This window comes from Hibiscus syriacus, unplaced genomic scaffold, assembly GCF_006381635.1.
Source record: "Hibiscus syriacus cultivar Baekdansim isolate YM2019G1 unplaced genomic scaffold, ASM638163v2 tig00005406_pilon, whole genome shotgun sequence".
Lineage (NCBI taxonomy): Eukaryota > Viridiplantae > Streptophyta > Magnoliopsida > Malvales > Malvaceae > Hibiscus > Hibiscus syriacus.
The window spans coordinates 1,740,491-1,812,579 of record NW_024062056.1 but is presented as its reverse complement, the minus strand read 5'-3'; the positions used below and the strand labels follow the sequence as shown (position 1 = coordinate 1,812,579).

Here is a 72,089-nt window from a genome sequence, read left to right as displayed (position 1 = left end):
ATATAGTATATATGAACCCCTAAAGCTACTTGCTATGCCTGACATGGAGAATAAATTCTCACGAAGACATAGTATAAATGAACCCCTAAAGCTACTTGTTAGGTCTGACATGGAGAATAAATTCTCACGAAGACGTCGCTTTCACTCCCACTTAAAAGGGAAAAGAGCTCGAGTATAGAGCTTATATTATGCAATGCAAGTGTTGTGTGTGAGGAGAAATTTTCACACAAAAATGAATATCTAAAAAGTAATTAAATACAAACAAAGATATACAACGGTATAAAATAAATTGAAAGAAATCAAAAGAATTATAAATTAAATAAAATTGAATTATTAAATAATTATATAGATAACATATAATCGATTTAAGTTTGACCAGGTTCCCCAGCGGAGTCGCCAAGCTGTCCTAACTGGTTTTCGCCCGGGCACGAAATTTCCTTGGTGGAAAAAGTAATGAGAATGAATAAATGGTTTTAAGGAAATGTTTTGGAGTCACCATCGACCTTTTTGGATAAGGTAGGTCGAATACCTAAAAACCATCTTTTAAAAGAGTTTTTAAGAAAACATCAATTAAAAGATAAATTGATCTGTGTGTAACCAAAAATTTGTTCTTTTTAATAATAAAAAAGGATTCGTGGTCGGTTACATTTGGGGAAGGATTAGCACCCCCCACAACGCCCAGAATTGGTACCTATTGATTATAAATTGTCATAGATAATATAAATTTAAGAATTCGAATATAAATTTAATTTATAATCCTATTATTCTAGATTTAATTGCATAATTAAAAAAACATATATAAAATGATTTTTATAAAAAAAGTATTTATTTATTTAAAATATTAAAAAAGGTCATCTAGTTGCTTTAAGATAGCCCATTTCTTTAATATTAAAAATAAATAAATATTAAAAATATGAAAATAAATTAAATATAATATTTTATTTATTTAAAATATCAGAAAATGACATATAATTACTTTAAGACAGTCCATTTCTTAATATTAAAAAAATAGACATATATTATTATTTAATTATATATATTTATATGCAATAAAATAATAATTAAATACTATATTTAAAATATTAAAACATAAGGATAATAATAAAATAAAATTGCAATTAATATTGATCAAAATAAAATAAATTAAAAGCTATAGGATTAAAATGCAAAGTATATAAAATTTATAGTAAAAAATGAAAATTATAAAAATTAGTGATTAAAATGTAAAATATCAAAATTAAAGGCTCTAATTCGAATAAAAAATCTAAGTACTAATAGTGTAATTTAACCCTAATTATTAATCGGTGATTAAAACATAAATTAATAAAATTACAAGGACTAAATAAGGTATTTACCCTAAATATATATATAAGCAGTAAGTAAATTATAATAAAACAAAATTAAAGTAACGAATTAAAACAATGAGAAATTGATTTTAGTGACCAAAATGAAAAGATACAAACATAGATGGATTGCGGGTACAGTTCACCCATGTGTGAAAATTTATACCCCTCCCTAAAACGACGCCATTTGGGTAGGGGTATATAAACCCCCAAATGGCCGGCCCTAAGGCCATTTTTCTCATTTCTTCCTTTCTTTTTCTCTCTCTAGAAAGAGAGATTTATATCTCTCTCTCACTTCTCTCTCGCTTCCCTCATAGGAGGAAATTCCGACAGCCGCCAACCACCGTGCTCTGGTGGCGATCGCCGTCGCCGACCACCGTCGATGGTGGCCGAAATGTATCAAAACCTTTAAATGAGAGATTCGAACGCCCTAAGGTCGATTCTGGTCTCCGTTTCCCCTAAAAAGTCCTGAAATTACCTAGATATACAGAAATACCCACGGTATTTCGGTTTATTTGGCGGCGAGTGGAGGTTCTAACGACGGTGTAGCTTCCTCGGTGGTAAGTTTTCTCACTCTCTTGGTTATTTTTTGTCGATCGTTGCTTGATTTTTCGTGTTCTCCGTTCTTATCCTGCTGTGTTTGTCTCTATTTTGCAGGCTCGGTGGCCTTATTTATAGGCCACCACGAAGCTGCCTTCGGACTGGGTATAAAGGGACATCTTGGTGAGTCACTGAACTATGGTGGTGACTCACCCTATAGTTGCGACGTGGGCGGCCATCTGGCCTTCTAGCCTTCTAGAGGCTTTGGCGAGGCGGCGGTGGCGTGTTCTCGTCGGAGTGGAGCAACTGGCGTCATAGGCAGCGACTGTTCATCATTGATAAGGCGACGACGTGGAACTAAGGTTTAGAAACCCTAGCAGTAACCCTAAACGAGTTTTGAGTCATGTTGGGCCATCTGGGCTTCGGGCTATTAGGCTCTGGGTTTTATATTTTTGGGCTTGTAACAATATTTGTAATTATATTTATTTAATAATAATAATAAATAATATTAATATTAATAATAATAGTAATAATTATAATAATTATAATAATAATAATAATAATAATTTTAAAATTGAAAAATTAGTGTCTATAACATTGTTAGAAGTTCTGTCCTCGAGTCCTTCTGATCTCTTGGATTATTTGCTTTTAAGAAATGCTTCATTGTTCTGGCATCATTTTTCTTTGATAGAGACAGAATTAGCCTCACCAGCCTCAAGGACTTTTTTCACTCGAGATTATCCTGTTTGAAAATATTTTCCTCTTTTCTTTTATTTTAGAAATGTAAAAAAATGTTAAATTAAATTCAAAAGTGTTGTCATTTTCTTCCGGCTCATAATCAAAACAAATTGTAAAAAAAGAGTTCACTGAATATCAAATAAGTCAAATTTTCTTTTAATCCTTTAAAAGTTATATACATTTGAAAGGTGTAAAGATTAATGTTGATACAAGGCTTAGGCTGACTTGGGGAGGTAATTTGTTTCAGGTTAATTTGGGGAGGTAATTTGTTTCAGGTTAATTTGGGGAGGTAATGTGTTTCAGGTTGGCTTCTTGCGTTCTTGATTCTGGTGTTCATTGATCTGATAAAGTTGTCGTCATGCTTCTCTTCTGGAAATGTTCACTGGTTCCCGACCCTCGTGAGCGCCTTTGAGCTGTGTAGTACTTTATCAAGAGATTTAAAAGCTCGCCATTTGTGCAGTGGTTGACAATCTTTATGTTCGAGCTGCCTTTTCAGGTTTGTAACTAGAAATCTCCCTAAAATTTTACTTCATGAACTCTCATTTTATTATTTTTCCTATCATGCATTAAAAATTTTAGAAAACTAATTTTGCAAATAAAATTAACCCTGAGGGGCGGTATGAAATTTGAAGATAGTCTCTCCACTTAGAAATCCATGTATGATTAGAAGGGACTTTTTAGGCATGTAATGTAGGTCGGGCTCATGGTTATGAAAGAAAGGGATAAATAGGCCCAAACAAGTGTTTAAGGGTTAACGAACCAATGATCAATTCGTCTTGTTGTCTTTAATCTTGTCTTGCTTGGCTTGAATCTGTTCGTGTGTCTTTTATTCTCTTTTTATTTTCCTTTAGTGTTTCATGATCCTCGAGAGAATTGATTTGAGATCTTTGAACTGCTCGTCTTGAAGTGTTGGATCTGTCTATTTTCTTCTTTCTTCTTTTTCTTTGATCTCTTTTTTCTTTTTTTTTCTTTCTTTTTTCTTTTACTTTTCTCTCTTTCTCTCTTCTTTTTTCCTTTTTTCTATTTTTTCCTCTTTTTTACTCTTTTTTCTATCTTTCTTTATTTTTCTTTTTGCTTTCTTTTTTGTGTGTTTTCTATACCTCTTCTTTTTCTCTTTGTGTTGTCAACTCGATTTAATCTTTGAGCGATTCGTATTTGGCCCACCTTGTGATATCTTGTTATTTCTTCCTATGACTTATCTCTGTAGCGAAATCTGGATTGATGATATTCACTCATGCGAGCAGATGTCCTTCATCTTTGCCCCCAATGTGGAGGGTGATCCTTGGTTAGGGTTGAATCAGAAGAAAAATAATATAGGCTCAGAAGGGGACAACAATGGATATATATATATATATACATATATTTGAAAGGATAAATGAAACAAAGTCGTTCATCATCTCATATGTGGAAGTCTTTATAAAAGAGGTATCCCCAGGGGGACGAGTATTCAAGATTAATCTTATTTAAATGAAAAAAATGTAATTAATGCATGATAGAATTATTTCAATGATTCTCTTTATTTCTTCTTCTTCCATTTGCTCATAGTATGCCTCAATTATTCGAATTCTATTGCAAAAAACTTGATCCGCAACACTCCCTCTTATCTTTCTTGCAAGAATGGCTCTTGTTATGCCCCATGATTTATCGAGGTTGGTAAATGAATGTTGTTTCTGTGTCTAGGAAGGGAAATGTGTTACTTTAAAGTCGTTATTCGAAAAAAGGTAATGTCATGGAAAAGTTATTTATGTCTGGGAAGGTAAAAATACGAATTTTGGTGCCTCAGAAAGGATAGGGGCATGACTTAATGGTTTTAGGGGAAGTGATGTCAAAGTTTGATCTTTTGGGAGTAATTGTGGGTTATTTCGGGTAAGAAACCCAACAATGGTTATTTTGGCTTTTGATGGGGTATGGAAGGTTCAATCTTGCCCCTTGTCAATGATCTATAATTAACGAAGTTGCAAAAGAACCTTTAATTCATTTGATATTCAAAGAACTATATGATTAAAATTTGATTTATTGCTCATAACCTAAAAAATGTCATAAGTTCAATCAATAAAATATTTATGGAGTAAACAAATAAAGAAAAAAAAACACGTTCAAACAGGATAAAGCTAGTACCATAAGGTTTCACAGTGGTTGAAGGAATATATATATATATATATATATATTGATTCGTACCAGGATGTCTCATTATTAAAGGTTTATGCTCTTGGGTCAAACAAATTATGGGCCTTGCTTCTTAGTGCCCCACGGATCTCGATGATGTCCATCAAACTTCATACGGTGCTAACATCACGTCCATAGCTCTCAATCCTTTTTGGTACGAATGGGGTGACTTCATTTTACCTCAAAACTTTTATCACAAGATTCTCCGTAATTTACTCCCCCGGTCCGTGATTAATGCATGTTGAGACACAACGTATACCATGTAATGTACAATGTATATATGCTAATGAAAGGATGAAAAGATGCACATGCAAATGCAAAGATGCAAAAATGGGAGAGCAAAATGTGAGCTACAAATGCAACAAGGAATTGATTCAAAAAAAAATATTCCTTGAACAATTCTTGAAAAACTGACAATGTCTCGGTACATAGGGAAAGTGAAGATCTGGGCCATCTATAAGTCGCCTAACTCTAGCGAGAGTCTGAGTACTGCATCATCTTCAAAGCTTCTACTTTGTCTCCTACTTCCATAAATCTTTCGAGCTGGTTCATGATCTGCAACTGTTGGCTTCAGCGTCAAATCGTCTCAAGTCCAACTTGTTACCTCAGCAGGCAGATATCTTGCTCGTCTCCTTGGTAGATAGACTCCCTCTTGATGCTACTCGATCTACGTAGAGCATATTCAAAATCCTACCGATCCCATCGAAAGGTATTGTTGTTTTTCAAGAACCTTCTAAACGATCAATTATTTAGAGATCAATACCTTTGAATGATATGTCATGTTCATGCAAAAATGAAATAAAACCAAACAAAAGAAAATTAATGTTAGTAGAAACAAGACAAAAAGAATCAAGTTAGTTGAAATGATTAATGGAAAAATGTAATCTTAGCAGATATAATTAAATTCGACTCAAAGTTGAGACTGAAAAATAAAGCATACAAAGGAAATTAATAATCCTAACTGTAAGCGTTCTAGTTCTCCTAGGCTATCCACATGGCTCTAGTGGGGTAAGATTACTAAATTCTCTATATGAGGTTGGTTCTAGAAAAGGTTCTCGAGTAATTTTTACAACCTACTAAAGTTGACCCATGTTCTAGCCTATTACAGACTTGCGAATCAGGTTCATCTCAAGGGATCACACCACTAAAAGTGTACCTCAGATCTGATATCCGGATATGCAACTTAGGATGCTTTCCAGAGATACTTTGTCAGACCCATACAAGGAAGCCCAATGCTCCTTATGAGGTGTGACGTTTCTCCCTACATAGGTAAACTGGGTTTGAGCTCGGGTTTAGAGCTATGATATACAACAATCCTAAATATTCACAGAAGTGTACAGAAAGAAAATATTTTTTCTTTTAAAATAACTTAATGAACTGTAAATTAAAACAAGATTGAACTCGTAATTTCCTAAAATCCTAAATATAGGGTAACCAACTCGTGGCTCGACTCTCAATTTGTTTTAAAAACAAAAGTCCCCAGTGGAGTCGTCAAGCTGTCGGCATCGATTTTCGCCCGGGTGGGGAAAATACAGATATCAACTCGGGGGTTTTCTCTTTGAAAAGGGTATTGAAATGTGAGGAGTCGCCACCAATCATTTAAGGTGCGATTGGGACACCTTGAAAATCGGGTGATTTTAATAAAACATTTTATTTTTTTCAAAATATCGAGTTTTGAGGTCTGCGAAAATCCAAAAATTAGGCTCGGGATTCGGTTACGTGTGGGGAATGATTATCATCCCCACAAGCGCCCAAAAATTGGTACCTAGTTGATTACCCTATATTTAAAATTAGAAATTATAAGTTCGATCTTTGTTTAATTTGAAAATCATTACGGATGCAAAGTTAAAAAGGGTATTCATTTATTGAGACCGATAGCATTCGCTCCTAAGCGTAAATGCGGGAGATCAACTATTGTGCCTAATAACCGAACATTGCCTTAATTTTAGAAAATTATGATGCGGTCTTTGAAAATGATGTTGACCTATTTCGGGAATCACTAGTAATCACCCCCTGAGCATATTTGTGAGAGATATACCATTAATTCCCTAATAGGTGAACATTGCCTTAGGTTTAAAAATAAAATACAATCAAACAAGTTTTATTCATCCTAATTAAGCTAAGGTAAATTAAAGGCTTTTTTTAGCTTAAGGTGTCAAATTATGAAAATTAAATGACCTAAAGGCATATCTAAAAACGTGACTCTAATATTAATCATATTTGATTTTAATTAATTATTGAATCGAATAACCAAGATGGCCCCTCGAGCATTTACGCGAGGGCCAACTCGAATTATACCCTAAATTAAAAGACTAATTTTAAATCTAATCTAAAATAGAGGCTCTATTTAATCTATTTAATTATGTCAATATTAAAACATTAATAAAAGTTTGGGGACTAAATGTTAAAGTTCTAAAAATATTGTTTTCTAAAAGATCTAAAAGCTTATGACCTAAGTTGATAAATTCTAAAATTGAGGACTAAATAACAAGCTAAAATTCTAAATATTATCTAATTTATTAAACCTAAAGTACTTTTAGAAAAATATTAATAAATTTTAAAAGTCGTACAATTGATTCGAGTAATCGGGCATGTTATGCAAAAACTCGAATTGAATCATTCCCTAATCAAAACTAAGGTGAAATCCTAATTACTAAACATGATTTGAATATTAATCTAATTTAAAACTAAATCTAAGAAAATAAATCATGAAATAAAACAATTATTAATAAACTTAATTAAAATAAAATAAAAAAGTACAATAATAAAAAAATAGTAAAAAAATAAATAAAAAACTTAAAATAAACATAAATTAAAGGTGAATAAAATTAAATAACATAAATAAAATGCAAAAAAATAAAATGTTCATATCAAATTTTATTATGTATCTCGTACTGTAAATGATGCGAGTCATACCCCGGGGTGAATTGTCGCAAGGTTGTACATAGTTCGAACATGAAATAAAACAAACACATAAATAAAAGGTTAACAATTAGTAATTAGCGGTTTGTAGAGTCTGAACCATAATAATACGGATCATACCAGGAGTAGGTCACCACAAGATCGAATCAAATATTAGAAATAATAAATAAATAACTAAATAAATAAACAATGGTTAGAATGCAATAAAATAAAAGTCAATATTTCGCAGAGTCCGAACCATAATAATGCAGATCATACCCCGGATCGGGTTACCACAAGGTCGAATCGAATATTAGAAACAATAAATACATAAATAAATAAATAACAATGATTAATGTGTAATAAAATAAAAGTTAATAGTTAGAAGAGTCTGAACCATAATAATGAGGATCATACCCTGGATCGAATCACCACAAGGCCAAATCGAATATTAGAATCAATAAATACATAAATAAATAAATAACAATGATTAAAGTGCAATAAAATAAAAGTTAGTAATTAGCAGAGTCCGAACCATAATAATACGGATCATACCCTAGATCGGATCACCACAAGGCCAAATCGAATATTAGAAACAATAAATAAATAAATAAATAAATAATACTGATTAAAGTCCAAATTACATGTAAATATGATGTTATTTATATCCATTGTAGTTCTTAAATTTATTAGGGCATTTGTCATAATTCTACTAATTGATATTTTTTTTTCATTTATAATATATCAAATTATTCTTCATTTTAAAAAATAAAAATTAAAAGATTTATATAGTATTTTAGTCTTATAAAATTCACATCATTATCACTTTGGTATTTAAAGATTTTTTTATTTAATTTTGACCTTTAGTTTTTTCATGAAGTATGTTATCCATTTCGTTCTTTAATTATAAAAAGTCACATGATATTCTAATAATATATCACATGACACGTAATATATGGATTAAAAATAAGAAAGAAAAGTAAAAGAAAAAATTGAAAACATACTTTTCAACTTTTAAAGGCTTTTACAAAAGAAAATTTGTTATATTTGTATAATGTTTGACTTTGTTGAATTTTTCTGTTTGAATTTCTGCTTGCAGACACTTGTGTGTCTTCATATTATAGCATTGAATAATCGTGTTTTATAAATGTATTATGTGGTTATTGATTTATTTGTTTTTCAATTTGGTGATATAAGTTAATATTATTTTTTTTTAATTTGAGTTTAAGTAATTATATCGTTATATATATATATTAATGATTAAAAAAATTAAAAACATATTATTTGATAATCATTTCCGGCTATTTAAAATAAAAAATTTTTTTTTTTACGGTGCTACCTTCCTTTTCAAGTTACTGGATCATTTTTAAAGGTGTAGCAAGTTAGAACATTATTTTTTATTGCATTTAAGGCATTTAAAATTATTTTTATTTAACGGACAGTGAGTAAGCCCGTTTAACCCGCGAGTTAAATGAACGGACCGCGGAATTTAGAATTCAAAACCGTTTATAATAGCGGGCTTTTTAAACCACTCCGTTTAAGCCCGCACCGTCAAAACCCACGGGCTAAACGGACGGGTAGCCCGTGTACCCACCTCTAGGGGGTGCTACAAAAACCTGGGGTTTCCTCAAAGGGAGGGTCCCCTTGTACAAGTTATCGGTTGGGTATTAATAACCCCAATAATTATAAATTATTATTATTATTATTATTTTACAAAATATAATAAAAATTGTGTTTACAATAAACATTATCAAAGTTTAAAATAATTGTTCTAGATGGTCTCCCTCGATGAATGAATAAACATAATAATAATAATCATCTACCAAGCAGATGTTAACGTTTGCAAAATTCCAAGAGGAAAAGAAGTCCAACAAATTGACAAATTAATGAAGATGAAATTCCTCTAGCATGATTCTTGTATTTCTGTTGTTTTATGAAGATTTCAACAACTTCCTTGTCAATTACTTCTAGAGGGTCTCTCAGCCTTGTGCCACGTAACAAAGTCGCCACGTAATATTATATAAATCACAAGAACACAATTTACTCAATAATCAATAATCTACTGCCCCTGCGTATCCACCCCAATAAGTTGAGATATGGGTAAAATCTTCATTGGTTAATATTACATCAATCATAAAAACACTATTCACTCAATACCTCGTGCTAAATTTATGAGATGTAATCTACAAAGAATTTATTTTATTTAAATTTTATTATCTACAAAGAATTTATTTTATTTAAATTTTATTATATAAATCCTTTGTAATCTCACCAGCCAACATAGTTGTTCAACTCAACAAGCTAAGTGGGTTAAAAAATACAAGCTTTCAGATATTTTCTTCTTTGACCGACGACTATGGACAACTGTATGAACTGAAGATTCATTCCTCGAAATGGTTTTGTTAGGACCAGGAGGGATCTACTCAAAAGCCCAATTACAGAAGGAGCTTGAAACTTTAGCCACTTGTCTACGTTTGAAAAAGTTGACATGGAAGGCAAAACAAATCCGGATAGAATTTTGGGATTATCCATTTCATTTACCGAAAGTACTTGTGATGTAAGGTACTCCTACCTTAAATTGATTGTGGATATAGGAAGGAAGCAAAACAACCTACATAAGTGAATGACTCAAAGAGATGGTTTGGTGGTAGATGTAAAGGTAAAATGGAGGGCTATTTATGTTATGAAGTTGGTAGCGGAAGTATGTTGATAAGGCCAAGGTATGGGCGATGAAACAAAGGATGGTTGGTGAGGATAGTATCTTAGAAAGACCAAGGAAGAACCAATGCTACAATGAGCAAAGGCCCAGCCTTACAAATCTCTCTAAGGGGTGGTAACAAAGGACTTGGACCCATTATCTATAAGGATATATGAACCACAAGTATCAATGAATAAGAGTTGAAGCCACAAGTAATTAACTTACTTGATAAGTCGATAAAAGTCACAAGGACTTGAGAAAAGAGAATAATCTAACATATTAAATAAAAGGTGTGATTACAAATGAATAGGACTAGCCTATTTATAGTTTTCAAAGGGTTTATGCCGAATAGATACATGATGGTTCGACTAAGGTTGAAACCCCTTTGAAAATACATGATTTTTAATAAAAATACATGATTTTAATGAAAGTGCATGCTTTTGGCCGAATGGTAAGGTGTTGGTTCGGCCCTAATGATGTTTTGAATGCATTTGGATTTTACTTGGCGCCAAAAATGAAGAGGAATGAGCCTTTGGCTGAATATGAAGCTTTTCTTGGTGTTTTGGCGCCTATTTGATGTCACATGGAGTGCACATGCTTGAATGATGCACATGGCAACCTACTTCAATGCACATGGGTCTTCTTGCAATGCTTTGGTGAGGTTGCAACCATAGGATGATGTCTTGAAGTCCATGGGCTGCCTAGAGATGAACTAGCTTCAATGGTAAGCTAGGTTAGTGTCTTGGTAGCTAACTAGGTGAGCTATAGCTTGATGAACTCAAGCTAGTTAGCTTTGGTCTTTTCAGCTCCTCAGCTCCTCTCCCAGCTACTTTCAGCTACCTCTACTCCATTTTTTAGCAATTTGGTCCAAAGCTCTCCTCCAGCTAAGTTCAGCTACATGCTAGCCTCTCTAGCTAAGTTGAAGCTCCTTAAGTGATGAGATGAGTTGTCATAACGTTCATGAGCTAGTGTGTACTTTATCACACCATGTATGTTATTCAAAGCTGATTCTAAGGGAGTTATTCCTTACTTTATCCTTTATTATCTTCTATATGCATCACTTAATGTTATAAGCATGCTTTTGCTCCATAAACTATTCTTGAATAATCATATGTTATTATTCACTTGCATACTATATGATTTTCATGCATAACATATGTTTCCACATCTTTACTTAGCTTTATATTATGTTTTACATATGTTTTAGACTCATTTATTATGTTTGCATATCATTTACACTTCACGGCAACATGCATTTTACCTTAAATGAACTCACACATTGCTTACTTTATTTGTTTGTTGATTCCTATATGTAAAACACAAAGTAAGGTATATTATAGTAGCTTGGTTAGCTAAAAAGACAAGCATAGCAGCACACACTAGCTCATGAACGTTATGGCAGCTCATTTCATCACTTAATGAGCTTCAACTTAGCTGGAGTAGCTAGCATGTAGCTGAACTTAGCTAGAGGAGAGCTTTGGACAAAATTGCTAAAAAGTGGACTAGAGGTAGTTGAGGAGATGAGAAGACCAAAGCTAACTAGCTTGAGTTCATCAAGTTATAGCTCAACTAGTTAGCTACCAAGACACTCACCTAGCTTACCATTAAAGCTAGTTCATCTCTAGGCTGCCCATGGACTTCAAGCATCATCCTATGTTTGCAACCTCACCAAAGAATTGCAAGAAGACCCATGTTAGGCTACCATGTGCATCCTTCAAGCATGTGCACTCCATGTGACATCAAATAGGCGCCAAAAACACTAAGAAAATCTTCCTATTCGGCCAAAGGCTCATTCCTCTTTATTTTTGGCGCCAAGTAAAATCCAAATGCATTCAAAACATCCTTAGGGTCGAACCAACACCTTACCATTAAGCCACAATCAATTTAAGGTAGGAGTACCTTACATCAAGCGGTATTCAGAGCTTTGATGGAATAAGCAACATGCAACAACAACAACAAAAATAAAAGAAGAAGTGCAAGTGAAGTGCAAGTGAAAGAATAAAAAAATAGCAAAGAAATTGCAAGCACTCAAAGAAGAAAACAAAAAAGTAAAGAAAAGAAAATTGCAAAGAAAAGTTGAAAGAACAAACAACAAGCCATCAAGTAAGAGTCTAAAATTGATTGTGTTGATAGAAGGTTGTGAAGAGACTTTGTGTAAGTAACCCCTTTATTCTTTTTTTTCTTATTTCTAAGCCACTCTTTTCAATATATTTTGCTTTCCATTCCTCATAACCCTTTGCAGCCAATGCACAACAAGTAAACCTTACTTGGTATAGTTTTGAGTGGAGTTACTTAGAACTCGAGACAAAGAGATTGAGAGGAAAAAGGCTTGAGCGTGGGAGACTAGAAGAGGACGAGTAAAAGCCTTGAAGTCCTAGAGTGCAAACACGAGCAGATTGAGTGACATTCAAGTTTCATTGGAGTAAACTCGTAAGGCTTTGTGAGAGTATTATTTGGTATGGTCATATACACATTTCCTTTTCTTATTTTTCTAACATGTCTCATACATCCAACATATTTGTAGTTAAAAGGACTTTGAACATTCAAAGTCAAGAAGATAAACAAAGAGGGAATATCTTTCATACAAAATGTCATGTGGGAGATAAAGTTTGTGTAGTGATTATTGATGGAGGAAGTTGTACAATTGTAGCAAGCACTCACATGGTGGAAAAGTTGGGCCTAAAGACTTCCAAACATCCTCATCCTTATAAACTGTAGTGGCTCAATGATGTGGGGGAAGCAAATGTAACCAAACAAGTCGTTGTTCCTTTCTCTATTGGAAGATACAAAGATGAAGTTCTTTATGATGTGATGCCAATGAGTGCAAGCAATATTATCCTAGGACGCCCTTGGCAATTTGACAAAAAGGCTACACAAGATGGATTTTCCAATGAGTATTCCTTCCAACATCAAGGAAGGAAAATCATATTGGCACATATGCTTCCAAGTCAAGTCCATGAATGCCAAGTGACCCTTAAGTCACGTATAGAGGAATGGGAGAAAAATAAAGCCATGAAGAAAGTTGAAAATGAAGTTTTGCAAGAGAAACAAGTAGAACAAGTGGAAAATCAAATTGATATGAAAAAAATTGAAATTTATAAGTGTAGAGAAGAAAAGAAGAATGAAGAGCAAGACTCACCTAACAACTTTTTCCCTCCAATTCTTTCTTTTGTTTTGCATGATAATCCAAGAGACATGTCACTTCAAGTTAAAGATTCAAGAAACATGTCTTTTGAAGAACTAATAGTCATAACCTTTGGTAATCCACAAGACATGTCTTTTGAAGATCCAACAGTTATGTCCCTTGACGTTCCAAATGATATACCACTTGAAGTGCCAAGGAATGGGTTCATTGATAATCCAAGTACGTTGCACATATTGAATGAAATTCAATAACCAATGGAGTTTCCCATCATTAAGCAACCAACACGCATTAAACATCCACCCTGGTTTACTATTTCCATTCATTTTGTTAATAGTTTTTCATTTACTAACTTTGATTTGTTTTGCAGCAACTTGTTTCATCCTTATGGTGAAATCCTACAAACCTTAAAGGCAATCATTTGGAGAGGCACAAAGGTGAAAGGACATGATCATTTAAATCATCACCAAGGAGTCATTCAAAGAACAATTATTTTCACCAAGCGACGTGATGACGCAAACCAAGAAACAAACCTTTTCACCAACAAGCATGGTGAATTAAAAGGAGGAATTGAAGAGATATAGGTCCTTTCCAAGCATTGTGATGATACAAGTTGGTTCGTGAAGGTATATGTCTCTCCCATTCAAAGGACATGTGTTGTTTCCCAAACATTGTGTCCTCCCATCAAAGGACATGAAGTTACCAGATTTGAATCCAAGAGGTTGAACATTTTGTGTGAAGCATATATTGCAGGAAAACATAAGAATTCAATCCTTCCTACATCAAGAAGGTCTTCAATGAGAAACTACTTCGATTTGAGGACAAATTGCCTAAAAGAAGGGGAGGATGATACGATCCAAACTAGCTCCAACTTTCTCCATGACTTGATCACACCATGGATGTTATTCAAAGATGATTCTAAGGGAGTTATTCCTTACTTTATTCTTTAAGTAAGTCTATCAAGTTTTCTTTTGCTTCAGCCGAAAGAATTGTGCCAATTTTAACCTCTTTCCTTTCCTCTTCTGTGCCTAAATTCAAAACTTCGATTTTCTCTTCATGTGGCAATATTTGTTTATCTTCTCTTTCTACCATCCTTAATAATTCGGAAGGTAAGTTGCACTCTTCTTCATTGTCACATACATCAATTTCCCCTAGACAATTGAGTTGTTCAAAATCCACTTCCGGTTTAGAATAATCATTGCCTTCATCATTAGTATATTGGGACCTGAAAGGGGAAGGAGAAAAGAAATATGTATATGCGAGAGAAAAATATCCCACACAGAATAAAGAAAAATTAAATACAAAATAAAATGAAATGAAGAAGGAAAAAATGTTTGTCGGGAAAGAAACTACATATTTTATTGAATATTAATAAAAACCATTTACTAAACCTTACAAAAGATCACTTATTGCTCCGAGTATAGGCAAATAGGGAGAGTTTGAGTATTACTCTGAAAGAAATTTGAAAACTACATGTAGCTCTTCATCCTTCCAATTGTTAAGCACGAACCCAGGTGGCAATGGACGGATCCCAGATTTATCCGCATCTTCAGCATTCTCTGTGATTATCGCGTTGATACTCAAGTCTTTCAAAGTAACCTCCAAATCTGGTAAGGTGGTCTCAAACACATAGCCATCCGATCTAAATGTATCATGAAGATGAGGGAATACCATTGGTTCCCACTGAAATTCATTCCCTGTCAATCTTCTTTCTCGACACTTCTGAATTTTCTTCCTCTTCTATTAGTGATTGGGTTGGAAATAAAGCCCAAATTGATCTAACTTCGTGATAGGAAAAATGGGGTCAATCCTTCCTTGCAAAATACTTCTAAATCCTCTTTCAATCTTGGCACCTCTTTCCAAAGCCTGCTTGATTTCCATCTTAGTGCATTCGGAGAGCCTGGGTTTGGAAATCTTACCTCCTTCAGCCATAAATATGGTATTCACAAGAGAGCATAATGAACACTCTACATCATCCTCATTCACTTATATGTAAGAGGCATAAGTGGTCACACTGGTCACTATATATGCTTTGGCATTAATGATTACAAGAGCCCCGTCAATGCCAAAATTGACTTTTTGGTGAAGTATTGATGGTACTACTCCAGCTTGATGGATCCAAGGTATTCCTAAAAGGCAGTTGTACAAAGGCATAATGTCCATCACCAATAAATTTATGTTATAAGTGGCGGGTCCAATGGTTAGGGGTACCTCAATCTTGTTGATTACCTCCCTCTTTGTCTCGTCAAATGCTCGGACCATACTCTGGCATGTTCGCATGTGGAAGGTATCCATTGGTAGTCTTTTTAGAGTGACTAAAGGCATCACATTTAGAGTCGACCCGTTGTCGATTAACACCCTTGGCAAGGCATGCCCCTTGCAGTGAGTTGTAATGTGCAATGCTTTAGCCCGACCTCTTCTTCCATATGGGATCTCATCATCAGAAAATGAAATAAGATTGTCATACTGAATGTTGTTGACCAGTCTGTCCAGCATGTTGACTGATATGTCTTGTGGTACGAAGGTTTGATTTAAGACCTTCAACAGTGCATCCCTATGTGCCTCTAAATTCAGTAGTAGTACCAGCATCGAAATACTTGCTGGAAAATTGTGTAGTTTTTTCACAACAATATACTCACTATGCTTCAGGAATTTCAGAAATTCCACTGTTTCCTCTTCTTTAATAGGTTTATTTACCACTGTTTGTCTCCCTTAAATGGCTCCAGTGGTCTCTATGATGGATGAATTTCCTAGGAATACCACTTCCTCCTTCTAACGGTGTGCCCCACTTCATGATCACCTTCTGTTATGGAGCTTACTTGGCAATCGTATTTCCAAGGCACTTGTCGATCGTCCTTATAAGGAAAAGGTATGGGTACAGTGATCACCACCTTTGTTGGTGTCTTTTATATCGAATGCATCTTAAGGGTGATTAATAAAGGACATCTCATGTCGTATCATTTTTCGAATGAATCTCCAGACGCTCAAATATCAACTTCTGGAGTGTCCTGGACTTTCTTGTAGAATTTCAGCTCCTTCCTATCCATCATGAGCTGGATCAAAGCTTTAAACTCCGAGCAATCCTACACATCATGTCCTTCTTCATTGTGGTAACAGAAACTGCTACCATCTTCACATCTAGGTGTGTCGAAATGTGGTACAAGAAATCTTGCTTTCACCATCTGTCTTCATACCCAGGCTAGGGGAGATGTTATTTCAGAAACACTTGTTTCGACCCTATTGTTCCTCTCCTCACCAATTACATTAACCCCGCTTTCTTGGTGGTTACGTAAAGGGTTTTGTGCAACATTTGGTGCTCTTGAGTTTTTGAAATGGATCCAATTCTTGTTACGTATTCTTTTTACGATCCTCTTGAATGCGAGGCAGTTCTCAATAGTGTACCCTGCAACACCGCCATGATATTCGTAATGAGCATTCTCATTATACCACCTGGCGTATAGGGGTTTCATAGGTTACATCGGATATGGTGACACTATATGAGTGCCAAAGAGTTGCTGATAAATTTCATTGTAAGTCATGGGAATATGATCGAAATTTTCCTTTTCTCTTTCTTTCATGGGTTCCCTTGAATCTTGTCTAGAAGTACCTGACGGTACAGCTACAGTTGATTTTGGGTTAGAGATTGTAACATCTTTGTTAGCGTTATAGGTGTTGATGTTGTTGACCTCTCCATCCCTCTTCTTAATAGGGGTTTCTTACTGGCCTCCATTCCTTTTTATGGTCATTTCTATCATCTCCCCGGCTATAACCAAGTCAAAAAAATTTCCAGATGTGATTGCAACCAGGTGCCTAAAGGAGCCTTCAGTGTTTGCACAAAGAACTTCCTGGTTTCTTTCTCATCCAAAGGTGGATGAACTTGCACAGCTAAATCCCTCTATCGCTGTGCATATTTTCTGAAACTTTTGTTATGCTTCTTCTCCATACTTTGTAGCATAACTCGATCTGCTCTCATATCGTTTACATGTTTATATTGTTACAAGAATGCCTTGGCTAGATCCTTCCAAGCCTTGATATGAGATTGGTTCAACTGGTTGTACCACTAGATAGCAAAACCATACATACTCTCCTGGAAGCAGTGAATCAGTAGTTGGTCATTTCCTACGTATCATGTCATCTTTCGACATAACATGGTAATGTGAGCTGATGGGCAGCTGCTCCCATCGAACTTTTCAAAATCTAAGACTTTAAACTTTGGAGGAATAATCAGATCAGGGACTAGGCTTAACTCCAGGATATCAACTCCATAATAGTCATTGTCCCCTTTTACTGTTTTCATCTAATCTTCCAGCTGCTTATTTTTTCTTCTATTTTCTTCTCCTTGTCGTCTTCGTCAAAATATGGTATGTGGTAGTCATCCAGATTATTCTAAGGATTGGATATAACATTATATACTTTTACAGTAGACGAGGCTTGTACTTTTATAGTGGATGAGTCCCCGTGAAGTCTTGGTAGGATTCCCGGTGAGATAACCACCTGCGGGGTAGGTGGCACAGTTACCCCTTCAGATGCCCCTGCCCCAGGAGTAGTTGCTTGATTCAAGCAAGATAACTTTGCGATGATTTGATCAACCAAAGACTCTTTGTTTTTAGTGATAGATTCCAAAGTGCTTTGATTATTCTGACTTATTTTCTCTTCCAACTCCTTTTGTAACCTCAGCATGTTCTCTTCGAGTTGAGCAATCTTTGCTTTCATCTTTTTCTTTTTTGAATGGGTATTATAAAGATGAGGTATGTCCAATGCTTGGGGTGGTATGTCCAATGTTTGTTCCTTTTTTTTATGAGACATTTTCTGTTAGTTAATGTGAATGTAAAGAAATAAAGAGAAAAAGAAATAACAAATGCAAAGTATGTAAAAATGCAAGATGCGTGAAATTTTTGAGGCATTGATCCGAAAATGCGTATGTTATTATAAATAATATTTATTAAAAAATGTTATTTCTTAAGAGACAAAAACATCTTAAAGGTACATTCTGACTAAGTCCTCTAGATCCCGAATGGCTTCTAATAGGTTGACAAGTCTTCTTCTTTCATCTGTCACAGGCTGAATACCTTGTCGGACCACTCCGACTTCTCTCGCTAAACCGTGCAAGTGATGTTCCGCTTTCTGTACTTTCTCTAAGAAGTCTTGAATGACCATATTTATGGCTTTCATCCTTTATTGAGCTTGTTCCCAACGAAACCACCATTGAAATCCTCCATCAAAGGGAACTATCTGAAGCTCACTTGCTTGTTTTTTAAACCCTTCCATAATGGCCTCTAGCTCAGCTATGATCTTACCGTCCTGTTCTTGCTATCTTTGAAGAGACTTCTCCAAGTCAACTACCTTAGTCTTTAGACGTTTGTTCTGGTGTTTGTTGTCTAACAAACGTCTTTGGGAAGCTTTTAGTTGTTCTTTCAGTGTCTCTTTTTCATCTTATCATTCGAATTTCCTTTTTAGGTTGTTGGCTTGACTTTTCTAGTATTCATAAGATCTTTTCAGACTGGAATTGTTATGGACTTGCTCTTGATACCCCTTTCTCAAATCTTCCAAATGAAGCAGATTTTGTTCTGTTCTTTTTCTAATATGGCTGCTCGATCCTTCAAAGTATCAGCATCTGACTTCCATTGGAATCTTTCAGTCTCGAGTTCCCTTAGCCTTTGTTTCATCTCTTCCTTTTCAATTTTTTCTTTGTTATCTCCAATTCGGAAAGAACTGGTTTAAGATTTTCTTCTATGGTCCGAGTATCTTCATGATCTGGCACGAGAATGGTGTCATTTTTCTTAAATTCCTCCATTCCAAATAATCTAAAGTAAGCAAGTCTTTAGCAGCCACAATATCCATACGGAATATCTTCTTCCATGATTCAACTACATCTTTGACCCTCTTCTTATAGTTGTCCTCATGGTATGTAAATTCTGATCCAAATTTTCCATGTGTAGTTTGGACAAACTGTCATGCCCCGCACTACTGAAGTGACAAAAGTTGAGAATATCTACTCCACCCTATAATCCAAGTAATGTTATAATCTCTGAGTCTCCACATCGATAAAGGATGTCACTATGGGTTAACTAAGGGGATCTCCAAGTAATGTCCTTATCCTGAAGGTGCATGAAAGTTTTACCCATTTCTCTTTTGGGATTCCTTCTTGCCACTTTAGTGTAAGGAATTCCCCCAAATGAGAGTAAGTGGTACTAAATCGGCAGTAAGAAATCCTGTCAGTTTTCCAGAAGTGACTATGGATCCAGACCTGAAGGAGCTATGTACACCCTATAAATCTTCCTCCACAATCTTTCTGCAATGGTTAACTGAACGAAAAGTTTCAGCTAATATTATCGGTGCCGGGTTCACTTTCTTATGGAGCTGTTCGAATAGTTCCACCATAGCTTCCTCGATGTATCCTAAAGTTTTTGGGAAGATAACCAAGCCATAGAGACCAAGTGAAAACAGGTCTATTACCTTCCATTCATCTGGATGATTCTTCATTAATTGCTTGATATGGGTCCAAGCAATTCCTTCTCCTTTGCCTTTGCGCTGAATTTGGTCGGTTACCCACTTTTCATCTACCCTGCAACCTTTGCCAACCCATTCTTGAAAAGTTGACTTTTGGTGTACTTGGTGTAGACTCGGTTCATTCTGATTCCTTCACAATGTAGTAAAGTGGTATACTCTTCAATTGTAGGCACCATGTCTTCTTGATTGAACGTGAAACAGTTGTACCCCGGATTCCAAAATTTCACTAAGGCTATAATTAAGGGCTCATCAATCTTGACATGGTGTAGGAGCGCAATATCACCATACCGATGGCAGAATCTCTGTTTCTGATCACTTTTCCAACTATCCTAAATGTTTCGCAGTTCCTGAACATCATTCTGCTTAAGGCTGACAGAAGCATAACCAATCAGATCTTACACATAGTTGCCTTGTAAACTGTCTACCTTTTCTTTCTGAGTCTTTTGTGACCAACCTCTGCATTTTTCATCTCTTGCATTACAACCCCTTTGTCTATTAATGCGAATTATTTTTGTTTAACAAACACTCTTTGTGGATCAACACATCTTTAAATGATGCAAATGATAAAAAAAAGAAAACAAAAATGAAGCGGAAACAAGTTAATAAGATAAAAATAATAATCAAAATAATAATGAAAAGATTCTTACCTCACATGATATCTACACCACATGATTTCTATCTCGCATGTTAATTTTTTTTAGCAAGTCCTAACATCATATTTTTTCTAGTTCGCATGCTTTGAATAGAAAATAAAATAAGGATTTCACATAGCCTAGGTTTTGAAATGAAATTTTGGGGTGGACTCTAATTCCTTATAATCTCTCAATTTAGGTTCTAAAAAAAGGGTACCCGAGTTCTCCTTGCTAGTGCCCTCTTGGGCTTGTCATTCCCTCAGCCCTAAGTCCATTACAAGCTTATGTGGACTGAGTTAAACTCGAGAGGACACACTCCCTTATGTCTGTACAGAGAATAAATTCACACGAAGACATAAGATATATGAATCCCGAAGGTTACTTGCTAGGCCTATACAGAGAATAAATTCTCACGAATGCGTCACTTTCACATCTACTTATAAAAGGGTTTAGAGCTCAAGTATAGAGCTTTAGATGAATTTTCAAAAGCTGAAATCATTGAAAAAATGTCAATACAACTATTTATTTGAAAAATAATCAAAGATAAATAATAAGGATCAAATAAATAAATTAAAATTTAAACTTACAATTTTTGCTTAAGAAGACAACCGAAATTAATTTTAGTCTGACTTACTTAACAATCCCCAGTGGAGTCACCAAGTTGTTGTAATTGTCCCTCAGGTGGGCCTGAAATCGGGCTTCGACTTAAATAAAAATATGCAAGAGCCGCCACTGATCATTTATATGTTTTTTTTAAAAAATTAGGTTGATCGGACACCTCAATTTATCATCTTACCAGATCTGCGATTTACTAGAAATATATCGGGTTCGGGAGTCGGTTACAATCAAGGAATGATTAGTACCCTTGTATTGCCCTCTCGGTACTAATTTAAATTCTCGGTTGTCTTAGTTGTAAAAATTAAAAGTTATATTGAAATTTAAAGATTTGATTTGAACTAAATACCTTTAATCGATTAAAATTACCCACTAAAAAATCAGAAAAACATTAGATTGTGAAATAAATATATAAATAATTTACAAAATTTAAAAAAAAAAGTTAAAAAAGAAATAAAATGTTTTTAAAAATGGTAAAAGAGGAACATATTAAGATTTTTTTTAAAAAGTAAGAAAAATTATAATAAAAAATAACAAGAAAATTTAAAGGATTAAATTAAAACAAATTAAAATTGAGGGATCAAATTAATGCTAAAGATGTGCTGCAAGGAAATATATAAAGAGTTAGAGGGGTTAAATTCCAAGAATATAATTTATAAATAGGGGTTAAATTGAATTAATTAAAAATTCAGAAGCAAAATTGTAATAGGTAACTAAAATGAATTATGTATCAAAAGTACAGGGACTGCGGAAATAATTTAACTATTTCATAATTGCACAATGGCCATCCCTATAAATACTCCCTAAAACAAAACAAAAAATAATAGTTCATCATTTCTCCCAAAACCGAGCCCTCTCCCTTCTCTCTAAATTCTCTCTATCCCCTCCCTAATCGGCCTATGGTCGAACAGCACTCCAGCTAAGCCTCCAGAAAACTTAAGAACCTACCCAAAATGTTCTCCACACCACCCAACGCCAAAATTGAACCACAAATCCACCAAAAAAACCCACTAAACGGCGTAAATCTAAGGTGAAAAGTTTGATTTTTTTACCTATTTTCGTCGAAGACCCTTTGTTCTTGATGATTGTTCTTCCTTCGAGCCTATTTCGATACTGGCTGGGTATTTTTACTCGATTGTTTCTGCCGAGTATTGTATATTGTGTGGTGATTTTGTGTTGTTTCGAAACTATTTTCGATGATATTTTCTGTGTTTTTTTTTGTTGGTTCTCCTTGTATTTTTGCTATTGTTTGTTGGGTTTTTCCGTGGCTATTTTTGTTGTTGTTGACATATTAGGTGGGGGTATTTATACCCCCACCGTTGTGCTTATTGTTTCCTCTCCCAACGGGCTATTTCTCTCGTTCCCGTTATTTTTGGGTCGTTCGTGTGACCGGTTATCACGGGATGGTTCAGTCCCAAATCATTTGGTCGGGAATCTCAGCCGGTTGGTAACCACGTTAGCGCGTGACCTTCACGTGTTGCTCTTGATACTTCCTGGCATTGGATTAAAAGGCCAGATCCAACAGCTCTTGGTCGTGTGGCGCTGGTGCTAAACACGGAACCCTAGCTTTTGTTGGGTTCGACAAATGGGTTCGAATTATGGGTCGGATCAGGCCTGCTTCAGTTGGGCCTTGTTGGGTCAAGCACCCAGTTGGGCTCTCTTACCCCCTTGCTAGACTTGATTTCACTTTAGACCTAAAAATGAAAAAAAAATAAAATGTTATGATTTTTGAAAGCTCGAATCGACAATTGTAATGGTTTACAAAGAGGAGTCAGAACAGTTTTTGTGTTTATGGGGTAAAAAGATTGAAAGATAGAGAATTGCACAGCGGTTTAAAGCGGTTTGACTTCTCAACTAAGTCTACATCCACTACCTTAGCTCCTCACCAATGATTTTCCAACAAATTCACTAATTTATTCTTTCTTTTTAAAGGACAAAGAGATAACTTATACAACTCTCTAGTTTTTCACGGGATAAACTATAACCTTTCCCTAGCTTTTACACGAGCTTAGCTAGAACCTTTTTCCCTTTACAAAGGATAAGAAACGTAAACAAGAAAACCTCTCTAAGGTAGGTGTTTACAAGATTGAGCTCACAAGAACAAAATATTTACAAGAGAAATATGAAATAAGAATGAAAAACTCTTCTCTTGTGTTTAATTGCTTGGATAGTTGTTCTCTTGCTTCTTCAAGTGTCCTTAGCTTGTATTTATAGCTTGGAATGTGTTTGAAGTCATATATAACCGTTGGGGGTGTTTTGGAGCCGTTTGGGAATGATTTTTCTACTCAAAAAGGGCTGCCCATGATAGGGTGCATCGGTACACCATTAAGGTGCATCGGTACCCCTTCATTAAATTCAAATAAACTAGCCGTTACTAGTCGTTGCAGCCAGGGTGCATGGATGCACAACAGGGTGCATCGATGCACTAATTGCATTCGAAATGAAGTGCATTGATGCACTCAGGGTTATGATGAATCCCTAGGGTTTATACTTCTCATCTGGACCATTGGATCAAGGTAAGATCCAACGGCTGTGAAGGAACGACGATGTATAGCTTAGCTGAAAACCCTAAATAAGTTTTGAGCTTTGGGTTAAAATTCTGGGTCTGATTCGAGTTCTGGACGAATCTGTGGAGGCTTGTAAATAGGGCTCCAGATTGTGATGGGTTTTGGGTTTTTCCTTTACTGGGCCTGGACCGGATGATCTAGTGTTTTGTAACCAAGTTTCAGATTTGCTTTGTAACTGAGCCTCTGATTTATTTTGTATTTGGGCTCCTGTTTGTAATTATTATTTATTAATAATAATAATATTTGTGGGACGAAAATGACTCCCTACACTACAATCTTAAGCTTTCTCTCTTCAACGTAAAAACCGGAAAAAGAATAAAAATAAATTACTATGAACAGTTCAATTTCGGACAAAAAGTAAGAGAGCGCGTAATCGAAAGGGAGAGAATTTGATCGCGTTCTCTCTTCTTTCTCTTTTTTTATTTTCTCTGGAAATTGCTCGCTTTATGCAATTCAATGGACGGCCATTTGATCGACTGATCTTTGTTTTCCATGTGTAAGTTTTTTTTCCGCTGTGTGTGGGTTTTTTTTATTATTGATTTCTGTTTGTTTGCTGAGAAAACGGAGGAAATATTGAGATTTTTCTTTTTCTTTTTCTTTTTCCCCCTTCCGATTGCACATAAGCGAAACAAGACCTGGAAAGCCGATTTTTGGTCCCCCTAATATTTTGATTCATACAGGGCAATTTAGGTTACGGTAATAATGTCTTTTTTAAAAAAAACCGTTTTGCTAGATTAAGCGCTTGCTTCATCTTTACGTTTGATTGTTTTAACAATATTCACGTTATTGACAGAGGAAGGATTTTAAATCATAAATTTTGAATCTTTGCTTCCGAGATTCTGGAAATTTAGGTTGATTAGCATATTATGTGTTACTATACAATTGACAAGGCAAATAGCATTGCAGTTCATAAACGGTTCGATGCATTTGTTTTCTGTGTTATTTCTATGGGAACTGTGATATAGATAGATATGGTGGTGTAAACTATTAACACATTTTCGATTGGGTTTCATTAGTGGGTCAAATTTGTTAAGCTTTAATGGCATTTGGATGCATCTTGTATCTATAAATTTGTTGGTTAGTTATCGAATGTTTTAATCTGCAGTCAGATTTCTATGATTCTGTTTCCACTGAAAATTTTTATGTTTTTATTTTTTCCCATGTTGGATTCCAACTGTTAAGTTGCTCTATCTTTGGAGCTTGGAGAAGTTAATATTTATATAGTAACGAATTCTAATCATGATTCTTGGCCCTTTGAAATGATATAGGATTTGAAGGTTTTAAGAGAAGAAGTTATTTGCCTAGCATCATCATCTTTTAGACAAGCAAAATTTCTGAGTTTTTGCAACAATGAGTTTTGTTTTCAGAGGGAGTAGAGGAGATATTGAGAGTGGGTTTTCAGGATTTATTAATGAGCGACCTGCCGTGGTATGTTTTCTTATCCACATCTGTACACTTGGTTTGCAAGATCGTCTAATACTGTATAATGGGTCTTGATCTTTTATTGTGCTATTCTTTTTCCAGCGTATACATTCATCTCGACCAGTTAACTCCAATTCACTGGCGTTCTTTGTTACTGGTAATATTTCTAGTTTCATATATTTTCTTCCATTGCATCTGTTGTTTTTGTCTCTAAATGATTCCTTAGTTTCCTTTTAGTTTGCATTTCTATGCAGTTCTTACTCATTTGTTTTTGGCAGTTCTTTTGCTATTCATGATTTTAAACTCTCACCAAATGTCTCCAAACTTTCTGGTGCGCACACGATATACGTTCGCTTAATTACTGGGAGCAATACTGGTTATTAATACATCATGTTTGTACTCTCCCTGTCTGTGCATGCAGCTTTGGTTAGTAGTGGGCATCTTTCTAATGGCTACTAGCCTTAGGATGTATGCAACTTGTCAGCAACTTCAAGTGCAGGCTCTAGCTCATGCTGCAGCTGCTAGTGGCTTGCTTGGCCATACTGAGATGCGTTTGCACATGCCACCATCAATAGCTTTTGCTACAAGAGGACGCTTGCAAGGACTAAGACTCCAACTTGCCCTTCTTGATCGTGAATTTGATGCCCTAGGAATGATGCATTTTCAAAATTCTCTAATATGATTCTGTGGTTTAGTTTTAACATGCACTGATTAATATGAAAAGAGCTTTCGTTGCTATTTGTTTGGTGTTTTGAAGATTAATACTTTCTTTCTTCTACAGATTATGACACCCTGAGAGCATTAGATTCTGATAACACTTCCACAAGTCATTCAATGAGTGAGGAAGATATACATGCTTTACCCGTGCACAAGTACAAGGTACATGGTCAAGACAGGTATGCACACATGCTTCTGTTTACATACTCAAGATTTCACTACCTAAAGCTTGTTTTGTTGTGAACTAGCGTCTGGTTTGGGTTTTTTTCTTGCCACCAAATTCATATTTGCTTTAATTGATCTTGTTATTTTTACAGTACTGGGTCATCAATGCAACAGGCATCATCTTCGTCAGTTCCAGTTGAGGTATCGGTAAATATAAATTCGTTCTGCAGTTGCTCATTCTATTTCTTAGTTGCATGTTTTAAATAAGATCTTGGCAGCATAACTAGTTATCATGTACATCACCTATACAAAATTGACATGATCAGAGAGGAATTAAAATGTTTAAGACAAACTTGCCTGTACCTCTGCATTCTTCTGATTCATTTCATATTAACTACTTCATGGATGGTTTTTGTAGTCTAAGTCCCAATTATATGTTGCAGCAAAAGCAGGATTGTAAGAAGGCTGATGGGAATATGAAAGCTTCAGAGGATGAACTAACTTGCTCTATTTGCTTGGATCAAGTGAAAGAAGGGGAGCTTGTTCGGAGCTTGCCATGTTTGCATCAGGTTCTATTTTTACAGTCTACTCGTGTTCTCTTTTGTCATCTAATAATTTTATGGTTTACTCTGCAATTGTCAAATTTTACACTCTTTCTCCAAATTTCTTCTGTTATAATCTTTTATGCAATGAATTGCGCCAACCAACCAACATCTTCTGTTATAATGGGGGTGCATGTGAGAATGTTTCAGTTTTACATGCAGCTACCAATTGCTGACTTGTGGAAATGGATGTTGTACCGTTGTTAGTTGAAATCTGCCCTTGACATATAATTTTACATATTTGAATTCTTCATGCTTGGTCCTTGGTGGAGATGCTTACAGTTAAATCCTAAACCCAATTGTCCCATATAATTCCAGGTTGTAAATGGTGGTCATCGTAATGCCATTTTGATGCATGAATATCATTTTCTTCTTGCAGTTCCATACCATCTGTATTGATCCATGGCTGCGGCAACAAGGCACGTGTCCGGTATGTAAGTTTAGAATGGGGTCAGGATGGCTGGAAAACAGGGAGAGTGAATCAGATGATTCAGACATGGTTTAACTGAACTCTGCCTCATAAAACAATCCGCGTATTATGTATGCATCAAAGTAAATATATACAGTTACATTAAAATAACATTTTCCGGGATCTGACTCTACTCTAGGATCGGTATCTTATCTATCGTTGGCTCCATGAAAGAAACTCCGCGTAGAGTTTCGTCATGCATAGCCTTGTACATTTTACATTGGATCAGTTGTCGGATGTGTTATCTTTGCAAATTTTAAAAAGTTTGTTTTTTGTATTTTGAAGACTTCATAAATGTTAAATTCAGATGATGACGATGATTATGACTTGGCATACGAATGATTATTTTGTCGTATTTTAGGCATCCAACACGTGCTTTTTCAATATGTCAGCACCTGAATAGTTGTACGCTCCAGTCTCCAGTCATGATCAACACTGGAAAAAGGAACATAAACACGAAAAAATCTCCATTTATTAATACTATACGCATTCTCTGGAGCATGTAAAGTAGAGATAGCTCACACATATCATACGCACGATTCGATCGAAAATGCATCCTTGTATAGAAAAAATTGAGTTTTGGAAGACGAGACTTCTTGATTAAAATTAAATCATGAAAGTTAGTTGTATTACATGCTCAATATTTTCAACTACATCTGTTTTTAGGTTTAGAAGTGGGGTAATTTGTGTATAAAGATAAGTTCAACGGATTTAACAAGAGCAACCACATTGATTAACAGACAATAGTTATACTAGACAGTGATGAAAACTGGGCCCAACGTTTGGTAATCTTCTGCTTTCAGATCAAACATCGTATTACCTAATCAACCAAACAAGAACATGCAGATACAGACACTGTACTCCTGTTCCTAGCTATTTACTAATACACGTTTCTCCTTGTTTTTCCATGAACAGAAAATACTCCAAACCCTAAACATCAAAAGATTACCGAACATAACAAGAACTTGGATTTCAACATGGGGTTTCCAGGTTTGATATCAACCGCGGTAATGCATACCTTCTGGCTTCGCTGGCTGTTTCATAGCGGTTCCTGAGGTTGCCACCGCAAATCATTGCGGCTTTACCAGACACAAGAAGTTCAGCGTATGCTGCTGCAATTGGCCAATTGCATTTTTTTCTTCTTTGCATTGTCTAAGATTACTAGTCGTGAACTGAAAGTGAATAATTAACACAGTTCTCAAGATAATCTCTTTTTTTTCGGGTGTTTTTCTTTTTGGCATATATGGATGAAGAATATCACTAGTTGTGCCGTACTAAAAGCATTGTTGCAGTTTACGGGAAGTTCCCTGGGCCTCGTGTCGTTGCCAGGGAGGGAGACTGATTGGTCGTTATTAGGGGTGTAAACGAGCCAAGTCGAGCTCGAGTATTGCTAAGTTCGACTCGACTCGAAAACTCTGAAATGAAGCTCGACTCGACTCGAAAACTCGCGAGCTTAAAATTTTCAAGCTCGACTCGAACTCGAAATCCTGAACTGAAGCTCGTGAGCAGCTCGAAAAGGCTCGAAATGAAAAAAAGTTCTTAAACTTAACTCGATTGAAGCCTCAAATTCAAACTCGAACATGAACCTTAAATACATGAAATCTTACTGTATTTTTTTTTTAAAAAATCAATACATAAATATTAATATTATTATTAATTTTTTTTAAAAATAAAATCTTAATATATTATATTTTCGAGCTGCTCACGAGCTTTTCGAGTCAAATATCGAGTAGCTCGTTTCAGCTCGTTAAGAACTCGAGTCGAGCTCGAGCTCGAGTCAAGTCCATTCGATCCGAGTATTATCGAGCCTTGATCGAGTCGATCTCGAATAGCTCGCGATCTGTCTCGTCTCATTTACAGCCCTAGTCGTTATAGTTAACCATGTTCCTAACAATATCACCAATGTTCCAGGTAGTTTAACGATTGGTCAGTAAACCCTGGGAAAACATATTTAATGATTTGGGAGTTCGGCTGAAGCATTGTTACTTTGATGTTCATTTGAGCTGGGGCTTAAGGATGGCATGGATAGTCTTGGACGGAAAACTCCCTAACCAAAAGTTGCCACCTCCGCCGTCCGATCTTCCCAAGTGTTAACTTTTGTCCCTTTAAGTGGGACTTGAAGCCTTTCCAATCTTGCCACCATACACAACCTTTTAAATTTATCTATTTTTTATTCCATTTTACTTCAAACTTCATTGCTTGGAGGGTTTTCATGTAACTTATACATACATACATACATATATAATCGCTTTGTTTTGTTATTTATTATTGTCTAAAGAGTAGCCTAAAGCTAACATTGGCATTGAACATTTGTTGTCAGGGTATTCATATATAAAAGATTTATTGAATAAAAAATTAAATACAGTTGTCTCCGTTTACACCCCATCAGTTATACCTGATACTGTAGGTTAGAGTCGATTCTAAGATCTGCTCTGATCACTGAAAGAAGAAAAAAATCATAGAAAAAAACTCTTGCTTTTTTTTCAGGAATCAGAAATCAGATTCTGAAAGATTTAGATGAAACTTATAGCTCTCTGGTTTTTAATTACTAACTATAAAATCCATCAGTTGAAGACAAACAAAAAAATGCCAACAAATGGAGAAAACAGAAAAGAAGAAACCTTCAAGAATCTCCATATTTATGCCAGCACATAAGCATGGCAATACAATGCCTCATGATGTAGAATCTCGCTTTATTCTCTTTGGCTAAGTTGCAGCATCTACGCGAAATAGACTGAGTTCTTTTGCGAACGCCTTCTTGGTAATGAACATTTAGACGATGCATAATGGGCCTTCTATGAATAACTTTTAAGAAGATGGGAGCTGTTGAAAGCAATGGTCGTCGTCGTATTTGCTGAAAAACTCCTTGGCAGTGATGAAAGCTTTGAAGAACTTGAACAAAGGTTACTACTATCATTATTATATAACGAAGCTTCCTTCTTTGATATTCTATGCTTCTGGTCCATGGTAAATAAGCTTCGACGCCAAGCTATAATGGCCTCACACTATTGGTGTATGAACTGGAGCTGTTTGCTTAACCAATCTCTCACGTGCATTAATAGCAGTTAGGTTGTTAAGAGTTAGTTGAGGTGGTTAAAAGTTGTTAAAGCTTCTTGGATTATCCTAAACAATTGTATAAATACACCTCTCTATGATTGAGAGAGATGAGATGAAATGAATGAGTTTTCAGCATCCTAGTTTCTTTCTTTCCTTAGTCTTGTTTCTTTACAACAATCGTTGGTCACTATAACAAAATTATAACATGGTATCATTTGCCAAATCCTGGAGCCTTTTTCATTATCCGCTGCTTGTTATTGCTTTAGTTTTCTCTTTCGCGATACATGGAAGATCGTTCTTTGACAATAACTGTAGTTGTTGAAGGTGGTTACAAGTCTTGAAGTTTTGGTAGTAAGGAAGATTCTACTCATCTTCTTGTTGGTGTGCTTGCTTAACTGGTTTCTATGGCATCTTCTCTTGTTAGTTTTACTGTTTAACATATTCCTAAGCATGACATTGTGAAATTGTCTGAGAGCACTTATCTTTTGTGGAAACATCAAGTAATGTTGATTATTGATGGATATGATTTGTTGAAATATGTGTCTACTGATACTTCTACTCCTAGTGAGTTTGTCACAAATGATTCAGGGTAAGAAGAAGAGAATCCTACCTTTGTGGTTTATAGACAACAAGATAAACTATTGGCATCTTGGCTCTTAACCATTGTGAGTACAAAAGTTCTCCCTTATCTCACTGGTCTCACGACAACTCTCGCCATTTGGAGTGCTATTTCACGAATCTTTGGTACAAGATCTAGTGCAAATATATCCGCTCTTAGGCATAGTCTTCACTCACAAAGAAAGGCTGGCTTAACAGTAAGTGAATATTTGACAAAAGTTAAGTCTATTTGTGATATGTTGAATGCAGTAGGAAGTTTAGTAACTGAACAGGAACATTTTAGTGTTCTTTTGGTTGGATTGTCTATGGAGTTTGAGTCTATAATTGTTATAGACTGTCGTGATTCCCTGTCATTGGATGTTTTAACTGAAATGTTTCTTGATTGTGAAGCTCGACAGAATCTTTTATTGAATGAAAGTGCTTCAGGTAATATGGCAGTTAATTCTGGTGATAAAGATTGTCAAGAGTTGAAGTCTATTGCTAGTAATCCTGCATCTCAGTCACAACCAAACTCAGAAAGAAATCAAAAAGGTGACAGTTTTCGAGGTAGAGGTCGTGTCCTTTTAATATTTCCAATCGACCTCAGTGTCAGCTATGTGAAAAGTTTGGCCACAATGTACAGAAGTGCTATCACAGATTTGATCGAGAGTACTCTGGGGTGATTGACTCTACTGTGTCAGCTAATGAAGGATGGAAATAATCACGTGCTTTCTCGGGTGATAAATAGCAGACTGCTGTCAGCATACAAGCATATAATCACTTAATGAATCCTGGTTTTGCTCAGACATGTGTTCCTATATCATCCAGGTGCTAATTCAGTTTTTCCTGGTATGCAGTCGTTCGGTTCAGTGCCATACTATCAGGGCGGTCACTTGTTCACTCCTCAGGTCGCGTATCCAATGTCAATTCTTCTTGTGAATGCAGCTTCTGGTGATTCATTGTTTTGTTCTAATGCTGGAAAGAACTCTTTTGGTTCTTTAATGTATTCTTCACCAGCTGCCTTTGTTTCTACAGTTCCTTCTATTAATGCTTCAACCAAACCTACTGATGTTGTCTGGTATCCAGATACAAGAGCTACACATCATGTCATCAATGATTTGTCTGTGTTTAACTTTGGTGTTGTTTACACATGTAATAATACTCTACTTATGGGAAATGAAGAGGGTGTTAAGATCTTACATATAAGACAATCATGTATGTTGAGTAAATTAAAGCCCTTGTTGTTATAAAATATGCTTCATGTGCCAAATATAAAGAATAACCTGCTTTTTGTATCACAGTTTACTCGTGACAATAAGGTGTTGATAGAATTTCACCCGTTTGAATGTTTTGTGAATGACACACAGACTCAGTAGATTCTGTTGAGAGGGAGGCTCACGCATGATGGGTTGTATCAGTTGCTACCACACACTATGAAGGACTCAAGCTGGTAATTGAATAATGTCTTGAAAGCATCGAGTTTAATAGACTTGTGGCATAAACATCTTGGTCATTCTTCGATGACTGTTGTTCGAGCTGTAATGAAGACATGTAAATCAATTCTAGTGAAAATAAGTTGTCTCGTGTTTGTACAACATGTTTACAAAGCAAGGCTCATAAACTACCATTTTGTAAATCTTTAACTGAATATAAGGAACCGTTTTAGTTGGTTGTTTCATATGTTTGGGGTCCATCACTTATTATTTCTGCTGATGGTTTTTCATACTATGTGTATTTCATAGATGTGTAAAGTAGGCATACTTGAGTTTATCTACTTAAGAGAAAATATGAAGTTATGCAATTCTTTTTAAATGTCTACAAGATGGTAGAAATTCAATTTGGTTTTAAAATTAAAATTGTTCAGACTGATGGAGGTGGAGAGTATCAAGCTCTCAAAGGTTGGTTTCTTGCAAATGGTGTACAACAAAGGATTTCATGTCCAAGTACATTTGAACAGAATGGAAAAGATGAGAGGAAACACAAACATGTTGTTGGAATGGGATTAGCATTGTTAACTGAGGCTACACTGCCATTAAAATTCTGGAGTCATGCTTTTGTTTCAGCCGTGTATTTGATAAATCATTTGCCAACTGAAGTATTAAGTGGCAAGTCTCTATTTAAGGTTCTTTATTAACAAATTCATGATTATTCTATGCTCAGGATCTTTGGGTGTGCTTATTTTCCTCTTTTGAGGCCATTTAACTAGCATAAGCTGGATTTCAGGTCGAAGCAATGCACATTTCTTGGATATAGCCCTTTACATAAAGGGTATAATTGTTTAGATGAGAATGGGAGAATTTTTATTTCGAGACATGTTGTGTTTGACGAAGGAGTTTTTCCTTATTCTGGTGAAAGAGTAGAAGATCGATCTAATGGTGGTATTGCTACCTCGATCAATATTTTACCTAATTCAGTGCATAATTGTGGTCAAAACCCTAACTTGTGTCTGCCTGGTTCATCACAAGCAACAGTCACTATGGAGAACACATGTGCAGGCAATGGTTTAGTAGTACCTGCTGTGACATGTGATGAAGGGGCTGCTATAGGTGAGCACGAGTCACGTGTTCCAGATTGTTTTAAATAGTAATAATGGTGTGATGAATGAGTCAGATCCTAGTGCTACCACTCGTGTAGAATCACAAGTTGGTGTAGAATAGTGCAACGTTCATCCCATGCTGATTCGAAGCAAGAATGGGATTTGGAAGCCAAAAGTGTTTCAGGTGGCTTGCTCAGATAAAGAGCCAAGAACTATTCGAGAAGCTATGAAGAATCCTGAGTGGAGAGCTGTTGCTCAAGCTGAATATGATGCACTGGTGAAGAATAAAACCTGGACACTTGTTCCTCTCCCAAGTGGTAGGAAAGCAGTGAACTGTAAGTGGATTTTTAAAATTAAACGAAATGCAGATGGATCCATAGCAAGGTACAAGGCTTGACTTGTAGCCAAGGGTTTCTTGCAGCAGCCAAGAGTCGATTATCATGAAGTCTTCAGTCCTGTAGTCAAGCCAGCAACAGTGCGAGTTGTACTTTCACTAGCACTATCAAAAGGATGATTGTTAAGGCAAGTGGATATCAACAACGCTTTTCTGAATGGAGTCTTAGCTGAGGAGGTATATATGGTACAACCTCCAGGTTATGAAGAAGGTGATGGAGGTTTGGTTTGTAAGCTTAACAAAGCCATTTATGGGCTAAAGCAGGCTCCTCGAGCATGGTTTGAGAGACTCAAAGAGTATTTGGTGGCTCAAAACTTTGTATTAGCAAGGTCCGATGCTTCAATATTTGTTAGGGAAGCTGCCAACATCATTATATATCTACTAGTGTATATAGATGATATCATCATCACAGGAAACTGTGAAGAAGAAGTTCAGGATATGATTAACAGACTTAACAGTCAGTTTTCCCTAAAGGATCTTGGGGCCTTAAGTTTTTTCTTGGGAATTGAGGTGTGTTGAGAAGATGATGTGGTTATCCTAAGTTAGCAAAAATATATACGTGATCTCTTGTTTAAAAGTGGGCTGGAGGATGGTAAGGGACTTCCTACACTTATGGTCACTAGTTGCAAGTTGACAATTGACACTAGAGTACCAATTGAGGATGCAACTCATTATAGGAGTATTGTTGGTTCCTTGTAATACATTGTTATTATGCGACCAGACATTACTTTTGCAATAAATAGGGTATGCCAGTTTATGCAAGCACCGTGTGATGTCCATCTTCAGGCAGTAAAACAAACATTGCGATATTTGTAGGCTACTACTGATTTTGGTCTTCAGTTTTTAGCATCTTCCCGGTTGTCCTTAACAGGGTTTGCTGATGCAAACTAGGGGTCAGATGTAGATGATAGACACTCGACCTCGGGTTATTGTATCTATTTTGGTGATATTTTGGTTTCATGGAGCTCTCGTAAACAGTAAGTAGTTGCTCGTTCTACGGTAGAGGCTAAGTATCGGAGTGTTGTCTGTGCTGCTACTGAGATGGTACGGCTTGAATCACTGCTAGGTGAGCTGCGTTTGACCATTCATGGAAAACCTGTCCTATGGTGTGACAATTCCAGTGATGTAGCAGTATGTGCAAATCCGATTCTTCATTCCAAGTTCAAGCATGTTGAGCTTGATCTGTTCTTTGTTAGGGAGATGGTTGTTGCTGGAAAACTGTATGTTCAAGAGGTACCTGCCTTTGAGCAGGTTGCTGATGTCTTAACTAAACCGTTTTCTGCTCATACGTTTCTTAAACATAGGCAACGGTTGCTTGTCTCTCAGATTCAAGACAAGACTTTGGTTTCATCGATTGAGGAGTGTGTCAAATGAATATTTGTTTTTAAATGAGAAGATGTGTTGAAAGGTGTTAATAGTAGGAGAGTTTGCAGTAGGGGGAATTTTGGTGCATGGTCTTGCATGTGTTAAAGGGTGTTGAGGAAAGTTAATAGTGAAGTTTGCAGTAGGGGGAATGTTGGTGTATGAACTGGAGCTACTTGTTTAACTAATCTCTCACGTGCATTAATAGCAGTTAGGTTGTTAAGAGTTAGTTGAGGTGGTTATAAGTTGTTAAAGCTTCTTGGATTATCTTAATCAATTGTATAAATACACCTCTCCATAATTGAGAGAGATGAGATGAAATGAATGAGTTTTCAGCATCCTAGTTTCTTTCTTTTCTTAGTCTTGTTTCTTTACAAGAATCGTTGGTCACTATAACAAGATTATAACACACTTCGTAGGGCTTCAAATTTGAATTTCTCTTTGACTAAACCTGAGAGAAGAGGCTAGGGAAAGAGAGGACTGCATATATATATATATATATATAGTATGAATTCTACGAGAAATTATTTCATGATCCGACTCAAAGCTATTAATTTTAAAATAACATCCAGATAGTTATATACTCTTTATTTATACTGAAAAAGAGGTGAAAATTCATCTTAAAGAAGATAAGATAAAAAAATATTATTGAGCGGAATCCATGTAATAATTTTTCAAATGCTACAGTTTCCTTAGCCCTTACGACAGATTTGTATTGGGTTACTATATACGTGAGTTTTGCATGTTTATACGAATCGTTGGTCGCTTATGCGACACGATGCCATTGATTGGGTTCTCTTCAGGATCATGTAGGTCTCCGTTGTCCCCGATATAATTACATTTTTGCCTGACGAATTCGCCGCCTCCTTAGATTTGCATCGTTAATTACACAGAGTTCTTAGCTCTACCTCAGAACTTTGATCTAGATTCGAAATTGGAATATAAATGTGTAAAACTCCAATCACTTATAGCTTTTGAGTATCATTTTAATATTTTAAAACTGTTAAAATAAAAAGCATAAAACTGTATATTGGAAATAGGATTCACATGCACATGTAAAACCTTTGGATCAGCAGAACAGAAGCTTGAAATTTTAAAATGCTATTCCTTCAGTATATATTATACTGAACTTACCATGTGATGAAAATTTATTTGTTCGATAATGCTTCTTCTGGACAGCTTACGATATATTTGAATTTTAATCAATATTAAATATGAATTATACATTTGATATTATAGGTGTATTTTAAAATAAATTCATTAAATTAATGATTTGCTCCTATTTTATATCAATTGGAAATTAAATCATAAATGAAAGGGAGATACAACATCCACATGTGCAGATAGAGACCATTTTATTGACATGAAATACATGTGTCATTTACATCACTTTTTCCATTTTTCTTTTACTTTTATCTTCTTCTTCCAAAGATGAAATTTTTATAATTTCATCCCTATGTCACGATGACGTTGTAATAACCATTCTCTGGCATCTTCTTCAACCGTTGAAGATATTAATGAAATTGACTCATTGCTTCTGTCACTTTATCAATTTAGATTTTACCTAAATCATTTTAAAACTCAATTTCAAACCCAAAACTCATAAAATCTTAAGACACTCTTATCTATAATATCCACCATTCGATCAACATGAAATCAAGTTATACAACTCGCTTTCTCCTTCTTTACCTTTTCACCATTGAAATTTGAAAGAAGATGATTCATTGTCGAAAAATAAGAAGAATTCAAAATGAAGAGAGGTTTCACAAAAATGAAAAAAGCTTTGAGGTTATTCCATGATTTTTGAGTGGTTTTGTATTTAAGTATTTAACGAAGGAATGGTCAAAATAGAAATAAGTTGAAAGTCCAATGAACAAATTCGTTTTTCTTAATTTTAATGATTGAAATAAAAGTGAAATTTGTAATTTCGGTAAACATTTTCACATATCATAGTTCATATTTTTGTTGGGATTTAAATCCAAGCGGGGACTTGGTTTTGTTAATTTAAAAAATATATTAAATAAATAAAAGTTTGAATAGAATCGGACTGACTGATTTCAGTCCAAAGAAAAATTATATAATTTTGATTTCTTTAATCTATTACACAACCACTAAAACTAAGAAAAAGGACGGGGAATCTTACACATATATTTGCATGGTTAAAAACATTGACCAGTCAAAGTGTCTCATTTAACAACAAAAGTATGGACTTTGCTTTCACATGTTTTCGAACGGATAATATTTGATCCACCCTGGGCGAATCTGGAAAGATTTATTGTATGAATTTATAATTTTATAAATTGTTACAGGATTCTGTTTTTTAGGGTAGAAAGCAATTCTACCATAACACTAATTTAAAATATTTAAAAATTGTAATTTTATCCATTTGAATGTCCTTCCGTGTGTGACCAAACGATCTGACAGTTTGTTTCCTTGTCGTAAATATAGTTTTTGCAAACAAAATATGCAGTCGGTTCATGTAATATATTCCCAATGTTTCAAGGGTTTGCAGTTGCAATTGCATGGGGAGAATGAGTTGCATCAGTTTGAACAAAACTGTACACAACGGGGTTATAAAATACTGAATTCTGCCTGAGCTCTGGAGGTTTTCGGGACCACCTGAAATACGTTTTGCTTTGATTCTCAGGCATAAAGAGGGGAAGCTGATGGCCGAGGGTATGCCGTAGAACTCCTTCCCCTAACACCACTAGCATCGTTTGCACTTCGCCTTCGTATACTAGGTGTGTTGCTAGTATTGTTCTGATTACTTTCGGATTCATTGGAACCCTGGAGCTGCTCCAATACTATTACTGTTAAAAGTCCAAAGGTTGACAACCAACTTTGAAAATGGTTTTTAAAGTTTGGTAAATGTTTATTTGAAAATGGTTTTCAAAGTTTGGTAAATGTTTCTTTGAAAAATGTTTTTCAAAGTTTGGTAGATGTTTGTTGAAAATAGGAATGGGTAAATTCACTTTAGTCATTGCACTGTAGGGTATTTTTAAAGATTAGTCCCTAAGTTTCAACTATAAATACCTTAGCTCATTTAGCTTCAAAACCATTCCAAAAATCATTTCTTTCTCCCAATACTAGAGAGTTTTCTTGTGAGTAGTGAGTGTTTTGTAAACACCTGTAAATTTTCTCTCTTAGTAAAAGATCTGCAGTAGTCCGGAGACATAAGCACAATTGGCTGAACTCCGTTATCAATTTCGGGTATTATTTTTCCGCTTTTATTTCGCATTCTCACTAATCTGGTTATAGGAAAATTACTTGTACTCGGGTTATTACCTAACAACTGGTATCAGAGCTTTTGGTTGTGAATTTTGTATTTTTTTTGCGAGGTTAATATTCATTACTATTCACGTGAATAGTAAATTTCATGAATAGTAAAAAAAATTCAGCGATACGAGTTTGTCGACGGAGGTGTTCTAATACACGATGGTTCGCAAGAATTGTCAGAAACGATCCAAACGAAACCAGATTCGAGTGGGAGCGATGGCTGCAGACGAAGGAAAGGTGAAAATTAAAAAGTTTGATGGTGCGGACTTTGGCTTTTGGAAGATGCAGATTGAAGATTTTTTGTACCAGAAAAATCTTTATCAACATCTCTCAGGAAAGCAACCAGAGGGCATGAAGAATGAAGACTAGACTCTTCTCGACAGACAAGCCCTCGGAGTTATCCGACTGACGTTATCCTGCAATGTTGCTTTCAACATAGCAAAGGAAAAGACCACGGCGGGTCTTATGGCCGCTCTCTCCAGTATGTATGAGAAGCCATCAGCCTCAAACAAAGTGCACTTGATGAGGCGATTATTCAATTTGCGGATAACGGAAGGGGCATCGATGGCACAACACCTAAATGAACTCAACACAATCACAACCCAGTTGATTTCAGTGGAAATTGAATTCGATGATGAAGTTCGAGCTTTAATTCTCTTATCATCTCTACCAGACAGTTGGAATGCTACTGTTACAACAGTTAGTAGCTCGTCGGGAAATAGTAAATTGAAATTTGACGATGTTCAGGATCTGGTACTGAGCGAAGAAATTTGACGGAGAGAATCGGGTGAAGCATCAACCTCCTCAGCCTTGCACACGGAGTCCAGAGGGAGAATTTCAGAAAGAAATTCAAATCATGGCAGATCGAAATCCAGACGGGGAAAATCCAGAACGGGAAATAAAGATTTTACCTGTTATAATTATGGAAAGAAGGGTCACTTTAAAAGAGATTGCCAAGCACTGAAGAAAAATACCGGCATACAGGAATCTGCCAACGTGACAGAGGAGACAGGTGATGCCATGATTCTAAGCGTCAACAGTCCGATTGAATCATGGATCTTGGATTCAGGGGCATCTTTCCACTCCACCCCATGCCGAGAAATCATGGAAAACTATGTCAGTGGTGATTTTGGGAAGGTTCATCTAGCCGATGATGAAACCTTGAAGATTATCGGAAAAGGAGACATTTGATTAAAGTTGCCAAACCAGACCACCTGGAAGCTGACAGGAGTGAGATATATTCCTGGCCTCAAAAGAAATTTGATTTCTGTAGGACAGCTTGATGGAGAAGGATATAGTACAACCTTTTCAGGCTGTGAATGGAAGATTACCAAATGAGCATTTATCATTGCTCGTGGTAAGAAAACTGATACTCTCTATATAACCTCAAATTTAGAGAATATCATTACAGTAGCAGATGCTGATGGAAAATCAAACCTATGGCACCAAAGGCTTGGCCATATGAGCGAGAAAGGGATGAAGACACTTTTGTCAAAGGGGAAGTTGTCGGATTTAAAGAATGTAGATGTCGGACTATACGAGGATTGCATCTTTTGCAAACAAAAGAAAGTCAGCTTTGCAAAGATTGGTAAGACACCCAAGCTGAAAAGTTAGAGTTGGTTCATACTGATGTATGTGGACCATCTCCAGTTCCATCTCTTGCAGACTCATTATATTATGTCACCTTCATCGATGATTCTACAAGGAAGATGTGGGTTTATTTTCTGAAGAAGAAATCAGAAGTCTTTGATACCTTCAGAAAATGGAAGGCCATGGTGGAAAATGAGACTGATCTGAAAGTCAAGCGGTTGAGGTCTGATAGTCATGCAGTTGAGGTCTAATAATGGAAGAGAGTACAAAAATCGTAGATTCAGAGAATTTTGCGCAAACAATGGGATCAAGATAGAGACAACAGTTCTCATGACACCGCAACAGAATGGCGTAGAAGAGCGCATGAACAGAACTCTGAATGAACGTGCCAGAAGCATGAGGCTACATGCCGGATTGCCCATATTTCTATGGGCTGAAGCTATCAACACTGCAGCTTACCTGATCAACCGTGGGCCCTCAGTTCCTTTGGATGGCAGAATACCAGAGGAAGTTTGGAGCAAGAAAGAAATAAACCTTTCACACTTAAGAGTGTTTGGTTGTATTTCTTATGTACACATAAACTCTGCTGAAAGAAGTAAACTTGATGCCAAGTCCAACAAATGTGTCTTTGCTGGTTATGGTGATGATGAGTTCGACTACCGAATTTGGGACTATGAAAATCAAAAGATCATCAGAAGCAGAGATGTCATTTTCAATGAGAATGTGATGTATAAAGACAAGTCAACTGTAGAATCAAGCAACTCCAATACCAAAGCTGAAACAAAGGAATTTGCTGAGTTCGAGGAGATTTCTGGAAATGATGTTCAGATCAGTCCTGAAGCAGTTCAAGAAGAACCAGGCATACTGGAACTAAGACGCTCCTCCAGAATTCCTAAACCAACCCAACGTTATTCTCCTTCTTTGCAATACTTGTTGCTGACTGACAATGGTGAACCAGAGTGCTATGATGAAGCAATGCAGGTGGAGGATTCAGTCAAGTGGGAGTCTTCCATGAAAGATGAGATGAACTCACTTATGTCAAATCAGACGTGGGAATTAGCTGAATTACCACCAAGCAAGAAAGCGCTCCACAACAAGTGGATTTACAGGATCAAGGAAGAGCACGATGGGAGCAAACGCTACAAAGCAAGATTTGTTGTCAAAGGTTTTCAGCAAAAGGAAGGTATTGACTACAATGAAATTTTCTCTCCAATTGTAAAACTGTCTACAATCAGACTGGTGTTGAAAATTGTAGCTGTAGAGAATTTACATCTTGAGCAGTTAGATATAAAGACAGCTTTCTTTCATGGTGATTTGGAGGAAGAAATCTATATGAGGCAGCCAGAAGGCTTCATAGAGGCAGGCAAGAAAAACCTGGTATGCAGGTTGAAGAAGAGCTTGTATGGTTTAAAATAAGCTCTTAGACAATGGTACAAGAAGTTTGATAGCTTCATGAGTAGCAGTGATTTTACCAGATGCCAAGCAGATCATTGTTGCTACATCAAGAGGTTCGACAATAGCTTCATTATTTTATTGTTGTACATTGATGACATGCTCGTTGCAGGCTCAGACATGCAAGAGATTATAAATTTGAAGCAAATATTGTCGAAGCAGTTTGCTATGAAGGATCTGGGCGCTGCAAAGCAGATTCTTGGGATGAGGATTAAGAGAGACACAAAGTCGGGGACTTTGATGTTATCACAGGCTGAGTACATCAACAAAGTACTCTCCAAGTTCAACATGCAAGATGCTAAACCAGTAAGTACACCTTTAGGTGTTCATTTTAGACTCTCCAAAGAATAGTCACCAAAGACGGAGGAAGAACGTGCACACATGGTAAAGGTACCGTATGCTTCAGTAATTGGAAGTCTGATGTATGCCATGGTTTGTACCAGACCAGATATTGCTCATGCAGTGGGAGTTGTTAGCAGGTACATGAATAATCCGGGCAAGGTACATTGAGAAGCAGTCAAATGGATCCTTAGATATCTGCGATGTACCACAAACAAAGCACTTTGTTTCAAAGGTGGAGATACGATACTGACAAGCTATGTAGATGTTGACTTAGCCGGAAATGTTGACATCAGAAAGAGAACTACAGGGTATATCTATACTCTAGGAGAAACCGCAGTGAGTTGGGTTTCTCAACTACAAAAGATAGTTGCTCTCTCCACAACTGAAACAGAATATGTCACTGTTACGGAAGCCAGCAAGGAGATGGTTTGGCTCCAAAGTTTCTTGGAAGAGTTAGGCAAGAAACAAGAAAACAATGTCTTGTATTGTGACAGTCAAAGTGCTATCCATCTAGCAAAGAATCCGTCTTTTCATTCCAGAACGAAGCACATACAATTGCGATATCATTTTATCAGGTCTCTTCTGGAAGATGGGATTTTGAAACTTGAAAAGATTAGTGGAGCTCAAAATCCGGCAGACATGTTGACAAAAACGGTGACCACAGACAAACGAAGTTGTGTTCAGCTTCAGTTGGCATGCAAGAATAACAAGACTAGAAATGATGCTGCATCGATCGAGGTGTGAAGACAAATTAAAATCAGTCTTCAATTGGGAGATTGTTAAAAGTCCAAAGGTTGTCAACCAACTTTGAAAATGATTTTCAAAGTTTGTAAATTTTTCTTTGAAAATGGTTTTCAAAGTTTGGTAAATGTTTCTTTAAAAAATGTTTTTCAAAGTTTGATAAAGTTTGGTAGATTTTTGTTGAAAATATAAATGTGTAAATTCACTTTAGTCATTGCACTGTAGGGTATTTTCAAAGATTAGTCCCTAAGTTTCAACTATAAATACCCTAGCTCATTTATCTTCAAAACCATCCCAAAAATCATTTCTTTCTCCCAATACTAGAGAGCTTTCTTGTGAGTAGTGAGTGTTTTGTAAACAACTGTAAATTTTCTCTCTTAGTAAAAGATCTGCAGCAGTCCGGAGACGTAAGCACAATTGGCTGAACTCCGTTATCAATTTCGGGTATTATTTTTCCGCTTTTATTTCGCATTCTCACTAATCTGGTTATAGAGAAATTACTTGTACTCGATTTATTACCTAAAAATTACCACTTCACTCATTCTTGGTCTGAATTTGGGTTCCGTGGAAATGCACCGGAGAGCAAGGGTAGCGGTTATAGGCTTCGCCTCCATTGAATACTGACCTTTGAGAAGGCTATCCAGGACACAACATTTTCCGTTTGTTGGCCAGGTAAGGCTTGGCCCAATCCACCAGATTATGTTCTCTGGATGGTCGATTCTTGTCAACTGCTCTGCGGCCGGATAACATCTCTAGCAGCACAACTCCGAAACTATAGACATCACTCTTGGCACTCAAATGACCTACAGTTGGAGTAATAAATAATAAATACAAGAAAAGACATGACTCCGAAGGTCGATCCAAGCAAAGAAAAAGTGAAGCACACTAAATCGAGCACCTCAAAACTATGTCTAGAAGTACCTGTGGCTAAATACTCAAGTGCGGCATATCCGTAGGTCCCCATGACCCTGTTCGAAACATGGCTCTTATCACCTGTTGGCCCATCTGTAGCCAACCCAAAATCAGAAAGCTTTGCATTGTAGTTCTGCAATGAAGGACCATGTTTTTTAAAAATTATGGATGACTGAAACCATACAAGGGGACAGGAAAAGAATGTTGGCTTAAGGAGCCGCATACCAAATCAAGCAAGTCATTGGAAGTCTTGAAGTCCCTATATATCACTTTCGTTTCAGCACTGTGTACAAAGGCAAGCCCTTCGCAGCACCAAGTGCGACCTTCATCCGAAGGCTCCAAGAAATCGGTTGGAAATAAGAACCTCCTGATACAGAATGAAATTTCTGGTTAAGCCAAATTTTGTTCGGCATCGCCAAGAAATTCACAAAAAGAACTTACTCCTGAATAAATGATTCTCCAAGCTTCCTCGAGGCATGAACTCATACACCAACAGACGGTGTTCATCCTCCAAGCAATATCCGATCAATTTCACGAGATTTAGATGATGAAGTTGTCCCAGATAATTCACCTCAGCCTATAAGATCGAAGAATTGCATTAATCTCAGTACTTTAATACCAAAAGATCATCTTAAGCAAGCAAGTTGATTAAACCCGGAATAAAATGAGGAAATTTCGAAACATCAGCTGTTAGTACCGATCAGATATGCTTACACTATAAGCTTAAAATGTCCTCCAAGTAATAATGAATGCGAAACCAATCGGATAGTTCACATGAAATCCGAAAGATCCGGTGAAAATGGACTCACCAACCACTCCTTGTGACCTTGGAAGCCTTCCTGGTTAAGCCTTTTCACAGCAATAACTAAGCCGGTCCCAGGTTTGGATGCTACGAATGAAATTTCATCGATCCAGCCCTTAAAGACGGAGCCAAAACCACCTTCTCCAAGCACACTATCGGGACGGAAATTCCTGGTGGCCATTTTGAGATTAGAAAAAGTGAAGCTTTTCAGATTGGACTGTAATATCTCACCCTCGCTCCTATCTCACCCTCGCTCCGAGGTGTCAGGTGCACCGAAACTGATGACACTTTGCTGCTCGTACTGCTCATATCCTTTCCATCACCGCTAACGTAGTTCAAACTCAACCCTGTACGGACAACGTTGAGTAGGACGCATTAGTTAAGTGACATAATACATCTTAAATGCAGCTTGAAAGTTCAAAACAAATACATATCATAGATACACCTGGAAATGGAACATCGAGTACCTAATTAAAGGCAACATAAAGTTCAGGGGAACTATAATGAAACCAACAAATATAGAAATGGCGTTCATGAAAGGAAAATCTTCACCAGATCAAGCCATCACTCTCTTAAACTACCTGTGTTACTGGGTCACTCAGCTTTGATTCTAGCACTTAAGCAAATCCCCATAAGATAAATCCACCTCTCTTCAACTCTTGTTTACCTATACATGCACAGAAAATGAGCCTTTTTTTTGCTAAGAAAAATAGAATTCAACAAGGGAAAGAAGTAGATCTGGGCTTTGAATGCCATAAATCTTGACATTTAGTAAAGAAGAAGATAAGAAAACTAGAAAATGATCCCAATAAGCTAAACCACTGAAAAGGGAGAAAAAAAGGCTTGGCATTTTGCAAAGAAGAAGATTAGAAAACTAGAAAATAATACCCAATAAACTAAACCACCCAAAAGGGAGAAAAAGCTCACCCTTTTTTTTCCTCTGCTAACCAACTCAACACATAATTAAGGGCGTGTCTAAGAAAGTCAGATTTATATACAGTTAAGAAACGACATGATCGAAAATTTAATAAGATATTTAATAAAGTTAGTTAAGTGTTACCGGAAATATTAACTAATAATAATATTATAGGTATTAAAAAATTTAACAACTGACAAACTTTGCTTATCAGTAAGTATCGATACCGTGTACAGAATTATAGATATATATATAGTAATATATAAGAAATTGAAAAAAACCAGTTAAAAGTAGATATGTATCGATACTTTTATAAGTATATGTATAAAAGTATCGGTACTTTAGTAAATTAAATGAATTGCAATAAAAACACCTATAAAGTATCGATACATTACACACATGTGTCGATACATGACAGTATAATAGGTTGAAATTTGACAAATCAGATTTCAATTTGACAAAACCGGTTTAAATATGACAAAACTTGTTTCAATTTGACAAAACTAGTAAAGAGATACCAAAATTGTTCGAATTTGTATCGATGCTTTTATAAGTATATGTACAAAAGTATCGGTACTTTGAGAAATTTTAAAATTGTAATAATAGCGCCTATAAAGTATCGATACGTTAGACACATGTATCAATACATGATAATATAACATGTTGAAATTTAATAAGACTGATTTCAATTTGACAAAACCGGTAAAGAGATATCAGAATTGTTTAAAGCATATATAATGTTATAAGTATATATATCATATTATCGATACTTTAGGAATTGAAATGAATTGCAATAATAGCGCCTAGAAAGTATCGATACCTTAGACACATGTTTCGATAAATGACAATATAACAGGTTTCAATTTGACAAAATCAGTAAAGCTCTACCGGAATTGTTTAAAGTATCGATACGTTTATAAGTATATGTATTATATTATTGGTACTTTAAGAATTGAAAATAATTGCAATAAGAAAAATGTCTTGAAAGTATTGATACATTACACAAAAGTATTAACACTTGGAGAATGGTATCGATTAAATATTTTTTATGTACACATAATGCATTATTTTCATTTTAATGTACTCAAACATAACAAACAATAATTGTATATTTTAATATTTCTATCCACAATACAACATGTGACCTATACAGTAAAGATTACATTCTGATGGGGCACTGTAAAGAATCCATTATTCTTCTCGTCTTGTCTTTCATTTGTGTGACTGCTTTCTTTTTGTGACTCAACTCAGCTTTGAACCAGTATTGTGTGTGAGTCTTTCCCTACTTTTTGGTTGTTAATACATGTTACTTGAACAGTAGGAAACAATTAAGCATATTTCAATTTTAATTTGATCTCCACTATAAATAGGAGCATTTTGATTTTATAAATGGCATAGTTTCCATATTCATACTTACGTTTCTGTATCGATACCCATACTATAAGTATTTGTATTTTAAATTTGATGATTGTTGAAATATCGATACTAGTTATTAAAGTATTGTAACCTACTCCAACTATTGGAAATATTAATTTTGAAATATAAATTAAACAGTAAAATATATAAACTTAACCAGTTAAAATAAAATAGGCGCTACTATTACGTTAATCACCTACCAGTTTGTTTAAAGGTTACTAATAATGTAAACAGTAAAATAAAATAGACGTAAATGTCCAAGTACCAATACTTCTCATGCCCGTACCGATACTTTTATTCCAGTACGCTTCTCAAACAATTTGCACACAAAATGTATCGATACATATATATAAAATATTGATACTTGGAATTTTGAAACCTATTACTTTAAAGTAATAGGTTAATTAACAATGTAAACGGTAAAAGTCTACCGGTATAATGATAATAGGCCTATATAAAAGTATCAATACTTTTTAAAAGGTATGAATACTTTTATTCCAATATGTTTCTCAAACAATTTGCACGCCAAATGTATCGATACACATATATAGAGTATCAATACTTTTAAGTTCGAAACTTATTACTATAAGGTAATAGGTAAATTAACAATGTAAACGGTAAACGTCTACCAGTATAATGATAATAGGTATAAGTACCAAGTATCGATACTTTTATATAGATATGGATACTTTTATTCTATTATAGTACTTCTCAAACAATTTACATGAAAAAAGTATTGATACACATGTATAAAGTATCGATACTTGAAATTTTAAAACCTATTATTATAAAGTAATAGGTAAATCAACAATGTAAACGGTAAACTTTTACCGGTATAATGATAATAGGTATAAGTACCAAATATCGATACTTTTATATTGGTATGGATACTTTTATTCTAGTATTCTTCTCAAACAGTTTACACGCAAAATGTATCGATACATATGTATAGAATATCAATACTTGGATTTTCGAAATCGATTACAATAAAGTAATAGGTAAATTAACAATGTACATGGTAAATGTTTTTATCAATATAATGAAAATAGGCGTAAATATACAAGTATCGATACTGACATATAAGAATTGATACATATAATTTCAAAACCTATTACTTTAAAGTAATAGGTAAATTAACGATGTACACGGTACTATATTGATTTCTTTGAAAACAAATTAAGTAATTAACATATTTTGTTATTGTCGAATTTCTAAGGCCCCATCAGCTTTAAACAGACGCAGCATATTACATTAAATAAGTATTACTTGTTATGTTATTATGGTTGATAATGTTTCTAATAATTAACATATTTTGTTATAGTCTTATTTTAAAGGCTTTATCAGCTTAAACGTTGGTAACATTTTAGGCGCTACCTAATATGTTGATAATATTGATAACAAATTAAATAATTAACTTATTTTGTTCTCGTCGGATTTCTAAGGCCCCATCAGCTTTAAAAAACCACTATCTATTACGTTAAATAAAGTCTATCTGTTATGTTATTATAGTTTATAATGTTTCCAATAATTAATTTGTTTTGTTATCGTCGAATTTCTATGGCTCCATCAACTTAAACTTTGGTAACAATTTAGGCGCTACCTAATATGTTGATAATATTTATAATAAATTTTGTTATAATTAGATTTTTAAGGCCCCATCAGCTTTAAAAAGACGCTACCTACGTTAAATAAGCGCTACCTGCTATGTTATTATGATTGATAATGTTTTCATTAATTAACCTATTTGTTATCTTCGGATTTCTAAAGCTTCATCAACTTAAACTTTGATAACATTTTAGACGTTACCTAATATGTTGATAATATTGATAACAAATTAAGTAATTAACATATTTTGTTATCGTCAAATTTCTAAGGCTCCATCAGTTTTAAAAAGTCGCGACCTATTATGTTAAATAAGCATTACATGTTGTGTTATTATGGTTAATAAATGTTTCTAGTAATTAACCGGTTATGTTAAAATCAATTTGTTTTTTTGCATATTTTACATACAACAATGACATTGTGGATTATTATTATTATTATCATTATCATTATTACTAACACAATTAATATTTTCGGTGAAAATATATAACATTTACGGTAACACTTTTAATCAATTACGTTATTTTTTAATTATATTTTAATCGTTTCACAGCAAAACCCAGAGTCAAAGCAAAGCAAATATAAAGGAAGTAAGAACCTATGGGAGAAGAGGTCTAGAGTGAGAGAAAGAAGATAATAGCCGAAGGCTTGAATTTTGGTTTTATGATGGCAGTGGTGCAAGTAAAATATGAATATAATGATGATGGCTGCAAAAGTGAAGAGGAAAAGGAGAGCTTTTTCGAGATGTAGGTGGGAAGAATTGCATTAATGGTGGGTTGGTTCTTTTTTCTCAAGCTTAGCGTTTTATACTTCTTTCTCTGTGTAGCTGTATACTTGTAAAGAGTCAAATCAAATGTACACTTGTAAAGAGTCAAATCAAATGGGAAGAAAAGTCTTTAAGATACGTTTAGTTCATAGAATGTAAGATTATTAGTGGGAATAAAATATTACCAGAGAATATGATTACTAGGAATGTTATATTACTGTGTTTGATTGGTTTGGCAAGAATGTAAGATTACCGTGTTTGGTTGAAGGAATAAAAGATTACTGGAATGCATATTTTACCAAATTATCATTGTTCTATATTTTAACAAGTAAAATTCTAAATATTTAAATAAAAATTATTTATATAAAAATTCTATCCGTTGATAATATATTACTTGAGTATTTAAATATATCATGTATTATTTTAATTTTAATTAATATTAAATTTTACATAATTTATGATAAAAATATATTAAAAATATATTAATGTTTACATTGTGGTTGCGTTGGAGACGGCTTTGCTGCCATGCTTGCCCGCCAGGGAGCTTCAACCTATTGACCGTTCTCCCCACCCTTCTCATCAGAGTCAGTAGCTCTCACCCTCTCCTTAATTCCCAAAGCATTTTCATTTCTTTTTCTTCATATATATATAAAAAGATGATCTGCCATGTTCCTTCTATGATAGTCTTTTGATATTTGTTCTTATTCTGATGTTTGGTTATATATTTTATCACTGTTCAGAATCAAATAGATGTACTTGAATGAATGCAGTAACTTACTAACGTAATACCCATAATAGTTCAGATAAATTTAGTTAATATAAGCTTTTTGGATCAAATCCTTATGTTCTAAAATGGTGTTTTTATTTGCAATTTCCATAGTTGATCTGGAGAGGCATGCTAGAGATTTCATGGAGGCTGCCAATAAGATTTAGTTATACTTCCTTGGCTTGCAACGTGAGTATCAACCAACCAAAGCTGAAATGCTCAGAAAAGTAAACCCAACAACTTTTATTGTAGATGATTGTGGTGTATGATTAAGCCACTCCAAATAAGCCCAATTTGACTTGTTTCTTGTTCTAACAGGAGATTGCAATAGTGGAAGAAGAATTGAAAATGAAGTTCGAGATAATCAAGAATCAGGAGAGACTGATCCAAGGATGTAGAAAGGATTTGAGTGACCAACTGGTTAAACATAATACTGAACTGGAGAGAGTATAGCCTAGTAGAATTAAGCATTAATGACATGCTAAACTCTTGGATTATAGGTCGTTTGAGATTGATCAAACCTAGGGTCTAGCTTCACAACCAGTTGTGTTATTGTTTGGTAGTGACAATTGCATTATATTTGCTGCTTGTGTAACTGAAGAAAGTACAATTAATACAATCTCTATATATACTAAATTTAGTCGTTTGATTTATACTTACGTAATCTGATTAGTATCCGCAACAAATGTTAAAACATAGAGAATTTAATAATAATTCATAAACAGAAACAAGGAAAAACAATTTTGACATATTAAAAGTGGAGCTTGGAAACTTGTTGCAGTCTCCATCAATGACAGAAACAAGGAACCAATTGCAAAAATACATATACCATCTCCTTGTCATAAAAGGGAAAGCCCTGCATTCGCCTAAGAGCATTTGTAGCGGAGCTAACATCCTCGAAAATAACCCAAGCTTGACCTTTGTGTTTCAGTGTCTTCAATGCTAACACATCCAGTATCTTTCCGAATTGTGAGAACACAGCGTGCAACGACTTCTTCAACTCTGCAATCATCACTCGAGAAAAAAAAAAAGAAATCAAGGAAAAGAAAAGGATGTAAGCGTTTTTTTAAGTTTGTCGTCGAGACCAGTTTGCACTTGATTTCCTGTCTGGGATGAACCATTTACCTTCGCCAAATTTTGGACCGTCTCAAGGATGGTGGGGCCAGCGCCATCCCAAGACTAGCAGGAGCATCAACTTCTCTAGGGTTAATAAACCCAGTAACCTTGGCAACTTTGTTGGCGAGACTGGAAGGATCTGCACCCTCCAATTTATCAAAAATCATACCATCCTAACAGAAACAATCAAATGGTCAACCTTATTCATCTTACAAGAGTGTTTAAATAGAAAAATCGAATATTAACCAAACCTATACTTTAAGCAAATTATCAAAGGGCGATATTAAAGGAAGAACAACCACACAATTGGATTGTCCAGCCTTATCAGTATGAATATTTATTGCCTTTATTCAAGATGGAAAAATGCGTTCCTGGGCAAGTTTAGTTAAATACACTTCTCTACATTTTGAGGGAAATGATTGAATGAATCTAACAAGAGAAAATCTTCCTTTGTGTGTTCAGTGAAATACTCTCAGCCTAGGATTGTCAAATGCAATAACAAACAGCTAATGAATATATTCTTCAAGAAAATAAGTAATCAAGTAATCGAACTGACTTAGCAACTAGCATTCGAACATATACATTCATGGATTAAATCAACTTCAGTGTGAATATATTTATTCAATGGTCACTAGCACTAAATAAACAATAGTCTTCACACCAAATGCAAGTCTCATAACCTAGAAATCTCCAATGCAAGAAGAAACAACTAATCAAAATTGCCGACCTTGTTACCAACAAAATAAGTATCAGACAACAATATTCGGCAATTATTTTCACAAAATCTTTTGCTCTTTTTTTGACTTAATGGTCTAAAATACACTCAAGAATAAAATTGAATTTCGTGCTAGCGTTCACATATATAAAAGGTCATTGATCGGACCAGTATATACAAGCAGCGCTAAGAAATCAACCTTTAAAACTTACCCTATATTATCTACATCTAGAACAGCCATAAAACAGAGCAATATCATTCAACCATTAAAAATCAACACCACAACAAAAGCTCGATAAAGGTTACTTATTTATCAGTATATACAGATACTGAGAAATTGCCAACTCTAATTCAAAATTATAAAAGATTTAATCCCACCAATAAAGTATACTGAAAAAGAAAAATCATCCATAAAAAATATTTACCTTAAAGAAGACGAAGAAAGGCACAGCAGAAACCGAGTATTCCTCATATATCTCAGGCTGTTCTTCAGCTTCTACCTGCAAAACAATAATCATAACCCATCAAGCAAAAAAAATTCATGAAAGAAAGAAGAAAAACAACGAAAAAAAACCATTCAATCTCAAACAAGGAAATTCGAAGCTTAAAAAGGGAACAGAAGAGGAACCCTATGGAAGTGAGCGTTGGGGATATCAATGGAGAGATGGGAAAAGACTTTGTCCATTTACTTTGAAGCCTCACACCAATAAGCCCAGAAGTGAAGGATAAGCAGTGCACCACTATGGGTTCTTTCATAATCAAGAAATATGTTGAAAATAAAAACTGAAATATTAACGCTGTAAGCAAATATCTAAGCTAAATCGAAGAAGAAGAAGACGATTTCAACAGAACGAAGGGAAGGGGGAGAAGACTATTTTAGACAACGGGGACGAGAATGATTAAATACCTAAGGGAGAGGAGGATAGACATTCTCGAGAATGCACTAAAAAAATGTACCTGACACTTGGTAATATAACCTATCCAAACATGGGTATATTCATCCGGGAAGACAACATTCCTCCCAAGAAATAAATATATTATGAACTAAACGGGCCTTAAAGCTTTGCACAGTCAACCGTTGCATTCTTTTACATTGGTCATTAATGGTTTTTTCTTTTTGATAAATTGCCATTTGTGGCTTAGCTTCTTTCTTTCGTAGTTGGCTTCTTCTACAAGTTACAAAAACCATTGCATAACCTAAAAAATGATTTTTAATGGATAATAATATTTTACTAATTTAATAAATTTATTTCAATAATTATACTTACAAAACCAATGTTACATTTTATGAACTTGAGTTTTGAGGGAGGAGGAAGCTGTGTGTTCCATGGCTGATGATGGTCCCCATTGGACAGGAAAAACCCAAGAAACTCCCATGGCAAACTTTCATGTTCATCAATCTTCTTCCATCCATCATTTTAACTTTCCTTTGTTATTACGACAATGATGATACTTCTAACATTAGTTTCCGGGCTGTTTTCACATCATTTTTAAAATGTGACAAAATTGTATGGTTTTTAAATTATTTTTCGAAAACCTAATAATTAACAAATCTTGTATTTAAAATTAGAAATGTATGTATCATAAGATTTTTTTGAGATATTAAATTTAAAATTGTATTTTTATTTAATTTTATCATCATTTTGAATTGTATTAATTATAATTTTTATTTAAGAAATAAGAAAATTAAGAAGAGTAGTTTTAACCTAAACATAATTATTGTCAAAAGTAGGGGTGCTTAATGAGTTGAGCAACTCGTGAGCAGCTCGAACTCGACTCTTTTAAAGCTCGATAAAAACTCGACATGAGACTTTAACGAGTTGATTCGAGCAAAGTCCAACTCGACTTGATAAGTTCGCGAGCAGCTCGTTAATTTTTTTATATAATTTTTTCAGTAGTTATCTTAAAAACTTGTTTCATTCAAAAAAGTATTAATTTACTAATAGATAGTAAAAAAATTATGAATTGTTAATTTATTAATTTATTAATTTTTAATAAACAACAAAAAATATTAAATTATTAATTAGTATTTTACTACACTTAAAAATCAAACCATATTTATTATTTTAATGTATTTGTGGATTGTTATTTTGGAGTTTAGACCTTGAAATTATTTTATACATTCTTTTGATAATATTTTTGGTTAAATTTTTTATTTATGTTTATATTAAGCTTTGTATAGTATTAATAGATTTTTATCTATAATTAAGAAAATAAGATAAAAATTTTTGGTGAGCTTAACAAGCAACAAGTTTTTTTAACGAGCACGAGCCGACCAAGAATTTAACTAGTTTAACAAGCAACGAGTCGAGTCGAGCAACAAAATTTTTTAACGAGCATGAGTCGAGTATTGTCCAACTCGCGATCGACTCGCTCAATAAGTACCCCTAGTTAGAAGTATATGTTGCATTTATTTTTGTTTTTTGTTTTTTAAATATTTGTTCTTCACTTATAAGTATTGAATTTAGTAAATATTACTATAAGAACTATAAACAATAGTTTTCTATTTTCCTTGAACATGGTGACGCATGATCTTGTGTATTGCTTACAGATCACTACTGTGGGATATAAAAATCATTGAAGGAACGGTTCACATGGGATGGGCCCCAATCTTCAAGAGTCTAAGCTTTACTCTTTAGCTGCTGACCCGTGCGTGAGCCGAGCTGCTGGGTGGGGAATCCTGCCGTCAACCCTTTTATTCCGTCGGTGAACTGAACTGCTTCCAGAAACTTTTTGCTATTAAATATTAAAACCTTTGTCGATATTTATTTATGACTTGCCTGCCTTGGACATCCCCAATTACGCCTAAATTCTAAACTTATTTCTCAACTTCAAAATATTATAAGTCTAAATCATTATCAATATTAAATCCACACGTCACTTATAAATGTTGGATTAAAATCTATAACGATCAGCATATATATATATATATATATATATAATATTTTTACTATAGTGATTAATTATTTTATATGTATTATAAGTATTTAAGTGTCATAAAATTAAAGTATAAATATCATAAATTATATTTATAATTTGACGATGGATAAGATTATAAATACATAATAGATTGACTCAATATTCATTCTATATAAAAAGGTAGTAGTTCTCAAGAAATATATTATGTTGTATTAATTTCATCCCATATGAGAGGAGAAACACATATTTTATTGGAATATCAAAACCAAAAGAAATATCACAGATTTTATCATATTAATTAATTCAGGTACTTTTTTGTATCTAGTATTTTTTATTCTTAGTAATTTGATATTATAGATCTTAGATTCTTGATTTAATATCAATAAGATTTTGATTCTAACATTAAATTTTATTAAAAATATGAGTTATATTAAATTTGAGTTTTAAAAGTTTAAATTTGAGTTTTAAAAGTTTAATAAACATATTAATGAATGGGTGTTAAAATAGGATAACAAACTGTTAAATGTTAGAAGTGAAGCCATAGTCAAAGTTAATAAGAGTTATGTCGGAAATGAAACAAGATTGACGGGCAGTGTACGTCTCTACCATGTTTTTAGGGTCTTTAAAACAGTAATTTTACAGTTTCATGCGACTATTTAAAATAAAAATAATAATTAAATATAGAGTAAAAATATATAAAAGGTCATCGATTATGAGATATTATTTTATTAAATTTATTGACAATTAAAAGTTATAAAATAATTCCCGATTATAAGATGATGTTTTGTTTAGTCTCTCGACTATTAAAAGTTACAAATGATCACCCGACATTTTGATTGCTTGCTACTACTAGTTAAAAAGAGAAAAATTTATTAATGACGAGCCATATCAATTGCACCTATCAAAGCAACTAAAAGAATTATTGAAATGAATTCAAATGGAAGAAAAAAAATATGTTGCTAAATGAATTCCAATTTGTTGACTATTACTTATCAAATCTTGTTCTATAATTTGGTTCCTAGATTCATGGTGATATAGAACAACATATAAGTTATCATGCTCGCATATCCATCATTTGAGTCTCAAACAATTATTCCAATAATTACATATCTGATTTGACCTATGGACGAATATGCAAGCATACGTTTCATGCTTGTTTGAGTAATAGAAATGAGATTCCCCAATATCATGCTAAGAATAGCTAGGATTTCCAGAAAAAGATGTCATTCGTTTGATGAGAAACAAAAAGGAATATCAAAAATTCGAGTGGCTGAAGCCAAAGTGGTTACTTTTGAAGTAACAGAAAGAAAAACAACGACTGGAGTGGGAGAGTCGAAGTTACGTTATAAAGAATTGATTAGTGAGTTGGATATTAAGGAATCAAAAAATCGTTGATTTATTAGATTTTCATTTCGATGTACGTCTTTTCGTTTTCAACAATTCATGTAATAATGAATCGATGAAAAACTTATGAATCTATTAGCTACAGAAAAATACCTTATGATTGTCAATATGGGACCTCATCACCCATTCATTATGTTCCAAACTCATCATTTTCTGTTAAAAAAATAACAACAGTTCGAGTTGGATGTTAATCTATTTTTTGAGATATGATAGATGTTTGAGATTTTGATATAAGATTTTATCATATCTCAAACAACATATCCAGCCCAGATTGCCGTCAATAATTTAGCGAAAAAATGATGAATTTGGAACATAATGAATCGTTGTGTGACCATTTTGTAACTTTTAATAGTCAATGACTCAATAAAAAATATCGTAAAATTGAGGGATCATTTTTATATTTTACCCTTAAATATAATACTTAAATAATGTCAAAACCAGAGGAGGAATCGAAGAGAATCTTTTTTTTCTATTTGGTGTACGGAATTGAAGTACTTGTTTGTTTTGTTTCTCTTCAAACTTGTCAAAGAGGTTAAAAAGGTTTTCTCAAAGTCAAACAAATGATGCATTCTCGTTATGTTTCTTTATAGAATACACTATAACTATCGGATGTGGTGACATAACAAAAAATTTGTATTATTTTGAGTTGAAATTTTATTCTTTAATTTTATCAAGAGTTAATAATTGATTTTTTAAATAAATTTTATATCTAATCTTAATCCTATTTAGAGGAAGGAGAAGAGAAGTTATAGAGGGGAAATATTTTTAACGAGTCTAAAATATATGATGTGAAAAAAATATGAGGAAACATAGATAAAGATCTTGATCAACCGACTAAATATGTTTTCTCAAATTATAACATATTTATAAAATTAAAATATTATAAGTATTTAAATATATGAATCTATCAAAGAAATCAAAAAAATATTAATTATGAAAAAGTGATAGTAATGGAAAGTAAGAGTTTGAGTTCAATTTACTTTTCTATATGAAGGAGAGGAGAGTGTCAAAGGTATAATTTCCAAGGTATAGAAAAATAGTTATTTTTTTAGGGTAAAGTACACAAATAATCCTTTAATTATAGGGTGTAGTTTTTTAGACCATCGAATATTAAAAGTTACAAAATGATCACTTGATTATTCTTTATATTCCAAACTCGTCATTTTTCATTAAAAAATTGACGGTAGTCGAAATTGGATGTTAACATGATGACTGAGATATGATAGTCATTTGAGATTTTGAGATCATATTTTATCATATCATAGTCAGTAGGCTAACGCTTAGCCTAAAATACTATCCATTTTTTTTAACAAAGAATGAGAAGTTTGGAACAGAATAAATAATATGGTGATTATTTTTTAATTTTTAATAATCAAAGGATTTAATAAAACAATATCCTATAGTAGGGGGACTATTTGTATGATTTACCCTTCTTCTTATAAGAGATAAATTTTTATATATGTTGAGTCAATCAAGAGGATAAAATAGCTCAGAGGGGGTGAATTGACAAATAAAAATTTTAGTGGAAGTTTAAGGAAAAATTGAAAAATTGAACACGAGTTTTATAATGGTTCAACTTTTTAAATCAAAGTCTACATCCACTACCTTAGCTATCCACACTAATGATTTGTGAAAATTCACTAATTTTTATCAACATTTGAGGACAAGGTGTAACTAGAGGTGTAAACAAACCAAGTTGAGCTTGATTATTGTTGAGCTCGACTCAAACTTGAAAAGCTCAAAGTTGAGCTCGATTGGAAAGCTCGCGAGCTTAAAATCATCAAGCTCAACTCGAACTTGAAACTAAAAACTGAAGCTCGACTCGAGCTCGAAAAAACTCGAACTCAAAATATTTTCAAGAGCTCGATTGAAACTCGAACTCAAACTAGATTTTATACTAATTAGATCTTATACTATTTTTTTAACAAAAGCATATAAATATTTGCCCCTTTAATCAACCAACAACACATTATAATACAAATATTTTCTAAAAATCTGAGGAAAAAAAAGAAAAACAAATTACAAGACATTTAAGATAATTTATAAAAGATAATAATAATATATCTAATTTACTTACAAAAATGATAGCAACATGTTAAAATTTACTTACAAAAGAAATGACAGTAACATCTTCAATCTACTTACAAAAAGTAGCAGCAACATTTTCAAGTTTACCTGAAAAAGGTGACAACAACATGTCTAAGTTTACTTGCAAAAGATGATAGTAATATGTCTAAGTTTGCCTACAAAAAATGAGCACCATGTTAAAATTTACTTACAAAAGATGACAACATGTTCAAGTTTACAAAAAACAGTAGCAACACGTCCAAATTAAATCCTAGTCAAACTAATTCGATCAATCTTTTTCAACAACGCTTTTAACTTCTTTTTCTCATACTCATAAACTTTGAAGGAATCACTTCTTATAGTAACTCGAGAAACACTAGTCCACTGTGTCATTCCTCATTTCATCATCAAATTAAATCCACAATGTTTAAAGGATGTCCATGCGCTATGATCCAATGAGCCATAGCCTCTCTCATCTTGAACATGTCAATTTTACCATCATGTAAAGCACTAACAAATTCATATTGGTTCATACCGATGCTTGAATTAGATGGTAATAAATTAATTAATTGTTGTTGCTTGAAGAATATTGACTTCTTCATAAGTATCCAAGTGTCGTTTCAAGTGAGAAGTGCTCTTAGATTTTAAAATAGAAAGAGAATGTTTGAAATACTTACACTTGACTTTCTATTGTTCGTTTATAATTTTTAGTTCTAAGAAATCATCACACACCTTCGATCTTATTGGTTTCTTGAAAGCTTGGAAAGGATTTTCAGCATCAACTTCTTTTGTTATGGTGTCAGAGTAGGTTAAGAAGCTTCTGCATTACACTCTTCTTTTTCATTAAGAAGATCATCTTCATTATGTTCATCTTCAACGTTCACAAAGAACTACTCAACTCTTAAAACACCAATGAGTGTTGAAGAATTTTATAGTTCATTAGACATATCTGAAAATAAAAAATAAAAAATAATAATATAAATAAAACTCAGAATAATACTTGTTTAAAGATAAATAAACTCATCATAAATAATAAAAAAAATCTAATTAGGTAAATTTCCAATATATATTTATTTTTATCCTAAACCGAAGCAGAACTCTCACAACCCCATTGGATTGCTACTAAAAAAATCCAATTCATCATCGAATAAAATCTCCTCAGATCTTAATCTTTCACTGATTTCATTTTTTCTTTTTTGCAAAAAAAAAAAGTTAGCTTCACCCTTTAGGACCAAAGTAATTTTCTTATTATTAAAACTGTTGGAAGCGTATGTGGGCTCTCTATATTTTATATGACTCACAAGGTAAAATACGTTACAACGACGTTACCCCAATACTACAACACTACAATACTACGATACTAGCTGCAGCTGTTTACAAACTCCACCAATATAGCTTTGCTAAGCTCTCTCAAATCTCTAATTTTTTCACTCGTATTACGTTTAAAGCTAATATACACATATACATAGGTGTAGTTTGTAAACTAGCCGCAACTAGTGTCGTAGTATTGTAGTGTTGTAGTATTGGGGTAATATCGTTGTAACATATTTTACCTTCGTATCAATAATAGTGTGAGTTATATAAAATATCGAGAGCCCATCTACGCTTCCAACAAGTGGTATCAGAGCTTGGTTCGAGTTTAACATGGTGGAGAAGATGGCTAACATGATTCAACCTAAATTCTTGAAATTGACAAAGACGAATTATGGCAATTGGAGCATACAAATGAAGGTGTTACTAGGCTCCCAAGATTGTTGGGATATCATCGAGGATGGTTACACCGAGCCTGAAAATGCAGCAGCAGAAGCAGTCCTGACCAATAAAGAAAAGAAGTTATTGAAGGAATCCTGAAAAAAAGATAAAAGAGAGTTGTTCTTTATATTTCAAGGAGTAGACGAATCTACCTTTGAAAAAATTTCTGATGGAAAGACTGCAAAGCAAGCATGAGAGATTTTACAAAAATCTCTCCAAGGTGCCGAAAAACCAAAAAAGGTACGCTTACAATCTCTTATAGTTGAGTTTGAGATGTTAAAAATGAAAAATATGGAAAACATTGATGATTACATTAGTCGTGTAAAACCAGTAGTGAATGAAATGAAAAGAAAAAATGGTGAATCACTCGACGAGGTTAGAGTGATGGAAAATTTTTTGTTATCATTGACAAGAAAATTCGATTATGTGGTCATGTCAATCGAAGAATCGAAATATTTATCTCAAATATCGATCGATGAGCTTGTGGGTTCACTTCAAGCCCATGAGCAAAAAATGAAACAAAAATGAAAATTCTGAAAATTTGGAGCAAGCATTACAAAGCAAGATGAATGTCAATGAAGGATAAGCTAGCAGCAGCTACACACAAGATCGAGGAAATCGTGCTGGTTATCATGGAAGATATAGAGGAGGACGAGGAACTCGTGAACATGGTGGTCGATCATATGTTACCGATCAAATAAGAGAAAACAATCAAACATCAGGCCGTGGACGAGGATTCAGAGACGAGGCCAAGGTAGAGACATATATCAATAAAGAAATAAATCTCAGGTACAATGTTATAATTGCAATAATCATGGTCATTATAGTTATGAGTGTAGATCAGCTCCTAAACAAGATGAAAGAAATAATGTAGCAGTAACTGAAGAAGAAAAAATTGAAAACTCTCTTGTATTCCTCACTTATAAAGAAAATGAAGAATTCAAGAAAAATATTTGGTATCTTGATAATTGTGCCAACAACCATATGTGTGGTCGAAAGGAACTATTTGTGAAATTAGATGAAACAGTCCATGGGCGAGTAACTTTTGAAGATGACTCGTACGCAGAACTAAAATGAAAATACGAAGTCATGATTACTCAAAGAAATGGTGAAAACAAATACTTTTCAGATGTATATTATGTACCTACTTTGAAAAGCAATATCATCAGTCTTGGTCAACTTCTGGAAAAAGAATATGAAGTGTAGATGAAGAATCGTTCGCTTGTCATTTAAAATAAAGAATGAGAATTGAAAGCCCAAGTTGATATGACTCGAAATCGTCTCTTTACAATTGATATCGAGTCGGGAGAAATCAAGTGTATGAAGATCGCGATCAAAGATGATTCATGGCTGTGGCACCTAAGATATGAACATCTTGAATTTTCTGGTTTGAAGTTGTTATAAAAAAAGTATGATGAAAGGATTGTCAGAGATAAACCCTTTAAAGCAATTATGTGAAGCTTGCATTAAAGGAAAACAACATAGACAAAGCTTTGAAGTTGGTAGATCCTGGCGTGTTCGAAGACCGCTGGAGATAATACACACATATATAGCCGGTCCTTTTGATATACCATCGCTTGACGGTAACAAGTACTACCTAACTTTTATTGATGATTTGAGTAGAAAGTGTTGGATTTACATCTTGAAAGAAAAATCAGAAACACTGAAAAAATTAAAAGAATTTAAAGTAATGGCGGAAAAAGCAAAGCGGTCAATATTTGAAGATACTTAGATCGGATGGAGGAGGCGAATATACATCAAATTTATTTGAAGACTTTTGTAAAGAGTCCACATACGCTTCCAACAAAAACCATTGTTTATATCAAATATAAATTAATATGTATACATATATATATATATAATTATTTACTAGATAGACCCCAAAAATCTAATTAACACTGGAGTTTTCATAAATGGGTAAAAAATTATTCTTTTAAGGACATATATGTTTTGTATATGGTTCATGCTATAATATACCAAAATTTTAAAAATTTGAAATAATATACAAAGAAAACTAACTTGGGTATGAAGGAGGTCACTGATGATGACTGACCGTGGAGATCGACGAGTACTGGCAGTGATAGTGTCTAGTACTTTAGCCTACTGATGAAGTTTTTTTTAAAAGAAAACTTAGAGAGATATAGAGTTTAAAACACTAAAAAAATGAGAAATAAAGAAATAAAGAAAACTAACCGACGTATAGAAATGGTGGTTAACTACGAACGACAACTAACGACAAAGACAATCAACTATTGAAGGTAACTATGACTTTCAATTAGAGTTTAAAAATGAAAAATTAAAGAAATGAAGTTGAAACGCTGATGTACTGGTGTAGTTGTGTTTGTAGCATAATGAATTAAAGAAAGTTGAAAGAAAAAAATGATCAAACACGTGTTTGATCACCCATGCATGATCAAATGGGCTTTGATTATCTAAGATGCAATGTAAGTGTGCAATACAGCTGGAGTTGAGTGTGCCTAGCTCCTAGGTGCAAATGACAGTAAATATAGGTTCAATATATTATAGAACATTTTAATATATTTTTCAAAATTTATAATTATTAATAGTTTAATTTAAAAATTCTAAAAATATAATATATTATTCTTTTGGAGTTGCTCGCGAGCTTTTCGAGTTGAATATCGAGTAGTTTATTTCGACTCGTTAAGAACTCGAGTCGAGTTCGAGCTTGAGTAGAGTCCATTTGATTTGAGTGTTAATCGAGCTTCGACCGAATCGATCTCGAGTAGCTTGTAATCTGTCTCGTCTCATTTACAACCCTAGGTGTAACCTTACAACCATCTCAAGAATTATACCCAAAATTCTTAAGACACTCTCTCAAAGATAAAATTACAAATTTGGAAAGTTAGAAAACATCACAAGAAAATTGTTTGCATAATTCAAAAACAAATAAGAATACTCGAAAAATAAAACAAATGAGTACAAAAATGTTCTTTGAAAGCGAAAAGAATATTAAAGAATGTTGACTTTAATTTTGGCTCAATGTGATTACTTTGGTTTTCTCTTTGATCTCTTGTCTTCACATATGATTTGAAATATTATTTTTATACCCCTTCAGTCAATTCTAGTCGTTTGGGTTGTTGCGAGAGTTAATAGAGCCGTTGAGATGAAATTTCCCGCAATAAATTATCCTCAAACGTCTTAAATATCGATACTCGAACTTGGAGATTGGTACTACCTATATTAAATACGTAATTCTAGCCGTTAGTGATAGGGGAGTATCAATACTCCACTTAGAGTATCGTCACCAGTATCAATACTTAAACAATATTGGTACCAAAATAGCCTACTGGAATTGGTAATTGTAAAAAATATAATTGGAGTATTGATATTCGTATTCAGAATATCGATATTGCTATATACTTTTAAACTTTTAGTATCGATACCAATATCGATACCACATGAATAGTATCGATATTGTTCTTGCAGTATCGATACTTCAAGGTTAAAAATTATTTTTGACTCGATTAAAATTCGAAACTCTTTGTAAAAATTTTGAAAATTAATTTCAGTATATGACTTGAATTTTCAAAAGAGTAAGGATTAAAAATGGAGTTTTTGACCTTAAAAAGAATTCCCATGTTCGAACAATCGAATAGAATATAAATTTGAAAATTGAATCGAAAATAATCTTAATGGTATATCAAAATATCGAAGCATGATTTAACAATCTCTCCCTTTTTGATATAACAAACCTTTGAAAAGTTTTAAGATTTTTAAGATTTTCTTGAAAATAAAATACCCCCTTACTGTAACATTTCTCCCTCTTTTTTTAAATTAAAAAGATTAAACAAGATATAAATACAAGCTGTGAAGATCAAATATGTCAAAAGAGGTTAGTTAATATAAATAATATCCTTAATCAACAAACATGGTCATAAAAAATCATGTCTGAAATATCAAATATCATAAACCATAAAAAGCATCCAAATAACATAAATCTCAAATAAAAGCATCCAAAAGGACAAAATATACAAATCCAAAGACAAACAAATATCCAAATCATCTAAGTCCATAACCAAGTTATGAAAACTAACATCTAACAAAGAACAACCACCTATTCTCTTATCTCTGGACCCCCACTCGGATATTCCCCTAGGGAACACCTCGGGGTGGAGGATTTTGGGCTCAATATTTTCTTAGAGTTCAACTTCGACTCAATAAGGAACAACTACTTATTCTCTTATCTCTGGCCCCGCAATCCTGGGGTCAAAGAAACACTTGTGCTAACAATTTCCCTTAGGTCGAGTGCCGAATATAACTCAAGCCCTCAATTAATATCTAAGGTAACCTTGTCTATTCCACTAAGATACACATTCTAGCCACTTTTATTCCTTACTCTCGGATTCTCTACACGAATATGCTTCCTACATAGTTCACTTGACATCGCAAAAGAATGCATGCACTTACGCCTACTGAAGCAACATGAAAACTGAGATAGCTAAAAACATACCTGACATCTCATCAACGATATTAACGTCCTGCCCCTCTACAATCTGACAAGTAGGACCGCGTACCATCGAATCAGGAACATGTTGATATGCTTATTTGCTTTCCTACCCAGTCATAAAACTAGTATCTCTCTGGGTAGGCTCCTTACCATGCTGAGCTATTGGGATCACTTCCATAAGTCAAGCTAAAACATCATCATCCAAACTAGGGTAATTTCTTACCATATGCGCTAATAATTCACATCTATAACACTTCTTAGAGAGTTTAAAGAACATTCCTCTATCATTTTTGCCATAATGCTTGCACTCTAGATACCTCAAAACTCTGTCAGAGCTCGCCATAGACAATGAAGCAGGTGATCTCCTACGATACCCTACGTTTAACCCCTGACTCGAATGGAGTGACAAAGTTGATGTCACTCTCCTCTGCTAGCACAGACCTCTAGAAAATTTTCCACTGACTAAGATAGATCCACTAGTATAAAAGCCCTCATACTTGGACTGATTGACTCACCTAGCAAACTCTTCCTCATACACTACATCCTTTCCATGACCTTGGCCTGTCGTGACAACTCTGAAAATATTCTAGGCATATCTACCTCCAACTGCACATGTATATCAATATAAAACCCTGTAAGGAACATTGTTCACCTCAAGGGCTCGGACACAACCAATTTTGGGGTATAACAACTCAACCAAAGGAAATCTCTCTCGTACTCATACACTGAACAATCTCCCTAAACTATATGAGAGAACAACATCCTCAACCCATCTATGTAAGCCTTGCCGATATACTTGCCTCTAAAATCGCTCAGGAACAGATCCTACATAGGCACCTATGATTGCATAACCATCTCTACAGTCTCCCACTAGTCGATAGCATCACCCTTGAGCAAAGCGGTGGCACACTCTAACCTACCCTCTGGGGTAAGGTGAAGTTGCCTCAACACTCCCATGGTCTACCTCAACCACTGATCGACCGAAATCGGATCATCATCACCTGAACCGTAGAATTCAACTGACTTGTTGTAACACCATTAACCCATATATGTATTCGTATACATGTCAAAGATGTTACATTAGTTATATATAAAAAACACTTACTATGCAAAAATGCAAAAACCCGTAATTTTTTCTTTCTTTTAATAATTCCAAATTGAATATAAATATTAAACTATTAATTTCATAAAAAATAATAATTCAATAAGAAAACATTAAAACCAAAATCAATTAAAACTATAACTAAGTAGTTCGATACTGTTTAGTACTACTACTAACCATTTTGACATTACTATGTTTTAACGGTATTAAGTATTATTTACAAACCATGTATTAAAATACTAATATCAGAGCCACTAGAACATTCATAATATACATGCCACTATCGAAGTATAAAACATCAAAAGTGATGTCCTTACTGATTTAGATGGATGTTGGGTTCTGATGAGGTGATGCTGTGAATCTCTCTACTCGGTAGTCTTTTCCTTTCCTTTCCCTACGTGTGAAACAATCACACGCTAAGTATATCATACTTAGTAAGGCATACTAGGCTTAAATAAAATAAATAATTAAATAACAATGGATATAAGAATCATAAATATTCATATTAAAATAGCCATGTAAAAATCAAGTAAACAAAAAAATGAAACTTATTTTAAATTATTAATTTCAAACCAAAAATTTCCACCCATTCAGATTTATTAATTAATAGCCCAAATGTATATCACACAAGAACCTAAGGTACGTGCGTCTCATCGAGTGCTAAACTGGAGTATAGGTATTATATAACACAATAACACTATATTAAATATCGGGATGGTAGTTCATTGTAACACCCTTAACCTGTATACGTCTCGATATACGAATCAAAGATGTCACATCAACACATAAAATATTGACTAAACTGAAATTTACCTAAAAATTTATTTCATTTTAAAACATTTCTATTTTAACATTAAAAACTATTTTATTAATATATCAACTTATAAATTAATTCATTGTCATAGAAAAATAAATCCATTTGTTAACTAGTGATTTTACCGATTCATGTCTTTTTGTGAAATCTTTTTAAAACATAATAGTATAATATGTTCTTTTCATGCATAAATATTGATAAAACTAAACTAAGTAAAATAAACTAAAGTATTTCTAGTTTACTATTACAGACTATTTAAAATAAATACAATAAATATAATTATTGACATAATTATACAAGCCACTAAAAGTAAAATGTAGCATCATAGATGTCTTACAAATATTGGTGATAGGCATATCTTTCCAAAAAGATGCTTCGGTGGCTCCTTACTGCTCGTACTTAACTTTATTAGAACCTACAATGAAAATTATCACGCGCTAAGTATAACTTAGTGAGACAATAGTAATCTTAAGTTGAGAAAAATTTGAAAATATCATAAACATAAATAAAATAATTCTAATTAAAACATTAAACTGGCAAACCAACTTATCTAAGTCGATTTTTTCACTGAGATCTGAAATTTCTTTTAAGTCATGAACTCATGAAAATTATGATAAACAATATCTGATAAAATAATCATATCATGCTTTTTGTCAACTGGAAATCATTTTAAACTTTCATATTCATTTTCATAACCCAATGCATATTTATGAGAACATAAGATACGTGAGTAACGTACGCACTATGCACAACACGATGCAAAATCATAACTGATACTAAGATATGACGCATTTTAGTGCAATCATAACCTGAACACCAACGATGCTGAACATTGGTACACAAATATACCAAAGCTGATTTGATAATTGATAACATTGGTACATGGATGTACCAAAGCTGATATCTGATAAGTACTCAACCAATGACTGCCAAGTGTACCATCAATTCTCAATATAACTTACAATGGGCTCATGTATCATAATAAAACCCATCATGAAAAATATCACACTTGAGCAATTCATACCCTAAATCATTCATAAAACTGATATAAAATATTATAAAAATAATCCTTATAAACTTTATAAATCATGCTATAAATTTGAAAGAGGTTGACTTATCGTAAGTCGTCATCTAACAAAATAATTAAATAAATAATTGCACTCACCTTTGTCTCACTATAGTACCCTTTATGAGATGTTCCTAATCACTTTTCCTTTTGAATCGTTCAGATTGCTAGATTTATCGTGGTTTGACAATACCAAATAATAACACAAAGTGTTCGAACTACATATTAGTATCATACTAACATAAGCTGATTTTAAAAATTTGAAAATTTATAAAATAAAAATCGGGATTTAAACGTTGTCAAACTAAATCATATCTCCACTATAATTTCTAACTTCTCAAAATACTCATACAAATCCATGAATATTTTATTTTCATCATTAACCCTTTGTCTTTTGCTAGTTTACATAATTAAGACACAATTTGTGAATTCTTTTTAGAATTCACCTCAACATTTCCATTTAGTTCATAATGGTCCTTTACCATTAAGATCATTGAACATTAATTACTAAAATTCCAGCACTTTAATAAAATACTCAAATCAATACCTCAACTTTCAAAACATTTATAATTTCAATTCAAACTTTCCTAACTTTGGATTTTTCAACCACCTAACTTTATAAATTTGTAACTCAATCCCAACTCAATATTTAATTCAAAATTCAGCATACTAATAAATTTTCCAGTATCCAATAATTTACCCAAATGATACCTCTACATTTAATAACTTACAAACAAGTCCCCAAGGTTTTGGGACCTTTCAAATTCCACCTCCAATTTTACCAAATTTGCAATTTGGTTTCCGAACAACTTTCCAACTAAATTTCCAGTATTAAAAATATAAAAATCAACATTGAATCCTTCAAATATTTCAATCTTACAATAATATCCCACAATTTCAAAAACTTGTAAACTAACCCCTTTGCAATTTTAAGGTTCCAAATTGATCCAAATCAATCTCAAAATAACATAGAATACTTTTAATAACATTTCTAATCCATAGGATTTTTTTCAACATTTCCCCCCAATTTTTTCCCTATGTCTGAATAGTTCAAATCACCTTGGGGGACTTTTTGTTCAATTTCAAGCATGAATTCAACCTCTTATGATTAAATTCATGCATTTCCAATCATCACAACATCAAATTGAATCAAAATCTCAATCTTATCACAAACCCTAACATGGCCAAATCTTATATACACATGTACAATTAATTCTAATCATTGCACATGGTTTAGAAATAATCACTAACATTAAAACCATAAAAATCCTTCAACAACTCTTTAAAATCACAAAACACTTCATAAACCTAATCATCAAATCTCATCACACAATCATATGTACCATGAAATTTTGGTACCAAATGATCAAGAATTTCATGTAGATTAATTCTCTATCTAATAGCTAAACTAAAAAAATCAAATAAATACCTTCAAAAATCAAAATAAAAAATTTCACCTTGAAGAACTTGGAGTTTCAGTCCTTGGAGAGAGGAAAACTGAAAATGCTCAACTTTTCTTGATTATTCTAATAATAATTAGCCTTAACATATGGCTTAATATTAATATAATTAAATTTTTTATTCAATTATTAAGAAATTCCATTTTTGCCATTAATGAAACTTAAAAATTACCAATGGCCATTGCCATATTATGATTAAAATATTCCTTGGTTAAATATGAATCAACTTAGATTTGACTTTTCACTTTGGCCATGCAATTTTCAAAAATTGCATTTTAGTAACTAAAATTCCACTGTTTTGGTCAAATCTTAATATTTCACTGTTCTGAGCCAAATATTTTTGATCTAAAATATGAAAATAATATTTCCAACCATTTTATAACATCATTCAAATTTTTGTAAAATTTCAGTTCGATCCGAATATTCGATTTCAATACCCAACTTTATCGCTTTATAGCTTTTAACATAATTCTTGTACCGAAAATTTGATTCCCACTAAAATCTCTATTTTAATCCAAATTGTTCATTTACAGGCTAAAATATATAACTTTTAAAAAATTAAAATTTAAACCCCTAAACTTTTCAAAGTTTATACTTTAGCAACTAAACTTTCAAAACTTATATTTTAGTCACTAGACAAAATTTGTGGTATTACAATTCCTCCCCTTAAATAAAATTCATCCTCAAATTTTCTATACATATCTACACACATGCATTAAACAGATGAGGAAACGTTTTCTTCATATCTCCTTATCGTTCCCAAGTTGCTTTCTCAATTTTATGGTTCCGCCAAAGAACTTTTACCAATTGAATCGTCTTATTTCTTAGTTCTTTGACTTCATGTGCTAGAATCTTTACTGGCTCATCTTCTTATGATAAATTTGACTGAATCTCAATTTCATTCAGTGTAATCACATGTGAAGGATCTTATTGATATATTCGAAACATCGATACATGAAATACATTATGAATCTTGTCCATATCTTGAGGTAACGCGAACTGATAAGCTACTGGTCCAACTCTCTTTAAAATCTCGTATGACCCGATGAATCTTGGACTCAATTTATCTTTTCGTCCACATCCTAGAATCTTTTTCCAAGGTGACACTTTAAGAAATACATTATCACCTACTTGATATTCAATCTCTTTTCTTTTTAAATCAACATAAGATTCTTATCTATCGGCAGCTATCTTGAGATTATCTTAGATTACTTTCATTTTGTCTTCCACCTCTTTAATTAGATATGGACCAATTACATCTTGATCTTTTAGTTCATGCCAATTCAGTGGCGTTCGACATTTTCTTCCATTAAACGCTTCAAAAGAAGCCATTTTGATACTTGATTGATAACTGTTATTATAAGCAAACTCTGCTAAAGACAAATACTTTTCCCGTGATTCTTTGAAGTCAATAACACACGTCCTTAGCATGTCTTCAAGTATCTGAATAGTTTGTTTTGATTGACCATTTGTTTGAGGATGATAAGTTGTGCTGAAATTCAGTCGAGCTCCCAAGGCTTCTTGCAAAGACTTCTAAAATCTCGAAGTGAATCTCGGGTCTCTGTCTGAAACTATTGAAATAAGTACTCCATTCAGTCGTACTATTTCTATGATATATAATTTATCATATTTGTTCATAGAGTAATCTTCTCAAACTAAAATAAAGTGTGTCAGATCGAATCTTTCTTACTGGTTGTCAAAGGTAAACCTATTACGAAATCCATGTTAACTCGTTAACATTTCCATTGAGGAATGGAGATAGGTTGCAACAACCCTGAAGGTACTTGGTGTTCTACTTTTACTGCTGACAGATTAGACATTTAGAAACAAACTCAGTTATAGCTCTTTTAATACTTTCCCACCAACACCGACTCTTCAAATCTCGATACATTTTATTTCCTTCTGGATGCATAGTCAAAGGACTATAATGAGTTTCGAAAAGAAGTTCTTTCTGTAATTATTCATCATCTGGTATACAAATTTAACTCCGATAATATAAACATCGATCAGACTTAATTTCAAAATCTTTCATTTCTCCTTTCTTCGTTTGCTCCATTCTATCTAAATAGTTTTTATCTTTATTCTATAGATCATTGATTCGATCCAATAGGGCAGGTCTCAATATCAATTTTGCAATCAAAGCACCATCATTTTGTATTGATAATTGAGTATCTTATGCTCTTATAGCAGCGATTTTTTTGTCTAAGTGCGTCAGCTACCACATTCGCCTTTTTGAGATGATAATCAATAATCACATCATAATCTTTGAGAAGATCAATCCAACTCCTTTTCCTTAGATTTAATTCTTTTTGAGTGAGCAAACATATTAAACTCTTATGATCTGTATAAATGTAGCATTGCTCACCATATACGTAGTGGTGCCATATCTTCAGAGCAAACTCTATAGTTGCTAGCTCCAAATCATGTGTCGAATAATTCCGTTCGTGTGCCTTTAATTGCCTTGAAGCATAGGCTACCACTTTACCATCTTGCATTATAACACATCCTAAACCATTATGGCACACATCACTGTAGATTACATAATCCATTCCTGACTCTGGCTGCACTAATACCGGGTCCTCTATCAGAATCTTTTTAAGCATATTAAAGCTTTCTTGACACTTTTCAGTCCAGACAAATGGTACATCCTTTCAGAGTAGCTTAGTAAGTGGAGATGCAATTTTTGAATTTTTTTCACAAATCTCTAATAATATTCAGCTAATCTCAAGAAACTTCAAACTTCAGAGACATTTTTCGGATGTTTCCACTCCGCTATTGCTTGCACTTTCTTGGGATCTACTCTAATTCCTTATGCTGAAATCTCATGGTCCAGAAAGGCAACCACTAATAGTAAAAATTCACATTTTTACAATTTAGCATATAACTTTTTATCTCGTAACATTTGTAGTATGATACGGAGATGTGTGTCATGCTCTTCCTTAGTCTTAGAATACACCAAAATAGCATCAATGAACATAACAATAAATTGATCCAAATACTACTGAAACACCTAATTCATGAAATCCATAAATGTTTCTGGAGCATTGGTCAGTCCAAACGGCATCACAACAAACTCATAGTGACCATGTCGGGTTCTGAAAGCCGTCTTTGGAATATCTTCCTCTTTTATCTTTAACTAATGATACCCTGATCAAAGATCAATCTTTAAAAATACTAAAGCACATTTGAGCTGATCAATCAAGTCATCAGTCCTCGAAAGAGGGTATTTATTCTTCACCATCACTTTATTCAGTTTATGATGATCTATACATAATCGCATCGATCCATATTTCTTTTTAACAAAAAGTACCGGTGCACCCCACAAAGATACACTCGGTCTAATAAAACCTCAATCAAGTAGTTCCTGTAATTGCGCCTTTAATTCTCTGAGTTCCATTGGATCCATCCTGTACGGATCCAATGAGATAGGTGCAATGCCCGAAAAAATATCA

General features: G+C 34.0%; 2 protein-coding genes and 1 pseudogene across 2 annotated transcripts; 1 reads left to right on the top strand and 2 right to left on the bottom strand.

Annotated features, from left to right (window-relative positions):
* The first annotated feature begins 24,190 nt into the window (after positions 1-24,190).
* On the top strand, positions 24,191-27,384 carry LOC120199305 (E3 ubiquitin-protein ligase SDIR1-like). Its single transcript, XM_039200429.1, has 9 exons — positions 24,191-24,348; positions 25,121-25,280; positions 25,377-25,431; positions 25,553-25,605; positions 25,696-25,924; positions 26,056-26,170; positions 26,309-26,357; positions 26,600-26,725; positions 27,138-27,384. The coding sequence occupies exons 2-9, from the start codon at positions 25,203-25,205 to the stop codon at positions 27,261-27,263; spliced, it is 831 nt and encodes a 276-aa protein (XP_039056360.1). The 5' UTR covers positions 24,191-24,348; positions 25,121-25,202; the 3' UTR covers positions 27,264-27,384.
* A 10,557-nt stretch (positions 27,385-37,941) lies between these two features.
* Positions 37,942-44,936, bottom strand: LOC120199304 (annotated as a pseudogene).
* Positions 44,937-50,581: 5,645 nt separating this feature from the next.
* On the bottom strand, positions 50,582-52,406 carry LOC120199259 (monothiol glutaredoxin-S17-like). The gene is made up of 4 exons (XM_039200403.1): positions 52,214-52,406; positions 52,011-52,085; positions 50,880-51,043; positions 50,582-50,756 (listed from the first exon to the last, which is right to left on the bottom strand). Exons 1-4 carry the CDS (start codon positions 52,268-52,270, stop codon positions 50,642-50,644), a joined length of 411 nt encoding a protein of 136 aa, XP_039056334.1. The 5' UTR covers positions 52,271-52,406; the 3' UTR covers positions 50,582-50,641.
* Between the last annotated feature and the right edge of the window lie 19,683 nt (positions 52,407-72,089).

Excerpts from the sequence above, each read along its gene's own strand:
- LOC120199305 (XM_039200429.1), top strand. The coding sequence starts at position 25,203 with ATGAGTTTTGTTTTCAGAGGGAGTAGAGGAGATATTGAGAGTGGGTTT. Across the intron at positions 25,925-26,055 it reads TCGTGAATTTGATGCCCTAG|ATTATGACACCCTGAGAGCA; the intron begins GAATGATGCATT and ends TTTCTTCTACAG. Across the intron at positions 26,726-27,137 it reads GCTTGCCATGTTTGCATCAG|TTCCATACCATCTGTATTGA; the intron begins GTTCTATTTTTA and ends TTCTTCTTGCAG.
- LOC120199259 (XM_039200403.1), bottom strand. The coding sequence starts at position 52,270 with ATGGACAAAGTCTTTTCCCATCTCTCCATTGATATCCCCAACGCTCAC. Across the intron at positions 52,086-52,213 it reads CCAACGCTCACTTCCATAGG|GTAGAAGCTGAAGAACAGCC; the intron begins GTTCCTCTTCTG and ends ATTGTTTTGCAG. Across the intron at positions 50,757-50,879 it reads CGGTCCAAAATTTGGCGAAG|AGTTGAAGAAGTCGTTGCAC; the intron begins GTAAATGGTTCA and ends TGATGATTGCAG.